Source organism: Sciurus carolinensis, chromosome 4 (genome assembly GCF_902686445.1).
Source record: "Sciurus carolinensis chromosome 4, mSciCar1.2, whole genome shotgun sequence".
Taxonomy (NCBI): Eukaryota; Metazoa; Chordata; class Mammalia; order Rodentia; family Sciuridae; genus Sciurus; species Sciurus carolinensis.
In genome coordinates, this window is record NC_062216.1 from 94,804,213 (window position 1) to 94,876,301 (window position 72,089).

Genomic DNA, 72,089 nt, shown 5'->3' on the forward strand with positions numbered 1-72,089 from the left:
TTGGGTTCCAATTACTTCTTGCCTGCTATGATCAAAATACCTGCAAAAGGTATTAGATAGGGGGAAGTTTATTTCTGACTCAGGTGTTCTGAGGTATCAGTCCTTAGATGGCTAAATGCGTTCCTGTGCCCTTAAAGTGAGGTAGGACAGCCCAGGGAAGGGCCTGTCACAGAAGAGCTGCTGAAAGAATGGTGGTGTCCAGAAGGAAAGAGAGAAGAAGGAACAGCAGGAAATACCAACCTTCCAGATTATGCCCCCTTGTGATCCTCCACCTTCAGCCCTGTCTCACGTGCCCACACTTATCCCCATTCACTCCACTGCTACTCGGATGGTTGGATTCCATTAGAACCCTCATAATCTACTGTTTTGTCCTCTGAATATTGTTGTGTTAAGAGGAGGTTTGGGGAGAGGCCTACTATCCTTACCATAAGATATTACTCCCTTAATATGATGACCACACAGTGTGGAGGATGAAGAGGGCCTGCCTAGTGGAGAGAGGAATCCATGCCTTGATGCATCCCTTGGTCTTGTCATGACTGTGTCTAAGAGGGTTCCTGTCCTTAGGGAAGCGAGAGCCTGTTTTGTGAGAGGGAGAGCACCGCCTGCCCTAGGACAGGGTGATGTGCTGAGGAAAAGACTTTGATGTAGTGTCATGGAAGGTCATGAAGAGCCTCTGCTATTACCACACGGGATGGTAGAGGAGCTAGAGGAGAAGGACCTTTGAGGGAACTTGTGGTTTGTGAGGAAGAGTGCAGAGACATGTTTAAGTAGCCTTAGGATGGTCGCTGGCGTTGGGTGAAGAGGTGGTGCATAATTAGTGTTAACAGGGCATGATCTACTTTTGTTAATGTCTCTTCTGCACTAGTGGTCAACAGATGTTTCTCATTCTTTTTGATTGATACTGTGGCGCATGCTCCAACCGTGCTACTTAATCCTAAACTCATTGGCTGCCTTAGTGTATATAAGACATTCTCTTCACCTGGGAGGAGATTGTAGAATGCAGGACTAAGCACACACCTCTAGGTCGCAGGTTGCAGATCGCAGAAACGTGGAACTAAGAACGTACCTTTGGGTTGCAGGTTGCAGGATGCAGTTTGTATGCCATATGCCGCACCCCACACCTCCAAGAAGCGACTCACCTCTAAGAAGCAGACCTCTGATAAACGTAGCCTCTCTGAAAGCGTAGCACCTCTAAAATTAAGCAAAGCCTCTCTTCCCCTAAGCAAAGTCTCTCTTTTTCTAAGCAAAGTCTCTCTTCCTCTAAGCAGAGCCTCTCTTCCTCTAAGCAAAGCCTCTCTTCCTCTAAGCAGAGCCTCTCTTCCTCTATAAACTAGGAGCAAGGAAGCAAGCAAGTAAGTAGCCTAGATAAAGATAATAAAAGTAGTTCATTCCCAGTTCCCCTTCAATAAATTCCTGCAGGATTGTTGCTGCGGGCGGCAACAAATTGTGGCCCGTACGGGGAAAGGGAAATCAGTGCAGTGGGGAAACTGGGAAACCTCACAGGAATAGGGCGAGGGAAAATTCCAAGTCCGCCTCTGGGAATTGGCATGGTGGGTAAACTGAGGAACCTCACAGGAATAGAGCGAGGGAAAGTAGGAGCCTCACAGAAGTCTCTGGCCAGAGCGGTTTAAGGGTGAGGGATAGTAAGAAAAAATGGGGTCAGAAATTTCAAAGACCCAAATGATTAAGGTTAAAAGAGATGTAGTAAAAGGTAATGACATGACGGTGAAGGAAACTGTTCAACAAAGAGAACAAATTGAGGAAGAATTAAGTGGTAGTGACTTAGAAAGCAATTACTTAAATGATTTAGAAAAAAGAAAGGAAAAAGATAAGGGAGAGCCAAATCTATTCAACCTTCTGCACCATCATGGGAGGATCCTCTGATTAAGGCTATTCAGGAACTTTCTAAGAACTTAGACGCTCTTGAATACAAAGAACCTCAAAATTCATGGAACTTGCCCATATTTGAGGATCAAAATAGACAGAGATACCATCAACGATTAGATTTTAAAACCATTAAAAACTTAAAAGAGGCAGTTATGACGTATGGACCTCAGGTGTCATTTACCTTAAGTTTGCTTGAGTCTTTGAGTAATTTAAACTTAACTCCTAATGATTGGAAACAGTTGTGCAGAGCAGTGTTTTCTGGAGGACAATATCTGATTTGGAGAGCTCAGTGGCAAGAAATATCTGTTGAAACTGCTTGCAGAAATGTAGCAGTGGAGTTTCCTGGTAGAAATGTTGATATGCTAACAGGAGAAGGCCAATACACTCCAATAGATATACAAAATCAATATGATCCTGGAGTCTATGCCCAGATATATACAGCAGCAACCAAGGCCTGGAAAACTTTACAGGGAGCCAGTGATCTCCAAGGCAGTCTGTTCGAGGTTATACAGGGACCCAATGAACCATACGCAGAATTTGTGAATCGCCTCTTACAGACGGCAAGTAGAGTTTTTGGAGAGGTAGAGACAGCTATGCCTTTGGTTATCCAGCTAGCCCCTATGAAAATGCTAACAAATTTTGCCAAGAGGCTATCAGGCCCTGGAAAAATAAAAGGAACCTTTCTATCTATATAAAACTTTGTAAAGATATCAATGAGGCAGTGATTACAGGAAATATAATTGCTGCAGCTATGAGAGGTGCTTCTCCTTTAAACACCCCTAGAGGGGCTCACCCTAAAGGCTGCTTCCTATGTGGACAGCCAGGCCATATCAAAAAGCAATGCCCTAATAAAAGACAAGAGATGACTATAGTAAAATCTGTTACACCTCATGTTCCAGGTTTTTGCCCAAAGTGCAGAAAAGGAAGCTATTGAGCTAATAAGTATAGATCACGCACAGATATTAAGAGGAATGCACTTCCTAGTAATTCAAAAAATGGGGCACAGGGCCCTTGGCCTTGGGGCCCACAAATGTATCACGAATTCAGATGATTCCTCGACACAATCCTTCCTACCCGTTGACGCCCTAATCAGAGGAACAAAAGGAAGTGCAGGATTGGACCTCTGCTCCATCACCCGAATAGTATTAACACCTGAGATGGGGGTTCAATTGATTCCTACTGGAATCCGAGGACCCCTCCCACCTGGCATGGTGGGGTTTCTCTTAGGGCGGAGTTCAACTACTAGAGCAGGGCTTCAAGTACTCCCTGGAGTTACAGATTCTGATTTTCAGGAGGAAATTAAAATAATGCTTAGTTCCCCTCTTGGTATTATTGCAGTTAATCCTGGTGACAGAATCGCTCAATTACTTCTCCTTCCTAGTCTTCATGAATCACTTAGATGTTTACCAGAAGACCGAAACAAAAGAGGCTTTGGCTCCACCGGTACAGGACCTATGGTTTGCTGGGCTCAAGATTGTTCAAAGAGACCTATGTATAAACTCAAAGTACAGGGAATTGAATTAGAAGGACTGCTTGATACAGGGGCTGATACTTCCATTATCAATTCTCAACATTGGCCAAAACAGTGGCCTTTACAAAGGGCATCGTGTACTCTAAAAGGTCTTGGATATTCTGATAGCCCAGAACAGAGTGCAAAGATTTTAAAATGGGAAGATGATGAAGGACATCAGGGAATGTTTCAGCCTTATGTTTTGTCCTGTTTGCCAGTTACCTTATGGGGAAGGGATGTATTACAGCAATTGGGAGTACATCTTACCACTGAGCCTAAGGTTGGATGTTAATGAAAAAACAAGGGTATATTCCAGGCAAAGGATTAGGCAAAAATTTACAAGGAAACCTTGAACACATTAAGGCCAGAAAAAATCAGGCTTGGGCAGGTTTAGGATATTTTCCTTAGGGGCCACTGAGAGTAATATCTTGAAAATACCATGGCTTTCTAATAAACCAGTTTGGGTCCCTCAGTGGCCCCTGTCTAAAGAAAAATTACAGGCAGCTCATCAATTAGTACAAGAACAATTGGAAGCAGCTGTCATAGCCCCTGTGAAGTTTAAGGAGCAACAAACGAATTTCTTTACTGATAGTGATTGCATCGCTCAGGCAATTCCCAGATTGGAGTAGGCTGGACCTGTGGCCTCTCATACTCCAGCATTCAAATTGTTTTTGCAGGTGCAGGGGTTTTTGTGGGAGCGTGGGGAGCCCTTGTTTGTTGGACATATTAGAGCTCACAACAACTTACCTGGTCCTTTACATGAGGGTAATCATAAAACTGATTTGGCCACTCAGTTTTCATCTTTTCTTCAGTAAGCAAGCTGCTTGTTTTCATCCTGTGTAACTCATTCTCTAGTCCCTCATGTTGGTAAAAGGGTTTTTGCCTAGTCATTTATGACAAATGGATGTTACACATGACCCCAGTTTTGGTAAATTTAGATTTATTCATGTGTTTATTTGTGTGAGCATTTTACTGCATGTGTAAGATGCGCCTATGCCAACAAACAGATAAGATTATTGTAAAAAATGCACTTGCCGCCTTAGAAGCCGGAACTGCTTGGTTGTCCCAAATGGACAGCTGGTAGTCAAAGATGGGAAAGTCTCGTGTGGCTGACATATCAACCTAAGACAAGAGCCAAGACAATAATATCAAGCTTCTTGGTAATCCGATGACGGGTAAGAATGTCAGTAGGACATGTGGACGCCTAAGACAGGCACAGTTGATCCAGATGTAGTGATAGCTATCACGCATCCGTTACTTTTCTTCACCTTTTTACAACTAAAAAGGGGGATATACAGAGACATGTTTAAGTAGCCCTTGGATGGCGGCTGGCGTTGGGCCAAGAGGTGGTGCATAATTAGTGTTAACACGGCATGATCTACTTTTGCCTGATTAGTTAATGTCTCCTCTGCGCTAGTGGTCAACAGATGTTTCTCATTCTTTCTTGATTGGTACCCTGGCTCATGCTCCAACTGTGCTACTTAATCCTAAGCTCATTGGCTGCCTTAGTGTATATAAGACATTTTCACCTCGGAGGAGATCGCAAAACGCGGGACTAAGCACACACCTCTAGGTCACAGGTTGCAGATCGCAGAACACGGAAATAAGAACGCACCTTTAGGTTGCAGGTCGCAGGTTGCAGGACGCAGGTTGTATGCCATACGCCGCACCCCGCACCTCCAAGAAGTGACTCACCTCTAAGAAGCAGACCTCTGATAAGCGTAGCCTCTCTGAAAGCGTAGCACCTCTAAAATTAAGCAAAGCCTCTCTTCCTCTAAGCAAAGTCTCTCTTCTTCTAAGCGAAGTCTCTCTTCCTCTAAGCAAAGTCTCTCTTCCTCTAAGCAGAGCCTCTCTTCCTCTATAAACTAGGAACAAGGAAGTAAGCAAGTTAAGTATTCCAGATAAAGATAATAAAAGTAGTTCATTCCCAGTCCCCCTTCAATAAATTCCCGCGGAATTTTTGCTGCAGTCGGCAACAGAAGAGGACTTGAATTGGTGTGAACAGAGAGAGTCAAGAAGAGGGAGTCAAGGTTTCCTCCTAGACGAGGACCTTTAGGTACAATTCTAATGATACTTCCAAAAGAATTTAAGAGAGAATGTTGCAGTGGGTTGAGAGATTAGTTGGTTAAATCAAATTCTGCTGCATAAAACCTAACCCTAATTTAATGACTTCAGGGAGAAAAACAGTTCAATAGGAGCTGATTCCAACTCTCTCTATTGGATTTTCTATGAATCAGGAGTAATTATGGGGCTGTCTGGGGTTGTGGCTCAGTGGTAGAGTGTTTGCCTAGCATGTGTGAGGTACTGAGTTTGATTGTCAGTCTCACAGAAGAATAAATAAAATAGTCCATTGATCATTTAAAAAAATATATATATATATGATATCACTTGATCATGACCAGCCCTACCACCAACAGCATATGGAGTACTTGCTTCATGTCATTCATTCTCCGAAAACCCCTGTGAAGGTGATGGTCCCATCTCCCTCATCTTAGGAATGAAGAAAGGCAGGCTTAGGGTGGTTAAGTGGTAATCCCACCCTCCCTTTCCTCCTCCATGCACTACTCATGCCAGCCAACTTGACAGAACCAACCATTGTGCCACAACATGTCAGAACCACAGGCCAGAACCAGACTGCTTCCTGATTATTCAAAACACTATCAATTAAGTTGAGTTCCCCAGGGCCTCCCTATCCACTGCCACTTGTCAAGACCCAGATGTTCCTTCAAACCATCCTGCCATGTGGAAGTCTGACAGGTGTCCTGCTGCCTTCTGGCAGTGTGGAAATGGGTTAATGAAAAAGTGGTTAAAGTGCATGAAATGGGGGAAAATACAGTAAGACGGGTTGTTGGGTTAGAGAACCAGAATGCCTTTGGTTTAGGAATTATGCCACCACGTGAGATATTCTGAGAATGCATATCACTCTTCTAGATAACATATATAATTCGAACCTGGGGCCACGTTGTATGATGGAAGAAGAAAACATGAAGAACATCATCATTTTTAATTCTTAGCAAAACAGAACTACGGGGACTCTTGTAAAGGGTGTGTCAAAACATTAGCATACTGACTATGTAGGCTTTCCTAACTCGAGGGTTACTGAGGTTGGATTCTCTGGCCTCTAAGGAAATAACGTTTCTCTGAATCCAGCAGACTGGGGTCCTTGTCAGCTGTCTCAGGGCACTTTCTTTTTCGTCTTGGGGAGACCACCCTCTTCCTGAACCAGTGGACCATGGACCTGATGTTCAGACAGGATATGGTTTTTGAGTGGGAAGACATGTCCCCCTCGGTTGACTGCTCTGATGAGACTGAGAAGGTGTCTTCAGTGCTCATCTCCTGGCTTATGACCTGGCAAGAGAAAGAGGATGAGTTGGAAACATGTAATGTCAACAGCAAAGAAGTCAACATTTGTTCACTTTTGAAATCTGATGTTTTTCTTACCAAAATAGCCCAACTGTTAAGGTATACTTTAAGTACTCATTCATCATTAGACACAAACACACACAAAAAGACACACAGTATATTTGAAAAAGAATATCATCATTAGTCGTTCTCTGTGTCCCTAAATCCTCAAGTCTCTAAGAGCTCCTTGGCATTTTTCAGTTTCTCAGCTCCTTCCCTTGCTGCCATCCTTCTCTCCTTGTTCATCTCTTGGTGTACTGGAGTCCACCTCTGCTTCATAGCAGGTAGAATGACTGCCTCAATGCTGTCCAACCTTGCACCCCACTGGGTCTACCCCTTGCTCAGAAATAGAGTAGCTCCCTGCTCACCTCAAGAAGTTCATCTTGCCTTCACCTGGGTGAAATTTCTGGAAATGGGATGATGTCTTCATTTTCTGCTGGTCTCCATTTGGGAAAGACCCAATCAGCATTGTGTTCTTGACTACTGTCCTGATACATGTAGAGAGAGGCACTGGGGGATGACTGGAGATCCTCATGCAAAGAAGAATGAGAGCACACAGGATTGTCGTCTTTATCATCTTTCAGATCCTCTAGATATGCACTACGGTATCTCATTAGACCTTCCAGTTTCCAGACACTCCAGTTTCTCCTCCCTTGTGGGTGCTTGTCCACTGCCTGGTTGTCTCCATGGAATCCACTGTAGCTAGTGAGTCTTCATAGGGGGAGCCCAGATAAACATCCAGGACCCAGATGATGGGTAGTTTGCAGAGCTGTTCCGAGATGTAATGAATTTGTTCTTGTCTCCCCACGGGCTTCCTCCACTTTCAGTCACCCATGGCATAGGAGAGAGCAAGGAGCAGAAAGAATCCTCAGAAGTCGAATCTTCAGAGGAGGTACTGTCCTCATAGGGGAGATAGCCTCCAAAGAAGTTCAGATTTGATTTGTGTTTGGAAATGCAGATTTCTTTGTTGGCGAAGTTTCTCCCTGTAGAATGTATCTTCTATGGTACAGAAATCCCAGTTGTGACTCAATCTGGAAACTTGAAAAGAAAAGAAAACCTTGAGATAATGTTTTGGTGAGAGAGGCATGCACTTTAGCAATCATTCCCATTCCTTTTTCCATTCATTACTATTCCACTCTGTCAGAAGCACCTCCTATGTTGGCACTCTCCAGTCAAGGGCAGAAGAGGCAGACTTTCTCTTTTCTATTGTCATGTGTAATGACCCTCTGTACTGAGCATGTCCACCTGTTACCTCTCATGCTTTGGCATTTTTCAGTTGGAAGATCTACCTGTCATTCAAGTGAGTTGAATAAAATTTGAAAAATACTGGAAAGTGTGAATTTGAAAAGAAATGCCACTGTGATATGATGATCCACAAGAAATTAGTACTCTTCATGAGAAAATTTGGTGATTTCCACATAAACTTTTCTTTTTCTCCATACACACGTCCTTGTATGAATGTACCTTGTACAATATGCACACGTCCACATACATGTGGAATTGCTTCAATAGATTATCAAGTATGATCGCACAGCCAGCAAGAAACACATATATGAGTATTGTTTGATTCTTAACCCTAATCTTATTAATGCTGCTTCAGTGATCACTTATTTATGACCAATAAGTTACATTCACTTTCCCTTAGATTTCTAAGACCTCCTTTCACAATTGTTTTATTAATGTCAGTCAATACTTCTTTATCTATCAATCTCTGACTGTCTTCTCTCTTTATATGCCTATTTGTTGGATCAGTGGACCAAAGCTCACAAACACCTTAAGTCTTAGATATTTTCTTCTTAATTTCTCTCCAAAAGCATAGATGTTTAAATGCCATCATCTGGTGGCATCTTTATTCCAGCATTTTCAGTATGCCCCAGCATGTAAATGGAGAGAGGCAGAGGCATAATCTATCCCTATCTCTCTGTCTCTCTGTCTCTCTCTCTGTCACACACACACACACACACACACACACACACACACACACACACTCACATTGAAGATTAGTCACACTGACCTCTGATGGATGCCCACATGAAGAGATGCTACCAGATCCAGGGGATAAGCGGGATACTGGAGGTCCTTCAGATCCTTCATCCCAGTGGCTTCAACATCCAGCTGTTAGAAGACTGTGTTCTGAGACAGTGGGCTACCATGGCAACTGAAGAGTCCTTTGCCATATGTGTGGAAGGAAAACCACAAGGACCTATGCCTTTATTTTGATTCAGTTCTTGCATCAGTGTAACCAAGATCATGATAAGAACAACTTAGAGGTGGTACAGTGATTTGGGGCTCATGTTTTTGGAGGCCTCAGTAAATGGAAGGCCAAATTCTTTGTTCCAGGGTCATGTTGAGGCAGCATATCATGGGAACAGGGCCCAGGGAAGGAGAAGTTCTATATAGATGCTGGGTTCGGAAGCTGACAGAGAGGAAGGTTCCACAGGAAGAATACCACTTTTCAAGACACAGCTTCAGTAACCCACCACCTTCCAGCATGTCCTTCTTGCCTACAGTTTCCACTCAGTCAGACTGATTAGGTTATGACTCTCATAATCTACTCATTTTCCTCTGAATACTATTGCATTAGCTTGAGCTTCTAGGGGTCCGCTCATATATAATCATAACATTCTACCCCTGGTCCCTAATAGCTACTGTCTGTCTCCCAGTAGAAAAATCATTTAGTTCCTTTACAAGAGTTCCATACACTTAGCAGTTCTAGTACTGCCCAAAAGTCATGCTCAAGTCCAAAGTCCCCTCTTGACTCAGAGCAAGATCTTGACCACAATCACTGGTGATATCGAAAGCAATTTTCCTTTATGCAATATACAGTGGCACAGAATAAATATTCCCTTTTGGGATGGGAGGAGTGTGGTTGTGGCAAAAGAAGGGTTATGTCAAAATTCACACCACCAAACCCAGTTTTTACATAGACCTGGTTCCCTGTTTCTGAGAAAATCACCTGGGTTAGAAGGTTGTGAGCTTTTAATTTAAAAGGACTTTGTCAGCAGTGGGCATTTAAACTTTCTGGTAGCATGCCCGTGGGCTCTATGTAGACTGTATCTCTCTGCAGCCCCTAGGGTTTCTCAGTCGATGTTCATGTTTTTGGCATCTCTTAATCCTGGTGTCTCCTTCCAGCTTGGGTTTTAACCATTTAATTTCATACCTGGGCTTCTTGGATACAATTTGTAGGGACTCTGGTTCTGCTTCACTTTGTCTGGCCTCCCAAGCCCTTCAGTACAAACCTGGGTGCAATTGTCCATGGTCCCCTAATTTGAGCATTCTGCCTTGCAATAGATGCATCACCACTTGGGTGACACTGAGTTGTGGTGCCAGCCTGCCCAACACCTCAGGCACCTGGGATAATGGCTATAGCAGGCTCTGACACCCTGGGTACCTGAACATGGGAAAATGGTTTCATAGTCCTGCCTTTTAGGACAAGTCACCCACATAATCTGTTCTCTAAGGAATTTGCATTCCTGTACCCTGAACCTCTGTTGTGTGTGGTCTTGCAAGTTTCTGAGATGCCCTGTAGCCTTCCTTCCTGTTTTCCCTGTACATAGTACTTAGCATGTCTTTCAGAGCTGTTATCTCTTCAACATACATACCTCCTGAACCCCAGGGTCACACACATTTTCTCGATCACATGTCAGTTTTTTAATGCCTTTAGGTCTTCTTTCTGCTCCTGATTCTTACAGGAGGTCAGTTAGTACAGGCCCGCCTGCATTCCATACCACTGACCTAATGTTGTGCTGTGTTGAAATTTCCTTTGTCTGATGAGTCTATCACTATTAAGCCTCACACAGTTCTCAGGATGTGGGCAAATAGAACCTCCTTTTTTTTTTTTTTTTTTTTTTTTTTTTTTTTTTTTGGGCAGATTATACCATAGGTGTTCTCTAGTCCAATTCCTAACCAAGTCCTCATTTCCTTCTGAAATCTCACGAGCACAGTACTGTGATGGGCTGACAGATCTGACTCTGTGAAAATGTCATAGGCCAGACTCTAAGGGAAATGACTAAACAGACTCCATTTTGCTCTGAGACTTCATGTTTTGTAGGAAATAAGCTTCTCCCATGGGAACACCCTACATCTGTGCCCATCATCAGTTACTTGGTGTGACATGCTCAATAATATACAATGGCCACTCCTATGTAGTAAAGAATTGCTCTTTTGGTTCCTATTGCTCCTAAACAATGTACCATGTAAATAGTAATTGTGTGGATTTTAGCAACCATTCTTTTGTTTGTACCTAGGTAAGGGTCATTCTGACCCACTTCCCCCTCTGTCGATGATCTATGATGTTAATGTATAATTTCGAGTCATAGCAACAGACACTTATGATTAATGTGATTTTTGGTATAAGAACTCCTACAACCCTGTGGTCGGGGCTGTTCTCCCATTAGCCATTTTTTGGGGCATTGTTTGAGACAATCAGCTGGCCAGCTTAATAAAGACTCTCATATTTGGACTTCTCAGTGGTGATCGGTCTGTTCTTAAGTTGCACCCCATAACATTTGGAGGCCCCAGCGAGATCCTCACTGCCTGGTGGGTAACCACCGCTCACCACTGACCTGGGAACTCCTGCGGAGGGGAGAGGCCACAACGTTACTCCTAGGGGAAGGCCTCTGAGAGAGGTTCCTCAGCCCCAGGCTGCATGGTCTTTCGAGCCCCGCCCCAGGACTGAATTAAATTTTCTGAGTCACCTGTTTCTGCATCCCTGGGGGGACCAGTAAGTCTGTTTCTGGAGGATCCACATCTGGGGACTCTGAGGAACGCTGGACACAGCATTACTTCCTGAGTCCGGGACTGGCTAGACGTTGCTCAGTTCCTCTGGTCTGGAATCTGGAGTGGCCACTTGTCTGTGTCTGTGTTTTATCTGTTCTGTGTTTGTTTGTCCTTTTCTGTTTTTTTTGTTGCCCTCACGTCAGTCTCCCTCACGTCAGTCATGTACTCCCCTCCAGAGCATGTTAACTAATTTCCAGGAATTCCAGAAGAGAGCCAATGACTACAGAACCCGCTGCAATGTCTTTTCTCTCTCTAAATTCTGTGAGAGAGAATGACCAACTTTTGAGGTCAGATGGCCCCCTCAGGGGACCACCATATTGTCTTTGGGCAACCTGAACATCCTGATCAAATGTTTTATAGTCAAATTTGGGTAAAAAAAATGGTTAAAAATGTTTTTAGCCATGTGTTCACTGAAGCTTACATTAAAATGTAAACTGCTGCCAATAGGAACTTCCAACTATTGGAGTTGGTCTGCCATATGCCAGGCTAAAATTTTGATGGCTGCTATCCAAGAGACCAGAAAAAACATGTTTAGAACAAGACCCCAACCTGGGGGCGATCCAAGATGGCGGCCTAGAGGGAGACTGCACCCCCGGTCGCTCCACAACCCAGGAGTTAAGAAGGGGAGGCATTGAGAGACTCGGACTGAAGCGGAGCCACGGGTGAGTCTGCCCACTGGGTAAAGCTCGGCCCGGGTGGCAGGCCCAGATAGAGGTGGCTTATCGGAGCCGGGCAGGGCAGCTAGAGTCATCCACAGGCAGTCCTGCGCACTCCGGCGGTGGGCCCCGCCCACACAGCCAGCTTCTCCAGGTTCTCGGAACGGAACTGGCCCGCTAGTGAGAGCCTGTCTGAACAGAGCAGGCTCCGAGTCCCAGAGCCGCTGCAGTGCAGTGTACTCCTGCAAAGAACCAGCGGAGAGCCTCGATCTGCAATCAGCCTCAGGGATAAGGGCAGGGCAACCGGAGACCTCTTCAGGCGGCTCTGCCCACTCCGGCTGCGGGCTCTCTTCACGGGGCGATCCAAGATGGCGGCCTAGAGGGAGACTGCACCCCCGGTCGCTCCAGAACCCAGGAGTTAAGAAGGGGAGGCATTGAGAGACTCGGACTGAAGTGGAGCCACGGGTGAGTCTGCCCACTGGGTAAAGCTCAGCCCGGGTGGCAGGCCCAGATAGAGGTGGCTTAGCAGAGCCGGGCAGGGCAGCTTGAGTCTTCCCAAGGTAGTCTTCCACACTCCGGCAGTGGGCTCTTCCCACACGGCCAGCTGCACGGTGCAGGCCCACAGTGAGAGCATTTCCGCACAGAGCCAGTTCCAAAACGTGGAACCAGTAGGGGGCTAGGGGCAGTATTCTTTGAATGAGCTGCTTTATCAGATTCCTCCAAGACATCAGGCTACTGAAGGCTGGGAGGTGATACACTGGAAATCTACTGGGACACTATAAGCCAATAGTGGAAAACTGCAATATCTCAGGGTCCCACTGACAACTGACCATTATGAGAAAACAAGGGAAGAAAATGTCCCAAACAAACCTAGATACTACATCAATAAAACCCAATGACAGCACAGCAGAAGAAATGTCAGAAAGGGAGTTCAGAATGTACGTAATTAAAACGATCAGGGAAGCTAATGAGGAGATGAAAGAGCAAATGCAGGCATTGAAGGAGGAGATGAAAGAGCAAATGCAGGCATTAAATGATCGCACCAATCAACAGTTAAAAGACCAAATACGGGAAGCAAGAGATCATTTCAATAAAGAGTTAGAGATACTGAAAAAAAACCAAACTGAAATCCTTGAAATGAAGGAAACAATAAACCAAGTTAAAAACTCCATAGAAAGCATAACCAATAGGATAGAACACCTGGAAGACAGAACCTCAGACATTGAAGACAAAATATTTAACCTTGAAAACAAAGTTGAACAAACAGAGAAGATGGTAAGAAATCATGAACAGAATCTCCAAGAACTATGGGATATCATGAAAAGGCCAAATTTGAGAATTATTGGGATTGAGGAAGGCTTAGAGAAACAAACCAAAGGAATGAACAATCTATTCAATGAAATAATAACAGAAAATTTCCCAAATCTGAAGAACGAAATGGAAAACCAAGTACAAGAGGCTTATAGAACTCCAAACATACAAAATTACAACAGACCCACACCAAGGCACATTATTATGAAAATACCTAACATACAAAATAAAGACAGAATTTTAAAGGCCGCGAGAGAAAAGAATCAAATTACATTCAGAGGGAAACCAATAAGAATATCAGCAGATTTTTCAATCCAGACCCTAAAAGCTAGAAGGGCCTGGAACAACATATACCAAGCCCTGAAAGAAAATGGATGCCAACCAAGAATCTTATACCCAGCAAAACTTACCTTCAAATTTGACGATGAAATAAGATCCTTCCATGATAAACAAAAGCTAAAGGAATTTACAAAAAGAAAGCCAGCATTACAGAACATTCTCAGCAAAATATTCCATGAGGAAGAGATGAAAAACAACGATGCAAATCAGCAACAGGAGGCGCTAGCCTAAAGGAATAGCCAAATAAAGGAGAAACCAAATCATGTCAAAAACAAATATGAGTCAATTACTGGGAATACAAATCATATCACAATAATAACCCTGAATGTTAATGGCCTGAATTCATCAATCAAAAGACACAGACTGGCAGATTGGATTAAAAAGAAAAATCCAACAATATGCTGCCTGCAAGAGACACATCTCATAGAAAGAGACACCCATAGACTAAAGGTGAAAGGATGGGGAAAAACATACCATGCACACGGACACAGCAAAAAAGCTGGAGTATCCATCCTCATCTCAGATAATGTGGACTTCAAACCAAAACTAGTCAGAAGGGATAAAGAAGGACATTACATGCTGCTTAAGGGAAGCATAAATCAGCAAGACATAACAATCATAAATATCTATGCCCCGAACATTGGCTCATCCACATACGTCAAACAAATCCTTCTCAATTCCAGAAATCAAATAGACCACAACACAATAATACTAGGCGATTTTAACACACCTCTCTCACCACTGGATAGATCGTCCAAACAAAAATTGAATAAAGAAACTATAGATCTCAACAACACAATCAGCAATTTAGACTTAACGGACATATATAGAATATACCATCCAACAAAGAATGAATACACTTTCTTCTCAGCAGCACATGGATCCTTCTCTAAAATAGACCATATTTTATGCCACAAAGCTACTGTTAGCAAATACAAGAAGATAGAGATACTACCTTGTACTCTATCAGATCATAATGGATTGAAATTAGAAATAAATGACAGAATAAAAAACAGAAACTTCTCCAATACCTGGAGACTAAATAATACACTATTATATGATGAATGGATAACAGAAGACATCAGGAGGGAAATAAAAAAATTCTTAGAAGTAAACGAGAACAAAGACACATCATATCAAAATCTCTGGGACACTATGAAAGCAGTACTTAGAGGAAGATTTATTTCATGGGGTGCATTCAAAAAAGAAGTAGAAATCAACAAATAAACGAGTTAACACTACAGCTCAAAGCACTAGAAAAAGAAGAGCAGACCAATACCAAAAGTAGTAGAAGACAGGAAATAGTTAAAATCAGAGCCGAAATCAACGAAATCGAAACAAAAGAAACAATCGGAAAAATTAATAAAATAAATAGTTGGTTCTTTGAAAAAATAAATAAAATTGATAAACCCTTAGCCACACTAACAAAGAGAAAGAGGGAGAAAACTCAAATTACTAAAATTCGGAATGAACAAGGAAACATCACAAGAGACACGAGTGAAATACAAAACATAATTAGAAGCTATTTCGAAAATCTATACTCCAACAAAACAGAAAACCTTGAAGACATCAACAAATTTCTAGAGACATATGAACTACCTAAACTGAACGAGGAGGACATACACAACTTAAATAAACCAATTTCAAGCAATGAAATAGAAGAGGTCATCAAAAGCCTACCAACAAAGAAAAGTCCAGGACCAGATGGGTTCTCAGCCGAGTTCTACAAAACCTTTAAAGAAGAGCTCATTCCAATACTCCTCAAACTATTCCATGAAATAGAAGAGGAGGGAACCCTACCAAACTCGTTCTATGAAGCCAATATCACCCTGATACCTAAACCAGACAGAGACACATCAAGGAAAGAAAATTTCAGACCAATATCCTTAATGAACATCGATGCAAAAATTCTCAACAAAATTTTAGCAAATCGCATACAAATATATATTAAAAAGATAGTGCACCACGATCAAGTGGGTTTTATCCCAGGGATGCAAGGTTGGTTCAACATTCGGAAATCAATAAATGTCATTCACCATATCAACAGACTTAAAGTTAAGAATCACATGATTATTTCAATAGATGCAGAAAAAGCATTTGATAAAATACAGCATCCCTTCATGCTCAAAACACTAGAAAAAATTGGGGTAATGGGAACATTCCTAAACATTATAAAGGCCATCTACGCTAAGCCCATGGCTAATATCATTCTAAATGGTGAAAAACTGAAAGCGTTCCCCCTAAAAACTGGAACAAGGCAGGGATGCCCTCTTTCACCGCTTCTATTCAACATCGTCCTTGAGACTCTAGCCAGAGCAATCAGACAAACCAAAGAAATTAAAGGGATACGAATAGGAAAAGAAGAACTCAAACTATCCCTGTTCGCTGATGACATGATTATATATTTAGAGGAACCTGGAAATTCCACCAGAAAACTTTTAGAACTCATAAGTAAATTCAGTAAAGTAGCAGGTTACAAGATCAATGCTCATAAATCCAATGCATTTTTATACATAAGTGATGAATCTTCAGAAAGAGAAATTAGGAAAACTACCCCATTCACAATAGCATCGAAAAAAATAAAATACTTGGGAATCAATCTCACAAAAGAGGTGAAAGACCTCTACAATGAGAACTACAGAACACTAAAGAAAGAAATTCAAGAAAACCTTAGAAGATGGAAAGATCTCCCATGTTCCTGGATAGGCAGAATTAATATCGTCAAAATGGCTATACTACCTAAAGTTCTATACAGATTCAATGCAATTCCAATTAAAATCCCAATGATGTACCTCGCAGAAATAGAGCAAGCAATTATGAAATTCATCTGGAAGAATAAAAAACCTAGAATAGCTAAAGCAATCCTCAGTATCAAGAGCGAAGCAGGGGGTATTGCAATACCAGATCTTCAACTCTACTACAAAGCAATAGTAACAAAAACGGCATGGTATTGGTACCAAAATAGACAGGTAGATCAATGGTACAGAATAGAGGACATGGACACAAACCCAAATAAATACAATTTTCTCATACTAGACAAAGGTTCCAACAATATGCAATGGAGAAAAGATAGCCTCTTCAACAAATGGTGCTGGGAAAACTGGAAAACTATATGCAATAGAATGAAACTAAACCCCTATCTCTCACCCTACACAAAACTCAACTCAAAATGGATCAAGGACCTTGGAATCAGACCAGAGACCCTGCATCTTATAGAAGAAAAAGTAGGTCCAAATCTTCAACTTGTTGGCTCAGGATCAGATTTCCTTAACAGGACTCCCATAGCACAAGAAATAAAAGCAAGAATCAACAACTGGGATAGATTCAAACTAAAAAGCTTTCTCTCAGCAAAGGAAACTATCAGCAATGTGAAGAGAGAGCCTACAGAGTGGGAGAATATCTTTGCCAACCATACCTCAGATAGAGCGCTAATTTCCAGAATCTATAAAGAACTCAAAAAACTCTACACGAAGAATACAAATAATCCAATCAACAAATGGGCTAAGGAAATGAACAGACACTTCACAGAAGAAGATGTACAAGTAATCACCAGATATATGAAAAAATGTTCAACATCCCTAGTAATAAGGGAAATGCAAATCAAAACTACCCTAAGATTTCATCTCACCCCAATTAGAATGGCGATTATCAAGAATACAAGCAACAATAGGTGTTGGCGAGGATGTGGTGAAAAAGGAACACTCATACATTGCTGGTGGGGTTGCAAATTAGTGCAACCACTCTGGAAAGCAGTGTGGAGATTCCTCAGAAAGCTTGGAATGGAAACACCATTTGACCCAGCTATCCCACTCCTTGGCCTATACCCAAAGGACTTAAAATCAGCATACTACAGAGATACAGCCACATCAATGTTCATTGCTGCTCAATTCACCATAGCCAGATTGTGGAACCAACCTAGATGCCCTTCAGTTGATGAATGGATAAAGAAACTGTGACATATATATACAATGGAATATTACTCCGCAATGAAGAATGATAAAATTATGGCATTTGTAGGCAAATGGTCGAAATTGGAGAATATCATGCTAAGTGAGATAAGCCAATCTCAAAAAACTAAAGGATGAATGATCTCGCTGATAAGCGGATGAGGACATATAATGGGGGGTGGGACGGGCTAGCATTAGGTTTAGGGTTAGGTTTAGAGTTAGGCCAAGGAGAGCAGTAAAAATGAAGGAAAGAAGGACTGTGTAGAGGGAAAAGAGGGGTGGGAGGGGTGGGAGGGGTGGGAGGGGTGGGGGGGAGGGGGAAAAATATAATAAACATCATTACCCTATGTAAACGTAAAAAAAATAAATTAAAAAAAAAATGTCAATACTGCCAAAGTTGAAAAACCCTGCAATAAAAAGAAAAGATTGGTCTAGAAAAAAAAAAAAAAAAAAAAGACCCCAACCTGAGGGGGCTCTCCCAAGGAGACCAATGGAAGCAGCTCCCTTGCTGTCTCTTCAGGAAACTCCTTCAGGGAGGGATAAAGCATAACCTTGTCTATATTCTCTTAATTCTTTGTCATCTCAGGATGGAGGCCAAAAAGACTTTTAAAATTCTATTGTTTTTGAGTTCATAATTTCGATCTGGTGCACCTAGTTTAATTTTTAATCAGACCTATTTTATCCAAATATAAAGTTTTCTTAATGTTCTGTTTCATTCAGAGGCCAGTTTACAAGATTTAACTCTCAATCTAATGGGTTTAAAAAATAAGCTATAAGGTCTTTGTCCATCTGTTTATTTTATGTATATGTACACTGGTGTATTGTCATGTTTACATGTATTTGGTACCAAAATTGACATATGAGCTCATAAATTAAAAATTTTAAAAATGGATCCAAATGCTTTTGATTTACATGATTTAAAAAGTTTTTAAATTGGGTAAACAAAAATATGACTTTCAAGTTACTAACACAGTTTTGTTTCCAGGTAGTCAAAAAATAAATAAAATATTAATTTTATAAAATGTCTAATATCCATTGTTTCTAGGTTTTTCTTCAACAGGAAAGAAATGACTGATATGATTCAATACAATTCTCTGATATCTTGGTTTTTAAAAAAATAACTAAATTAGATTTAACATATATGGGGTTGATCATGGATGTGTTTGTTAGAGGCATCTGATTGGTTTAAAAAGTTAAAATGCTGTTAAATATAACATCAAGTACTCTTAATCCCTTAAATTTCACAAGGTAACATACTTAAAATATGTTTGGTGTTTTCATAAATTGGTAAATAAAAAAGGGTTTAAATTTACTTTATGTTACCACCAAAAACATGATTACTAAAAGTCTCAACAGATATTATTCTATATAAAGGGTCCAAAAGTTTCAACTGTATTTAAATAGAATTCTATAAGTAACAAAGTATTTCATCAAATTAAAATGCAGTAATTTATCTCAACTTAGAAATTTATAAAGGTTGTTTCAGAATATAAATTTTTAAAAGGGGATCAGCAGATTAAAACATTACAGGGTTTTAGATATAAAAATATATTTAATAAAATATTTCTAGATAAAAAGCATTTATGTGATAAAATAAGGCTGTAATACATCTAAGTAAACAACAAGAGTGTCTAAGTGATTAAAAAATGTTAAGAGTAAATTTTAAAAGGTTTACATGTATATGTAAGTAACACAACAGTTAAAACTAGTCAAGGTTTTTACCTAAGGTCAAATGTTAATGTACTGATATAAACCAAATTTCAGTCTATATGCTAAAATGACCAATAATTCTGAAAGCATTAATTTACTCTTAACATTGTATCTATTAAGTTTTATTCTCTAGAACAGCTAGTCTTAAAAATTGGGGGTTTATACAATTCTGGTTAAACAGCAACTATCATTTTAGAGTATTGTACTACATTGCAAAGTCTAATTTTCTTTAAAAGTTAAACATGGTTAATATAAAAACATCAATGCAATTATGATTCTGTTACTCTTTTTTATATATTAAATGTGTTCATATCTTCCAGGTGTACAAGTCTTTAAAAGGTTTAAAAGAACATTTTATCAAGCTGGTGTTCTCCAACCTAAAGTTGTAATGGTAATTGTAAACTTATCAGAATAAGCAATTTTATTGGGGATTTATTTATATCATTTAGTGTTCTGTAACTGGACCTGAACCTTATGTCACCTTCTTCACTGGGATAAATATGTAAATGTATTTCTAAAAGATAATGAGAGCCTGATCTGTTTAAAAGTTAATATCATGAAACAGGAAAAACATTTTGCCACTTTACTAAACAAAAGAAAATTTAAAAGCTCTCTAAACTTTCTTTGATTCATGTTTTAGGTGTAATATCATACTGTGTTAACTAACATTCATATAGACTTATATGAACAATATATGTAAACTTTATAAAATGATATTTAAAAAAAAGATAAAGATCAGCTTCAGAACTAGACTACTTTACCTAAGATTTATGAAGAGCCCCGCCTTCCCTGAACTAAGGCTCTGCTTCCTACCTTACTATATGTTACAATGGCTCCAAAATAAGACAGATTTCAGCTCATAAGTTATACTCCAAAGATTGATTTTTTGTTATAAAATTACTGTGATCTCAAACAGGAAATATAATGTATAGCTCAGCCAAAATTTAAGATAGCTATTTCACAACTAAATATGTTTTTACTGTTGTTAATTCCATTTTGTATTTTTCTTGTAAACTCTGTAACTGTTGACTGATTGATGTTTTACAGAGGTACTGCTTCAAGAACAATCTAAATTAATTTGAGATAATAAGCCATTACTTATAGGACAGATAATATAGACCTCAGTTTAATAAAAGTTGGTAAATAACTATAAAGTCACAGACATTAAAGTTAAAACTCAGTACTCTTACTGTATGACTGGTGAAACTGACTTGCTGGATGTTTAAGATCAAAACTTAAAGATTGAGATTAAAATAAAGGAGCCAAAAACTCAGTATTTGGCTCTTGCTCTCAGAGTCAGCCTGAACCCAGGGAACAAGACAACTTCTCTAAGGAGCTTTTCAACTCTGGGCCACACAACCTTCCAATCAGGGAGATTGATGAGACCACTAGAGGATGAAAAGCCAATCAGTGCACCTGCTGCAAAGGAGGGTCCTTGGGAAAGGGAGCCATCTCTAATGCTTCCAAAGGAAGCCACCTCATCAAAGAGACCCTACCAGGTGAATGGCACTAAAGGAGCTAAGAAGCTGCTCTCAAGTTCCCCAAGAGGGATCCCTGTGGGAATTCAGCTGACTCTTAACAGCAGATAGGAACAAGGTCAATTAGACCAGCTTGATCTTAAACACCTAGCAAAATCAGTTAAAACTAAAACAGTCATTCCTGGACATTTTAAGTAAAACTAGAGGTAGCAAAAAATATTCTTAGACAAAAATGCCTGATAACTATCAAGAAAAACTGCCAGAGTTATAAGGTTTCAGTCAGTTGAAGGCCTGCAGATCATCCCAACTTCTGATATAGGTAGACTAAATCATGTTTGCTAGTATGATTCTATAGCCCTAAGTAACAAAAATAAAGGGATCTCTACTAAACAAAAAGATCATGCCAGTAAAAAGATATTTTACAAAAATCAGGTGACATTAAGTAACTTAACTAAATGTTGTGTTTACATTCCTGATAACTCCAACAGTGTTAACATTTACAATTGAGGCCTTATCCTCTCCAGCTTTGTTAGACTTTGTTATGGAATAACAACAGGTTAGAACAGGAGCAGGTTCTTGGAATATGGAATATTCATTGACATGTTTCAGATGCTATTTATTTTGTACTTTTACCCCTAGAAAAAGGAACTTTTTACTGCTTGCCCCACCCCACATCGCCCCCTCTCAGCTTGAAGCAGCAAGAGCGGTCATCGCCCTTTTTCCTTACAGCAGTAAAGAGTCCCTAAAATTAGAGGAGTAATAATAAAAATTTTAAAACACAGTCAATATAGATAGGTAAATTAGGTTAAATCACAAAAAAAAGGGCCAGTTTGGGTCCAGAAAGTTGGAGGCAAATGACCTCTGAGAGCTTAAAATGTTAATGCTTCCAGAGCCCTTCCTCCACCCTTACCAAGAACCTGCTCCTGTTCTAACCTGTTGTTAAGTCTCTCCAACAGGTTCAACTTATGAGTGAACCAGCCCCAAGAGACCACTGATTTCCAACACCCATTTCAGTCAGAAGACTAACACCTGGCTGAAATGGAAGGGACCTTACTCACAACATGGACTTATCACATGTGAGTTAAGACAACAGAAAAATGGACAGCCCTCAGAGACTCCAACCACCATCTAAAGATAAGACTGAAAAAGTGTTAATTGTGTTTTTTCTCTTGCTTGGACTACATCAGGAATAACTCCATGTTTGGCCCTTCAACTTTTTGAGATTACCAAATGGAATGATTTCTGTGTTACTGTTCACATCTTTCCCCAGGTGTATGATGGAGAGGGAAGAAAATACATATGGGACTAATATCGAAATGAGTGGTCCCTGTCTTAGTTCCACTCCTTGTGGGAATAGGTATAGTGGGCCCCACAGCTATAGGAACTACTGCCCTGATTACTGGAAACCAGAATTTCAAAACTTTTAAGTAGACAAATAGATTTAGACTTAAATATGTTAGAGATAGAATCCAGTCTGTTAAGCTAATGGTGTTGCACACTCACTATAATCACCTATACACTACTAATAAATCAATGATTTGATTATGTACAAAAAAACCAGTGGGGAATGTGATGGGCTGACAGATCTGACTCTGTGAAAATGTCATAGGCCAGACTCTAAGGGAAATGACTAAACAGACTCCATTTTGCTCTGAGACTCCATGTTATGTAGGAAATAAACTTCTCCCATGAGAACACCCTGCCTCTGTGCCCATCATCAATTACTTGGTGTGACATGTTTAATAATTTACAATGGCAACTCCTATGTAGTAAAGAATTGCTCTCTTTTGATTCCTATTGCTCCTAAACAATGCACCATGTAAACAGTAATTGTGTGGATTTTAGCAACCATTCTTTTGTTTGTACCTAGGTAAGGGTCATTCTGACCCACTTCTTCCTCTGTCGATGATCTATGATGTTAATGTGTAATTTTGAATCATAGCAACAGACACTTATGATTAATGTGATTTTTGGTATAAGAACCCCTACAACCCTGTGGTTGGGGCTGTTCTCCCAATGGCCATTTTTTGGGGCATTGTTTGAGACAGTCAGCTGGCCAGCTAAATAAAGATTCTCAAATTTGGACTTCTCAGTGGTGATCAGTCTGTTCTTAAGTTGCGTCCCATAACAGTACCTAGTCCTGTTGGCATTCTGGTTTGCTATGCTCACACTAGTATAGCCCATTAAACTTCAATGACAATGTTTTGAAGCTTTTCCAACTCGCATCTCTAATCTTCTCAGCAGTGTTCCTAGAAACCATTTCCACAGCTTTCTGAGCCACATGGTCAAGTCAGTCATAGGACAACCCTAAATATTGTTGCTGAATTCAGTTTCAGTTACCTTTTGTGTGTTGTGACCAAAATGCCATGCAAGAACATCTTAGAGGAGGAAATGTTGATTTCTGGCTCAGAATTTCTGAGGTCTTAGTCCATGGATCACTGAATTCAATCCTGTGACCCAAAAGTGAGGCAGTGCCACCCAGGGAATGGCCCAGCGGAGGAGAGCTACTGAAGCAGTGGTGGGGTGGGGAAGCAAAGAGAGAGGAAGGAGCAGCTGGAAGCACCGACCCTCCAGGTCATGCCCCTCTGTGATCCTCCACATTCAGCACTGTCTTACATACCCACAGATATCTCAGTCCCTCCCCCCCAAGTAGGATGTGGGGATTATGATAGAGACCTCATAATGTACTGCTTCCTCCTCTGAACATTTTTGTGTTCAGAGGAGTTTGGTGAGAGGCCTCCTATTCATAGCATAACACTTTGCTCCCATAACATGCTGTAAAGATAGTGTTCAGTGTGAAGAGAGACCCTCTTGCGGAGAGAGGAAGCTATGCCATGAGGTATTACGTGGTCATGTCATGTCTGTGTCTAAGATGTTTCATGTCCTTAGGGAAGTGAGAGCCTGTTTGGTGAGAGGGAGAGCATCAGCTGCTCTAGGACAGGGTCATGTGCTGAGGAAAAGAACTTTCAAGTAGTGTCATGGAAGCTGGAAGAAGAGACTTTCCTATCAGTATGCTGATTGAGAGCGTTGAGGATATCACGAAAGATGCGCAAGGCCAGATGGTTTTCTACCTGAGATTTTCTGTCCGTTTGAGTGTTACCAAGGTGTGAAAGAGGTAGGGTTGTGGGGAAAGGGCCCAGGGAAAGCAAGGGTGAGCACAAGAGACCGGACCTAGTGTTTGGGGAGAGTGTGTGCAGTGCGGTATGTGGGTGAGTGTCAGTGAGGAAGTGAGGACATGAAGGCCTTCCACCATAGCCAAGCAACCCTGATTTTGTCCTCTCAGTTGGTAAGGTGGTATTTAGGTATCCCGTATCCCCCCAAAGTTTGAAAATATAATGGAGTATTTGACATGTTTAAGCAAAAATTCATTGAGTTTGACTATGAGAACTCATGGTCGTTTCAAGGCAAATAGAAATATAGGTTTTTAGGGTAGGAGCTGCTGTGGGGAGGGATTGAAGGACAAATGTAGGAAAGCAAGTTGCAAAAGGAAATAGGTTTTGGAGGAGCACCTGGGTGAGGAGTGGAGGAGGATGCTGTGTAAAATTAGTGTTCCTAAGTCCTCCCCCCCCACCCCCCGTGAATGAGGATTTGGGAATTAACAAAGGTGGAAGAAGTTCAAGATGGGATGTTGAGTGTGGGCATGGGAGGGGATACATGTAAGGGCAGGACCCCTGCCATGTGGTGGAAAGTGTTTTGCAGGAAATGCATCACATCATCCCTTGAGTTCTGAGAACAGAGAGATGTTGCCTGTGAAGTTGTTGGAGGGGTGCACCCTACAAGTCCTCCTCCTCATACTGTGCATTTCCCAGCTGCGCTCGTGTTTATTCCTGAGGTTGAAGCCACGGGATTTTATACCACTTCTGTCTGATAGGTCCCTATCCCAGTTGTCCATGTTTACTTGTGCCCACATATTATCTGACTTAACAGCGGCTTCAGTTCCCGGAGAAGTGCAGGTCTTGTGGAAGAACAGCTTTACTTTTACTTGTTGGTACACCAAGGTCCCGCCCACTTCCCTGGGCCAACATCAGGGGCCGTTGGTGGCTTGAACTCTGTCCTGCTCACTTCCCTTCCTGATGGCATCAGGGGAAGATATGGAGATTGACTGACTCACAGCTACCCAGTGACCCCATCTCACCCACTTGTCATGCCTTTGCCACCTGGCTTCTTTCCCTTCCTCTGGTGTTCAGCATAGTCAATATAATCAGCACATCCAACACCTATCATGGTTCCATTTTGTGTGAATTTCTCTGTACATAGTGTGAACACATATGATGTGCTCTCTTAGCCAGAAGGTAGCTCATGGCATTGGGAAGCATGGTCACTGTTCTGTATACCACCTATCCTGAACTTAGGGTCTAAGCGTGCCTGTTTGAGAATTTCAGAGTGCTGAGCAGGATAGCATCTCATTTCCAGCTCCCCAGGACTGTGTGACCAACCTCCATGCTACTCAGATGTGTGTGTCAGTACCACAAAAATCACTGGTAGCAGATGGTATGCTAAGTAAATTCACCATGGTGTTCTTGGTAGATGAGCATACCTTTGTTGATTTGATTTTCTGTTTACCTGAGGGATTGTTTGGTCTTTCAATACTGTGCTAACTATGCCAGGGAATGGGTTGAAGATTATCAAACATCTTGTATCACAACTAATCTCATTGAAGTCTTTTTAAAAACTACCATCTTTGTACATATATTTTCTGCCATTCAGAGCTTAAACTAGCTATTTCTGCTAGGAATTGCTGGTATGAACTTCATTTAGCTTTGTTGATTTCCCCAAGTTCTGTGGCCAGACTAGTGCAGGATGGAGCCAATCCCTCCATTATTACTTCCAATATTACTCAGGTGAGAATTAAATGGCAGTCACTGAAATGGTTGCAAAGCACATACGGTAAGTGTCCTTTCTTATTTGATTTCCAAAGTTCAGGGTCAACACACTTCTTACCAAGTCTCATGGTGACACTTGCAACACCAAATCCAGGCAACCTTTTGAACTCTTCCATTTCCCAGGTAGAATATTTTCTGCATCTTCCAAAACTGTTGAAAGAAAAATTGTACCACTTTTAGCTAGTGTTTGAGTGCCTATAGATCCACGCCCCGTTTCATGGTGCTTCTAGCAACAGCAAATGCACTTTGTGCCCACGGTTGCTTCCTGTATGAAATAAGATAGTGATGTGTCCCTTGCAGAATTTTGGGGACTCCAGATGTTGGTGAAGCCAGGGAGCAGGCAGAGAGGATTGGGGGTATTCTCATGAGCCATTGAAATGGGATGGAGCTTTCAGAGTTGGAGAAGTGAGAGTTCTGACTGTGAAGAGACCTGTATTTGACCTTGAGCATGGGCTGTATTTGTCAGAGGGCCCTATTCCTTGATCTCTTCTCAACCATGAAAATCATTTTGTCCCAACCTTCACTATTGTTTCTACGGCAGACTACTGTGACCTGCAACTATCGTATGTGGACGTGGCTTGACCACTTTTTAAAAAAGCCATTTTTACCAAAAGTTGCAAATATCTTATTTTGGAACATTAAGCTGGTGAGGTATCTGGCATTTGTAGGTGGCCCATGTGTGTGGAGGTAAGGAAGAGACGGAGGGAGTTGCTAAGGAATTCGAAATCGAGGAAAGGAAGGCCTTTGGGACTAGCACTCATGTGCTTTTCACGTGAATGATGAAGGGGATGCAGGGTGGTAGTAGGAGCTGGAGGAAAAGGACCTTTGAGGGAACATGTGGTGAGTGAGGAAGATGCCAGTGGCCACGGTAGGTGAATTGGCAACACAGGGAGTGTCAGCAAGAGGGTGAGTCCAGGCTTCCTCCAAGGGGCTGACCTGTAGGGGCCCTCTTAATGATACTTGCAAAGTATCTCTCTCTGAGGGAACCCTGTAGTGTGTTTGAGAGTTAATTCAAGGTGTGCTGAAAGACACCTAAGCTTTGGTGAAATGGCTTCAGTGGGAAAATACCGTTCAGTGAGAGTTGACTCCAAACCTCCCTTGGGACACTCTGTGAATCAGGGCTTGCAGCCATGCTCAGGAACATGATGACCACCACCACCACCAGCAGCACCCAGAGCATCTATGAAGTACCTGCTCTGTGTCATTCCTTCTCCTATGAAACCTACGAATTGTGTGGAACCATCTCCATCATCTTATAAATGAAGGAAGGCAAGCTTTTGGAAGGTTAAGCAGCATTACCTTGGTGCCCTAGGGAACCCTAATATCAACCAACTTGGTAGCACCAACCAGCATTCTAGCACAGTGTGGTTTGCCAGGATCATCCGGACTGTTGTTTGAGGGTGCCAAGGAGTCTCAGTTGGAATGGTTTGCCCTGTGGCTCTCTGTGGTGGCCACTTGCTCAAGACCCAGAAATTCCTCCCAAAGCATCCTGTGGGAGACTGGCAGGTGTCCTGCTGCCTTTGGGCGGTGAGATGAGTTCATAGTGAAAGAGGATAAAAGGCGTGAACTAATACAATACCTGAGATGGGGGGATACGGTAAGAAGGGATGGTGCGGGAGAGAACCAGAATGCCTGTGGATTAGGAAGCATACTGTAGCACCCAGGATGTCCTGAGAATGTGTACCACTCTTGTACAGGCCACATGCACTTTACACCTGGGCCCACGTTATATGATGGAAGACGAGGACAGTGTGAAGCACAATAACAACAACATTTTTTATTGGGGAAAAACAAAACCCTGAAACCTTGGGGACCATCGAGTAGAGGTTGACAAAACTTTAAAATGCGGGGTCTAAACAGTTTTCTAAGTGGAGGGATTACGAGGTTGGATTCTCTTGCCTCTAAGGAAACATCCTTTCCTTGGTTCCAGCAGACTGGTGTCCTTGTAGGCTGCTTCTGGGCGCTTTCTCCCTGGTAGGGAGGAGGCCACCCGCTTCCTGAGCCAGTGCATGATGGACCTGATGTTGAGACAGGACGTGCTCTCTGAGTGGGCAGGTGGGTCCCCCTCCTTTGCCTGTCCAGCTGTGACTGAGAGGCTGTCAGCAGAGCCAGTCTCCTGGCATATCATCTGGCAAGAGAAAGAGAATGAGTTAGACACATGTAACATCAGCAGCAATCAAGGAAGTATTTCCTTATTTGTGGAAATTCAAGTTTTATTCTTCTCCAAAACAGTCCAAGGGTAAGTGTGAACTCTCGGTACTCCTTGAGGATTAAACGGAGAGCACACCCACCCAGATTTCTCACAGAAACGCACACACTCACACAAACACACAAACACAGAGTCTCACTCACACAAAATTTCTCTGGTCCAATCATTTGTCCCTCCCCACTCTTGTGTCTCTCAGTGCTCCGTGGCCCTTCCCTTACACCTCTTGCCCAGCTCCCCTTTAAGCTTGCTGTCCTCCTCCTCTCTTTGCTCATCTCTTGGTGAACTGGGGTGTGTCCCTGCTTCGCAGCAGGTAGAAGAAGTGACTCCATGCTGTCCACCCTGCCACCCCACTGGGCCTATCCCTGGCTCTGCAATCCAGCAGCTCCATGCTCACCTCAAGCGGTTCCTCTTCTTCCAGGCCGGGTGAACTGTCTGGACACGTGCCGAGGTGTTCATTTTCTGGTGGTTCCCACTTGGGCAAGGCCTGGGAAGCCTCGTGTTCTTGACCACTGCCGTGATCCATCTGGGGAGAGGCGCTAGTAGTGCCCGGTGGGAGAGCCTCGTCCAGAGGAGAGTCGGAGAACACAGGGTCACCGTCTTTGTCATCTTTCTCCTTGTCTAGCAATGCCCTGAGGCCTTTTGTTAGATCTCGCAGTTTGCCCAGATTCTGGTTTATCCTCTGCATCCTCTGGTAGTCTGCACTGAGGTCCAGAGTAGCCCTGGAGTCTTCCTGGTGGGAGCCCCCCGAAGCCTCCACTGCCTGCACGATGGGTGGTTCACAGAGCTTCTCTGGGCCGTGCTGAATTTGTTGTCGTCTCCCGAAGGGCATCCTTCCAGCTTCAGTCTCCCGTGACTCTTGGGTAGGAGGGAGGAAGTGGCAGGAGGAACACTCAGAGTTGGAGTCCTCAGAGGAGGTCGTGTCCTTCCAGTCAATGCTGTCCTCATCGAGGAAAGAGCCTATGGCGAGGCTCGGGTTTGATTTGGATTTGGAAAGGCAGTGCTGTTGGTCAGTGCAGTTGCAGTTGTAGGACGAATCTTCCATGGTGCTCAAATCCCACTTCTCCCTCAACTCGGGAAGCTTGAAAAGAAAAACACAAAGCTTGACATGGGGTTTGGGAAGAGAGTCATGCGCTCTACCAATGATTCCCCTTCCTCTTTCCATTCCTAACTGTTCCACTCTGTCTGAAGTGCATCGTGTGTGTGCAGTCTCCTGTCAAGGGCACAAGAGGCAGACCTTGCTCTTTGTAATTGGAGTGTATAATAACCGTCTGTCCTGAAAGTCTCTACCCTTTACCTCTCACGCATTGTCTAAATTCAGTTGAAAGAATTTCTGTTTTTCATGAGAGTTGAATCCCATTTGAAAAATGCAGGAAAGTGTGAAGTAGAAATTAAATTCTGCCCTGATCCATGATCCAGAGGAAGCGATAGAATTCCTCAAAGAATTTGGTGGATTTCCTCCTGATCTTTTCGTCTGTCCTCATACATATACTTGCATGAGTGATTGATGTATCTCTATACACACACCGAGATACATGTGGAGTCACATCACTAGAGATCATGAAATGTGGCAGCACAGCCAGCAAGAAACTCATATATGCCTATTGGTAGTTCTTAACCCTGTTCTTATTAATGATAGTTCAGTGATCACTTAATCAGGACCTTTAGTTTCGGTACTCATGACCCTTAGAGTAGGAAGACAAGTAACACCTGCTTTATTTTTATAAATATTATTTTGAACTCATAGGTGTACCCACATCCTTTAATTCATACATAAATTAAATCATTCATTCATTTATTCTTTTTCATTTATGTGGTGCTGAGGATGGAACCCAGTACCTCACACATGCCAGGCAATGCACTATTACCCCTGAGCTCCTGCCCCAGGCCCTACAATTGTTTCACTGACCTCAGTTAGTACCTCTTTATCTCTCTCTCTGTGAGGGTCTCTCTCTTCAGATTCCTATTGGTTAGATCCTGGACAAAAGTCACAATATATCAAAGTCTGATGAAAGATGCCACTGAGTTTGTTTCTAGAACATAAAGCTGTTGAAATGCCTATTCTCCCCTCTTCTGATGGAAAAGCACTGGCGCACTGTCTTCCTCTCCTTTCCTTCCTCCTTCCTTCTCTCCCTCTCTCTCCTTTTCTGTCTCTCTCTCTTTCTGTCTCTCTCTCTCACTCATGCAAACAGAGATTCAGAGAAGCACACATGCACACACAGAAACACAGAGAAACCCACAGAAACAGAGAAACTCACACTTTGATGGTGAGTCTCGTCGACCATCGACTGCTGCCTGTAGGAATAGATGCTCCTAAGTCCAGTGGCATAAGCTGGGCATCTGAAGCCTTTCAGCTCCTCCATCCCAGTCGCTAAAACACCCACTGTTGGACGTCTATGTTCTGAGACGTTGGCTCCCATGGCAACAGAGGAACACATTGGCATGAGTGTGGAAAGTGTTAAGAGGGTGCAGAAAAGCAAAGGGCCCATGCCTTTATTTTCAGTTAGTTTTTGCATCACTGTGAACAAAATTCATGATAAGAACAAGTTGGGGGTGGGCTTTTACTTGGGTCTCACGTTTTCAGAGGTGTCAGCGTAAGCTAGACCAACTGCTTTGCTCTGGGTTGTAGTTGAAGCAGTGCATCATGGGTGAAGGGGCTTAAGGAGGTGAGGTGTTTTGCTGATGGTAGCCCTACGAAAGTGTGAGAGAAGAAGGGCCATGGGGAGAATGTCACTTTCAGGACACGCCTTCAGACACCCACCACCTGGAGCCCTGTCTCAATTGCCTAAAGTTACCCCTCAGTCGGTTCATTCAGACTTGGACTGATCAGGTATGGCTCTCACAATCTACCTCTTTTCCTGTGAATACTATTGCATTGGCTTGAGCTTCTATGGGGCACCTCATATACAAAGTATAATGTTCTTCCTCAAGTCTCTAATTACAAGTGTCCATCAACAGTAGGAAAAGCGTTAGTACCTTTACAAGGGTCCCATGGTCTTAGCAGATGCATCAGGGCCCCTGGATCCTGTTTGAGTCTTATGCCTGTCTGAGACTCAAGGCAAGATGTTGAGTGTGAGCACTTGTGAGCTGAAAACCAAGTTGACTATATCCACTACACAGTGGCCCAGAACATATATTCCCTTGGGCAAAGGGAGGAATTTGGTTGTGGCACAAAGAAGGGTTGAGGCAATACTAACACCACAACCCAGTATGGAAACTGGTGCGCTATTTCTGAGCAAATTCCCTGGGTTGGATGTTGGTGAGATGTTAATTTGAAAGGGCTTCGTGAGCCCTGCCCCTTTAACCTGTCTGCTAGCTTGCACACAGACTCTATGTAGACAGTATATCCTGCAGTCCCCAGTTTTTCTCAGCAGACGGTCATGTTATTTGCATCTCTTAATTCCTTGTGTGTCCGTCTGAGCTTGAGCGTCACCCTTTCAACCTCATACTTGGACTTCTTGGACACCGCAGTGTGCAGGGAGTCTGGTTCTGGTACACTTTGTCCACCTTCCCAGTCTCTTCATTTGAAATCTTGGTGGAAATGTCCACTGCGCCCTAACTAGAGCATTCTGGATTCAAGTCGAGGCATCGCCACTTGGATGAAGCCATGTTTTGGGCCCAAGTGGCACAGTACGTCAGGCAGCTGGGATAAGGGTCCTAGCAGATGCTGAGGGCCTGAACAGCTGAACCATGTTGAAAACAACTTCTAAGTTTGCCCCCACCTCCTATTGGAAGCAGGTGACCTACAATATAATGTCTTCTGTAAGGAAGGTGCTGTAGTGTACTCTGGACCCTTGTTGGGTGTGATCTTGCAGTTTCCTGAGATGCCCTGGAGGCTGCTTTCCAACTGTTGTCCCTTTGTGTGGTACTTAGCATGTTTTCCAGGGGTGTTTTCTCTTCAACAAACACATCTCCTTGGCCCATGCTTTACACACGTTTGTGTCCAAATGTCACTTTTTCAGTGCCTTTTGTCTGCTTTCCGCTCCTGATTCTCATGTAAAGCAGTCAAACAAGTACCTGCTCTATCCATGCAACCGACCAAATATTGTCCTGTCTTAAAATTTCCTTTGTCAGACATGGTCACTCTTACTGATTTTTGCCTCCCTCCATTCTCAGCACATGGATGAAACATCCCTGTGCTTTCTTCCAGAGTACAGCACAGGTGGCCTCTCGCCCAATTGCCAACCCAACCCTCATGTGTTTCTGAAACCTCAGGAGCATGATATTCCTGTTCATATCCTGGCCTTCTGGCTTTCACTAGAATTACCCAATAATCCATCTTCATTTACAGTGTTCTGAAGTATTTGCAGCTTGATCTCTAACCTTTTCTGAAGTGCTCCTACAAACGACATGCACAGTATTCCTAAAACACATGTTGAAATCACTCATGGCAATGACCCGAAAACCAAATATTTGGGTTCCAATGACTTCTTGCCTGCTATGACCAAAATACCTGGGAATTATCTTAGAGGGGGTGGTAGGTCTATTTCTGGCTCAGGCATTCTCAGGTCTCAGTCCATAGATGGCTGAATGCGTTCCTGTGCCCTTAAAGTGAGGTAGGACAGCCCAGAGAAGGGCTTATCAGAGGAGAGCTGCTCAAGCTGTGGTGGGGTCGGGAAGCAAAGAGAGAAGAAGGAGCAGCAAGAAACACCAACTTTCCAGATTATGCCCTCTTGTGATCCTCCACCTTCAGCCCTGTCCCAAGGACCCACAGTTATCCCCATTCACTCCCCTGCAACTAGGATGAATGGATTCCATTAGAGCCCTCATAATCTACTGCTGCTTTCTCCATTGAACGTTGTGTTAAGAGGAGGTTTGGGGAGAGGCCTCCTATTCACACCATAAGACATTGCTTCCTTAATATGATGGGCACACAGTGTGGAGGGTGAAGAGGGCCTGCCTAGAGGAGAGAGGAAGCCATGGCATGATGCATTCTTTGGTCTTGTCATGTGTGTGTCTAAGAGGGTTCCTGTCTTTAGGGAAGCGAGAGCCTGTTTTGTGAGAGGGAGAGCACCGCCTGCCCTAGGACAGGGTGATGTGCTGAGGAAAAGACTTTGAAGTAGTGTCATGGAAGGTCATGAAGAGCCTCTGGTATTACCACATGGGATGGTAGAGGAGCTGGAGGAGTGTTGGGGGCGAGCCATACGGACTCGCCAAGATGGCGCCTGGCAGACAACCAGAAGCTGTTTTGATCACATCGGCGGTATGCGTGCACAGGTGTTCCTGAGTGCTCCTGCTCGGGCCTGCTCTTGATTGGACAGCTGGCTCCTCACCTGATCTCAGCTGGCGTGGCTCCGCCCTCCGCCTCTTGGAGGGAATATAAGTGGGCGGTGGGTGAAGGCTGGACAGTAAGAGCAGCAGTAAGAGCAGCAACTAGCAGAAAGAAGCAGTGAAGCCATTAACAGAAAGGAATAAGAAGAAGCGGCAAGCAGATAGAAACAGCGAGTAGGGGCAGCGGTGGAAGGCAGATTGCAGAGCGGAGAACTGGGAACACATCTTTAGGTTGCAGATCACAGATAGGCAGATCACAGTACGCGGGACACATCACTAAAGCACCTTAGGTAGATGCACCCTTAGTTCACAGGATGCAGGACGCACCTTTAAGAAGAAGCAGCAGAAGCCTAAGAAATAGATCTCTGATAAGCGTAGAAGTCTCTCTTTCTCTCTTATGCAAAGCCTCTCTCTCTCTTTCTCTCTAAGAAAAGCCTTTCTTCCTCAATAGCCCAGGGAACAAGCAAATAAGCGAGAAAGCAGCCCACTAAAAGAAAGATAGAAGCAGTTCGTTTTCAGTCCACCACTGATAAAGACCTGCACAATTGTTGCTGCAGGCGGTGACAAATACCCATGGATTTGGCACCACAAAGAGCCAGTGAGAGAGGAGAAGGACCTTTGAGGGAACTTGTGGTTTGTGAGGAAGAGGACTTGAATTGGTGAGAACAGGGAGAGTCAGCCAGAAAAGGGAGTTGAGGCTTCCTCCAAGATGTGGACCTGTAGGTACAATTTTAATGATACTTGCAAAGGAGTTTGAGAACCTTGCAGTGGGTTGAGAGATTAGTTGGTTAAATCAAGTTCTGCTGCATAAAACCTCTCATTATAATGACTTCAGGGAGAAAAAAAGCTCAATGGGAGCTGTTTCCATATCTCTAAATTGGAATTTCTATGAATCAGGAGTAATTATGGGGCTGTCTGGGATTGCGGCTCAGTGATAGAGTGTTTGTCTAGCATGTGTGAAGTACTGGTTTGATTGTCAGCCTCACATAAGAATAAATAAAATAAAGTCCACCAACAGTATATGGAGTACTTGCTTCATGTCCTTCATTCTCCCAAATCCACCATGAAGTTGGTGGTACCTTCTCCCTCATCTTAGGAATGAAGAAAGGCAGTCATAGGTTGGTTAAATGACAATCCCAACCCTCCCCTTTCTCCTTCCTATGCCACTCTTGCCAGTCAACTTGACAGAACCAACCAGTATGCCATGACATATCAGAATCATAGAAAAGAACCAGACTGCTTTCAGAGTGTCCCCAGTGCTTCCCTGTCCACTGCCACTTGCTCAAGACCCAGATGTTCCTCCAAACCATCCTGCCATGTGGGAATCTGACAGGTGTCCTGCTGCCTTCTGACAGTGCTGAGATGGGTTAATGATAAGGAAGATAAAATGCAGGAAATAGGGCAAAATACAGTAAGACAGGTTGTTGGGAGAAAGAGTGTCTTTGGTTTAGGAATCATGCAATGACCTGAGATAATCTGGGAATGCATACCACTCTTCTAGACAACATATATAATTTGAACCTGGGCCTACGGTGTATGATGGAAGGAGGAAGATGTGAACAACAACAACATTTTTTATTCTGAATAGACAAAATTATGGGGACTATTGAATAGAGGTGGTCAAAACATTAACATACTGACTACGTAGGGTTTCCTAACTCGAGGATTACTGAGGTTGGATTCTCTGGCCTCTAAGGAAAGAACGTTTCTTTGGATCCAGCAGACTGGGGTCCTTGTCGGCTGTGTCAGGGCACTTTCTCCTTCGTCGGGAGGAGACCACCCTCTTCCTGAACCAGCGCACCATGGACCTGAGGTTCAGACAGGATACGGTTTTTGAGGGGGAAGACGTGTCCCCCTCGGTTGACTGCCCTGATGAGACTGAGAAGGTGTCTTCAGTGCTCGTCTCCTGGCTTATGATCTGGCAAGAGAAAGAGGATGAGTTGGAAACGTGTAATGTCAGCAGCAAAGAAGCCAACATTTGTTCATTTTTGGAAATCTAATTTTTTTCTTACCAAAAAGCCCAACTGTGAAGGCATACACTAAGTATCATTCATCATTAGACATACACACACACACACACACACACACACACACACACACAGAGTATATTTAAAAAAGAATATCTTCATAGTCCTTCTCTGTGTTCCTCTCCCTCTTGTGCCTCTGAGTGCTCCTTGGCATTTTTCTGTTTCCCAGCTCCTTCCCTTGCTGCCATCCTTCTCTCCTTGCTCATCTCTTGGTGTACTGGGGTCCACCTCTGCTTCATAGCAGGTAGAATGACTGATGATGCTGTCCAGTCTGGCACCCCCACTGGGCCTACCCCTTGCTCAGAAATTCAGCAGCTCCCTGCTCACCTCAAGAAGTTCATCTTGTCCTCGCCTGGGTGAAATTTCTGGAAATGGGGTGATGTCTTCATTTTGTGATGGTCTCCACTTGGAAAAGACCCACTCATCCTCTTGTTCTTGACTACTCTCCTGATCCATGTAGACAGAGGCACTGGTGGATGACTGGAAATCCTCATCCAGAGAAGAATCAGAGCACACAGTGTCGTCGTCTTCATCATCTCTCAGATTCTCTCGATAGGCATTAAGGTATCTCATTCGACCTTCCAGTTTCCAGACACTCTGGTTTCTCCTCCCTTGTGGGTTCTTGTCCACTGCCTGGTTGTCTCCATGGAGATCCACTGTAGCTGGTGAGTCTTCATAGGGGGAGCCCAGATAAATGTCCAGGACGTGGACAATGGGTAGTTCGCAGAGCTGCTCCGAGTTGTCATGAATTTGTTCTTGTCTCCCCACAGGCAATTTTCCACTTTTAGTCACCCATGGCTCTTGCACAGGAGAGAACAAGGAGCAGAAAGAATCCTCAGAAGTCGAATCTTCAGAGGAGGTACTGTCTTCAAAGGTGGGATAGCCTCCAAAGAAGTTCGGATTTGATTTGTCTTTGGAAATGCAGCCGCCTTTGTGGGCGAAGTTGCTGCTGTAGGATGTATCTTCCATGGTAGAGAAATTCCAGTTTTGACTCAATCTGGAAACTTGAAAAGAAAGAAAACCTTGAGATAATGTTTTAGTGAGAGAGGCATGCACTTTAGCAATCATTCCCATTCCTTTTTCCATTCATTACTATTCCACTCTGTCAGAAGCACCTCCTATGTTGGCAAGCTCCAGTCAAGGGCAGAAGAGGCAGACTTTCTCTTTTCTATTGTAGTGTGTAATGACCCTCTGTACTGAGCATGTCCACCTGTTACCTCTTACGCTTTGTCTTGTTTCAGTTGGAAGATCTACCTATCATTCTAGAAAGTTGAATAAAAGTTGAAGAATACTGGAAAGTGTGAATTTGAAAAGAAATGCTGCTGTGATATGATGATCCAGAGGAAATGAGTACTATTCATGAGACAATATGGTGATTTCCACATAATCTTTCCTTTTCCTCCATACACACATACTTGTATGGAGGTACCTTTTACATATATGCACATGTCCATATACATGAGAAGTTACATCAACAGAGATTATTAAATATGATAGCATAGCCAGCAAGAAACACATTGAATATTGTGTGATTCTTAACCCTAATCTTATTAATGCTGCTTCAGTGATCACTTATTTGAGACCATTAGGTTACGTGTTCACTGACCTTAGATTTCAAAACCTCCTTTCACAATTGTCTTATTAATGTCAGTCAATACTTCTTTATCTATCAATCTCTGACTCTCTTCTCTCTTCACATTCCTATTTGTTGGATCAGTGGACCAAAGCTCACAAACTCGTTAAAGTCTTATGATATTTGCTACTAAATTTCTCTCCAGAAAGTATAGGTGATTAAATGCCATCATCTGGTGGCATTTTTATTCCAGCATTTTCAGTATGGTCCAGCATGTGAGTGGGGAGAGGCACAGGCACAGTGTATCTCTCTGTCTCTGTCTCTCTCTCTCTGTCTCTTTCTCTCTCTCTCTCTCACACACACACACACACTCACATTGAAGATTAGTCACACTGAGCTCCGATTGCTGCCCACATGAAGAGATGCTGCCAGATCCAGTGGCATAAGCCGGATAATGGAGGTCCTTCAGATCCTTCGTCCCAGTGGCTTCAACATCCAACTGTTAGAAGACTGTGTTCTGAGACAGTTGGCTACCATGGCAACAGAGGAATCTGTTGTCATAAGTGTGGAAGGAAAACCACAAGGACCTATGCCTCTATTTTGATTCAGTTCTTGCATCACTGTAACCAAAAACATGAAAAAAAAACATCTTAGAAGTTGTACAATTGTTTGGGGCTCATGTTTTCAGAGGCCTCAGTGTATGGAAGGCCAACTTCTTCTCTTTGGGTTCACGTTCAACCCACACATCCTGGGGACAGGGCTCAGGGTAGAAGAGGTTCTCTACTGATGGTGGGTTAGGAAGCTTTCAAAGAGGAAGAATCCACATGAAGAATAGCAGTTTTCAACACACAGCTTCAGTAACCCACCACCTCCAGCCATGTCCCATTTGCCTACAGTTACCACTCAGTTGCACTGATTAGGTTATGGCTCTCATAAGCTTCCTATTTTCCTCTGAATTTTATCGCATTGGCTTGAGCTTCTAGGAGGCACTTCATATACAAACCTTAACGTTCTTCCTCTGGTCCCTAATAGCTACTGTCTGTCTCCCAGTAGAAAAAGCATTTAGTTCCTTTACAAGAGTCCCATAGTCTTAGCAGATATGGTACTGCCCAAATGTGGTATTCAAGTCCAAAGACCATCCTTGACTCAGAGCAAGATCTTACCACAAGCACTGGTAAAATCAAAAACAATTTTCCTATATCCAATATACAGTGGCACAGAATAAATATTTTTTTCAAAAAGGGAAGAGTGTCGTTGTGGCAGAAAAGAGGGGTTTTGTCAAAATTCACATCACCAAAACCCACTATTTACATAGGCCTGGTCCCCTGTTTCTGAGAAAATCACCTGGGCTAGATAGTTGTGAGCTGTTAATTTGAAAGGGCTTTGTCAGTAGTGCCCATTTAACCTGGCTAGTAGCATGCCTGTGGGCTCTTAATTCCAGCTTGAGCTTTACCCTTTTAATTTCAGACCTGGACTTCTTGGATGCAAATGTGCAGGGTCTGTGGTTCTGCTGCACTTTGTCTGGCCTCCCAGACCCTTCAGAGTAAACTTGCGTGGAATTTTCCTTGGGCCCCTAATTTGAGCATTCTGCCTTGCAATAGATTCATCTCCCATTGGGTGTTGCCGAGTTGTGCTGCAAGTTTGCCCAACACCTCAGGCACCTGGGATAATGGCTATAGCAGGCTCTGAGGGCCTGGGCAACTGAACATGGTGAAAATGGTTTCATAGTTCTCCATTTCAGGACAGGTCACCCACATTATCTGTTCTCTCAGGAATTCTCTCTCCTGTACTCTGGACCTCTGTTGGGTGTGGTCTTGCAAATTCCTGAACTGCTCTGCAGGCTTCCTTCCTTTTGTTCTGTACATAGTACTGAGCAAGTCTTCCAGAGGTGTTATCTCTTCAACATACACACCTCCTGGGTCTCTAGGTCAGACACATTTTTCCTGGCCACATGTCAGTTTTCCAATGCCTTTAGGTCTTCTTTCTGCTCCTGATTCTCACAGTGAGCTAGTAAGTGCAGGACTGCCTGCACTGTCCATGCCACCAACAGAATGTTGTGCTGTGTTGAAATTTCCTTTGTCAGATGAGTCCATCACTGTTCAGTCTCAGGCAGTTCTCAGGACATGGGCAAAAAGTACCTACCTTTTTTTTTTTTTTTTTTTTTTTTTTTTTAAGTAGAATATACCACATGTGGCTCTGATCCAATTCTTAACCAAGCCCTCATTTCTTTCTGAAACCTCATGAGCACAGTCCCTAGTCCTATTCGCATTCTGGTCTTCTGTGCTCATAGTAGTATAGCCCATTAAGTTTCAATGACAAGGTTTTGAAGCTTTTCCAGCTTGCATCTCTAACTTTTCAGCATTGTTCCTGCAAACCATTTTCACATCCTTCTTTGCCAAATGACAATTCAGTCATAGCCACAACCCTAAATCTTGTCACTAATTTCAGTTTCATTCACCTTTTGTGTGCTGTGACAGAAATAGCAGGCAAGAACCTCTTAGAGGAGGAAATGTATATATCTGACTCAGGCTTTCTGAGGTCTTAGCCCACAGATGACTGAATTCATTCCTGTGTCTCCAAAGCAAGTCAGTACATCCCAGGGAAGGGTCCAGTGGAGGAGAGCTGGTGAAGTGATGGTGCGGTTGGGAAGCAATGAGAGAGGAATGAGCAGCTGGAAGCACCGACCCTCCAGGTTACGCCCCACTGTGATCCTCTACCTTTAGCCTTGTCTCACATGCCCCCAGTTATCCCCAGTTACTCCCCTCCAACTAGGATAGATGGATTACATTAGAGCCCTCATAATCTATTGCTTTCTTCTCTGACCGTTGTTGTGTTAAGAGGAGTTGTAGGGAGAGGCCTCCTATTCATAGCCAAACACTTTGCTCCCATAACATGCTGCAAACGTAGCGTGGTGCGTGAAGAGGGCCCCCCTTGAGGAGAGAGGAAGCCACGCCATGATGCATTCCTTGGTCTTGTCATGAGTGTGTCTAAGAGGGTTCCTATCCTTAGGGAAGTGAGCGCCTGTTTGGTGAGAGGGAGAGCACCACCTGCTCTAGGACAGGGTGATGTGCTGAGGAAAAGACTTTGAAGTAGTGTCATGGAAGGTCATGAAGAGCCTCTCCTAGCACCATGCGGGGGAGCCTGGTGGGGTACCAGGAAAGACATGCAAGGGCAGATGGTTTGTGACCTTAGAATTTTGTCGGTTTTAAAGTTACCAAGGGGGAAAAGAGGTAGAGATGTGGGGAGCGGGCCCAGGGAAAGCAAGGGCGAGCACAGGACTACCGACCTAGTGTTTGGGGAAAGCGCGTGCAGTGCGGTATGTAGGTGGGGATCAGTGAGGACATGAAGGCCTTCCACCGGGGCCAAGAACCCAGATTTTGTCCTGTCAGTCGATCAGGATGGTGGTGTTTAGGTATCCCGTATCCCCCCAAGATATTGAAAATCTACTGCAGGATTTGATGTGCTTTAAGATAAAGCTTCATTGAGTTTGACTGCAGGAAGATTCACGGTTGTTTTAAGGAAAATAGAAATATGGGATTTTTAGGGTAGGAGCTATGCTGTGGAAGGACAAATGGAGGAAAAGCAAGTGGCAAAAAGTAAATGGGCTTTGCAGGAGTGTGTGGGTGAAAAGGAGGGGAGGAGGATGCTGTGGAGAATTACTGTCCCTACCTGCTCCCCACAATGAAGAAGAATTTGGGAATTAATAGAATGGAAAGAGGTTCAAGATGGGATGGTGAGTGACTGGTGGATGGGGTGAATGTAAGGGCTGCACTCCTGGCATGCGTGGGAAGGTGTTTATAGTAAATGCATCCCATCATCCCTTGAGGTCAGAGGGAACAAAGTGACCACCGGTGTGAAATGTTTGGAGGGGTGCGTTCTGCCAGACCTCCTTCTCCTCCTGTGCATTTCCCAGTTGGGCTTTCTCCTTATTCCTGAGGTTGAAACCATGTGTTTTTAGGCCATTTCTGTTTACCAGGTCTCTGTCCTTGTTATCCTTGTTTCCTTGTGCCATATATTATCTGTCTTGACAGCGGCTTCAGTAGCATGGGGTGTCCTGGTCCTTGTGGAAGCAGAGCTTTGCTTTTGCTCAGGGCACACCAAGGCTGTCCACCCACTTCCCTGGTCCCACATGATTATGGCTGCTGATTGTTGGACCACTGTCCTGCTCACTTCCCTTCCTGAGCTCATCCTGGAATGGAAAGGAGATTGACTCACAGCTCCCCAGTGACCCAGTCTGGCCTCTTTGCTATGGCTTTGCCACCTGGCCCCTTGACATCCCTGTGCAATATTCAACACAGTCATAGTAATTAACACATCCAGCAACTTGCAAAGTTCAGTTTTTGCATGCAACCCTTGCGCATGGTGGGAAAACTTATGATCTTATCTCTTAGCAAAATGATAGTGCTTGACAATTGTAAACATGGTCATCATGCTGTATGCCAGCCCTGTAGAACTTAGGGTCTAAGGGTACTGTTTTGAAAATTTCAGAGAGCTGAGCAGGATAGTGTCTCATTTTCTGCCCCACAGGGTAGTGTGACTGTACATACACAACTCACATCTGTTTGTGAGTACCACTTTCTCAACAAAAAATCAGGTATTATGCTAAACGACATCACTCTGGTGTTCATGGGAGGTGAGCATACTGTTGTTGATTTGATTTTTTGTTTATATGAGGTTTTGATTGGTTAATCATGTGCTAATTACCCCAGCGTATGTGTTAGAAGTAATTATCAATCTTGTATCACAACTAGTCATATTGAAATCTTTTTAGAAATAATCTACGTACAGATTTTTTTCAGCCATTCTTTTTTTTTTCTTTTTTTTTTTGTGGTACTGGTGATTGAACCCAGGGCCTTGTGCTTGCAAGGCAAGCGCTCTACCAACTGAGCCATATCCCCAGCCCCAGCCATTCATTCTTTCAACCAACTATTTTTTGTAGGCCTTGCTGGTATGACCCTCATTTTAGCTTTGATTGTATTCCCCAGGTTCTTTGGCTAGGATACTGCAGGATGGGGCCAGTTCCTTCATTATTACTTACATGAGAATTCAATGCCAGTCATTTAAACAGTTGCCAAATATATACAGTATATAGCCCACGTAATATTTGTCTTGACTGCCTCTTCAGTTCCTTAAGAAATGCAGGTCTTTGTGGAAGCAGAGCTTTGCTTTTGCTCGGTGCCCACCAAGGCCCCCTGCCCACTTCTGTGGTCCCACAACAGGAGCTGCTGATGGTTTGATCAGTGTCCTGGTCACTTCCCTTCCTGATGGCATTAGGGAATGATATGGTGGTTGACTGATTCACAGCTCTCCAGTTACCTCTTCTAGTCCCATTTTCCTCCCTTATTGCAGTACACTCAATGAATTCTTTCTAGATGGAGTTAGTAAATCTTTGTTATGTTTTCCATGCGTAAAATTTAGAGGACATATGAGATCTTATAAAATTTGTCTTTTTTATTTTAATCAGTCTAAGCCAGAAGGAAAATGGAAATATATTACAAAAACTATGATCCCTTCTAAGGGACTGATCATCTCTCTTGGCAAATATTATTATAGTGCTTGGGTTGTTGCTTAGTGGTAGAATTCTTGTCTAACACATGTGAGGCTCTGTAATCAATCCTGAGCACCACATAAAATTAAATAAATCAATAATAGCATTGTATCTATGTACAATTAAAAATATTTTAAAATATAGTTAGTGAACTCTAGTTCAATTTATACTTTGGGTTCATGGAATATCATTTTTAGGTCCAATTCAGCATTTCTCAGGAGTGAAGTCCATTGCATCACCTCAGATCTTTTTTGGTGTAAGTTTTATATATATAGTTTGAAAATGCATCATCCAAAACTAGCATTGGTTATGCAGCTTTTAGAGAAATTCAATTTATTCATTTATTTGTTTATTCATTCATTTATTTATTGTGTGTGTGTGTGTGTGTGTGTGTGTGTGTGTGTGTGTGTGCATTTCCTGGATTTTAACCCAGAGGTTTTTTTTTGTTGTTTTTTTTTTTTCTCACATGGTATGAAGTTGTTGTACCACTGAGCTACACCCTAGTCCTTGGTTTGGTGTATTTTCCCACTTGTTTATATTTCAAATTTCATGCAGCTCTAAAAGAAAGAAAAAGCTTTTTGTACTTATCAGAAAGAGGCATGGGTGTATATATATCTTAATACATACACACACTCATACCCCCACACACACAAACACACATAAAACAAAGCCACGAAATAATAATCTCACCTATAAGAATCTCAATTCATTGTAATCTGTCAGTTTCTTTAGATCTGCAAATATTTGTGTCCATTTCCATTCTATAACATTGTATTTAAATATTGTCATGACTCTCTCTCAGGTTTCTCCCAGTTGACCTGGCTTTAATTTCTAGTTTCTGTTCTATATTTTTGTAGATATGTAAATGTATTGCAGAGGTTCAGTGGCATGATGCAAGAAATGGACAGAGTTGGTGTTGGGGAAGAACAGTATCTACTAAGAGATCTGCCTGACAAATGCTCACAGGCTGCCCCAGCTGCCATGAGTGATCATGGTCTCGCTTAGTATATGCAGGGTCTTGTGCTCATTTCTACATGCCCACTCTCCACATGTTAGTTTCTTTCATCCTCAAAAAACCTATCAAGTAAGTCTCCCTGCTTGCCCCATTTAACAGAAGAACATATGACTTGAGCAGATAGGTAACTGGCTCACATTCCTAGATGATGATATGATTAATATTTGTCCCAGTATCCCCAGTAAACCAATTGTCTTCCCCAGTGTGGGAGGGCCTCATCCATATCCATTGGAGGTCTGAATAGAACAGAAGACTACTCTTCCCATCTGTCTTAGAGCTGAGATATCAATCTTCTCCTACTTCTAGACTTGGACTTGAACTTATCCCATTAACTCTCCTGGTTCTCAAGCCTTCAGACTCAGACTGGAATATAGAATTGACTCTCTTGGGTCTTCAGTTGGTATTGGCTGATCTCGGAACTTTTCAACTTCCATAACTGAATAAGACAATTTTTCATAATACCCCTCTACTTTTATGTGTGAATTCTACTGTTGGTTCCATTTCTGTAGAGAATCAGGATTACTTAGGTTAACCTACCTACTCCTTTCTATTTTTCTTTTCTTCCCTACCTCCCCGCCTATCTTCCGTCCTACTTTTGCAGTGCTGTGGATCAAATCCAGGACTTTGTACATGCTAAGCAAGTGCTTTGCCATGGAGGTGCATCCCCAGCCCTTTTAAAGTTTCTTTTTGAGACAGTTTTCAATAAGTTTCACAGGCTGGCCTTGAAGTTACAATCCTCTTGCCTTTAACCTCATGAGTAGTTGGTATTATAGTAATGGACAACAGAACCTGGCTCGCTGTTTCGAAATTGTGAAATATTTTAAAAGTATAAAAAAGTCATCCTGGGCCTGTCATAGGATGCACGGAAGGCACAACAAAGCTTCTGGGGATTTTTGCCAACATGCATCATCTTACAATCTTAGGATAATGTCAGAAAACTCCAAATGTGGGACATTTGACAAAATAACTGATCATTATCAGGTCATGAAAGATAAAGGAAAACTGAGGTCCTGTCCCAGACTGCTGGTAAGGAGAAAGTACAATTATGTGCAACTTGTTTTTCTGATGAGACATTAGTGGAAGAACTGTCTTTATCTTAGTTAATGTTATTGCACCAAAGTTAACATCCTGGTCTGCTCATCGTGCTAGTTGTGTAAGATGTCAACATTGGATCAGTGGGCTGAGGGATACATGGATGCCTGTCAGTATGCTTACAACTTCTCTGGAAGTTTAAACTTAGGTCAAGATAAAAAGATAAAAGAAAAATACATCAAATTATGGAAAATGATATAACAGTCATGTATTAAAACTCAGTTTCTCTGGCCTTAACATTTTGGAATATTTGATTCATTATTTTTCATAAAAGGAAAATATTGCAAATAAAATTTAGATTCTATCATTTCTCTCTTTGCTGGTCCCTTCTTTTCTGACTTCCCCTGTGAGTGTTATTCTCAATTTGATGTTTCCTTTATGTAGGTTTTAAGGCTATTTCATTTTAATGTAGTGCTTTACCTTTAGGTACATAACCAATGTAAGTATGCATTTTCTTAATAGTTCTGAACTGTGCCCTTAAAAATGGGGAAGGTATTCAATTTTGTGTGTATTTCACCAAGATGGAAAATGTAAGAAAGAAGAATGTATGTGCATGGACTACATGTGATGTTTTTCAGAAAAAGGGAAGTCTCCCTATTCCCACTGCTTGTTTTGTAGTATAAGAATTATGGTACCAATGATCTTCTCCAAACCAAATTCTTCAATGCAGTATTTGTAGTGTTTATTTTGGGGGTGGGGTGGGAAAATGTGGGTGCAATTTTGTAGGCTCTATTTTTGTGTTCACTCCCTAATAGACAGGAGCTTATCAGAGCCTGGGTGTTTACCATAATGGTGTGGGGTCTTTTTAAAGCATTGTGGTGTAGGCACAGTTGTACGAAATGTCACTCACTCTGCTACATGCTTTTCTGTGGTTTTTCATTTAATTTCATGATAAAATTAAGTTGTAAAACTAGAAGAACCCAGATGTGTCTCCAGAACCCAGAGTCTCTCTGGGGTCATCTGCTGCTACTTTAGACAGCTGCCCTCAGCTGGCCTCTGTATGTATCCTTAGTCCCTCTCTGGTCACTTGCTCAAGACCCAGAAGTTCCACCAAAACCATCCTAGTGGGAGTCTGACAGGTGTCCTACTGCCTTCTGGAAGTGGGGAGATGAGTTAATGATAAAAGAGGATAAAATGTGTGAAATAATAAAATAGATAAAATGGGGTAAAATACAGTAAACTGGTTTGGGGGTAGAGTTAAAGAATACCTTCTATTTAGGAAATACAATACTACTTAAACATTTTCTGAGTGAATTTCTGCCTTCTAGACAACATACATACTTTTAGTATGAGCCCAGATATTACAATGGAAGATGAGGAAGATGTGGATAACAAGAACATTGGTGTTTTTTTTTTTATTGGGAAATTATAAAACCATGGGACTATACAATTGGAACTATCAAAAAGTTTAAAAATCTGGATACATATGGTGTTCTGACTTCAGAGATTCTTGAGGTTGGATTCTCTTGCCTCCAAGAAAACGACTTTTTTGAGATTCCTGCTCATTGGGACTTTTATTGACCCTCTCAGGGTGCTTTCTCCCTCGTAGGGAGGAGAAGAACCACTTCCTGAGCCAGTGGAAGATGGACCCCAAGTTCAGACAGGATGTGGTTTCTGAGTGGGAATGTGTGTCCCCCTCCTTTGGCTGCCTTGCTGAGACTGAGGAGGTCTCTGCTGTGCCAGTCACCTGGCTTATCATCTGCCAAGAGAATGAGGATGTGTTAGATATGTGTGTTGTCAGCAGCAATGAAGTCAATATTTGCTCTCATTTATGGAAATCTAATTTTTTCTTACCATAAATAACCCAAAAGTAAATGTAAATTTTTAATACTCATTAACATTTAAACACACACACATAAACACTGGGTATTTTTTTTTTTAATCATTAGTCCTTCTCTTTGCTCTCCCCTCTTGTCTCTCAGTGCTCCTTGGCATCTTCCTTATAACTCCTCCCCAATCCCAAATCCTTTCCTTTCTGTGGTCCTTCTCCCAATAATCATCTCTGCTGACATCAGGGTCTACCCCTGCTTCACAGAAGGTAGTTAGACTCCATGCTGTCCAACCTGGCACCCCCACTGGGCCTATCCCTTTCTCTGCACTGAGGCAGCTTTGTGCTCACCTCAGCAAGTTCATCTTCTTCTAGCCAGGGTGACATTTCTAGAAACTGACTGATGTCTTCAATTTCTGGTGGTTTACACTTGGGCAAGGCATAACAAGCTTCATGGTTTTTATCACTGACTTGATACACATGGGAAGGGACAGTGCTGGACAGCTGAAGATCCTCATCCAGAGGAGAATCAGAGAACACAGGGTCATTGTCTTTGTCATCTTTCTGATTGTCTAGAAATGCCTTAAGATTTTTCATTAGATCATCCAGTTCCCAGAGAATCTGATTTGTCATCTCCTGTGGGAACTTGTCCATTCTCTGGTTGTCTCCATTTAGATTCAAAGTAGCTAGACATGAGTCTTCATGTTCAGAGCCCAGATAGGCATCCAAGACCCAGGTGATGGGTAGTTCACAAAGCTGCTCTTGGTCGTCCTGAATTTGTTTTTCGCTCCTGATGGGCATCCTTCCAGTTTTAATCGCCCATGACTCTTGGGCAGCAGGAAGGAAGTGGCAGGAAGAACCCTCAGAAGTCCTGTCTTCAGAGGTATTAGTGTCCTTCCAGGCAATGCTGTCCTCCCAGGGGAAATAACCTACAGAGAGGCTCAGGTTTGATTTGGATTCAGAAATGCAGTCTTCTTTGTCAGTGCAGTTGCTGCTGGAGAATGAGTCTTCCATGGTGTCAATGTTCTCAAATCCCAATTCTCCCTCAACTTAGGAAACTTCAAAAGAAAAACCTTGATATAAGATATTGGGAATAGAGTCGTGTACTTTGGCAATAATTCCCATTCCTTTTTCCATTCCTAACTATTTCATTCTGTCGGAAGCATGTTCTGTGTTTGCACTCTACAGTCAAAGGCAGAAAACACAGTCCTTTCTAAACTTATTATATAATAACCCACTGTACTGAGCATGTACACCTGATACCTCTTATGCTTTGTCTTATTAAAGTTGAAAGAACTTGTATAATAAAAGATAGTTGAATAAAATTTGAAAAAATATATGAAAGTATGAAATTGATCTTATGATCCCACCATCAAGAAATAATGATAAATAACATCATTAAAATTTTTGGTAGAATTCCTTATAATCTTTTTCTTTATGTGTACACATATGTATCAGTATGTATTATTCATATGCATGGATCTATATATATGTGGAGTCATATATACAGAAAGTGATATTATTAAATTTTATAGCACAGCCTTCAAGAAACAGATATATGGCTATTCTGTAATTATTAAGCACTTTCTTGTTAATGACTCTTTGACGATCACCTGTTACTAAACCTTAGGTGATTAATAGCCCTTAGATTACTAAGACTATTAAAATGATCTGATTAATGACAGTAAATCCTCTTTGTCTACCAGTCTCTGGCTGTTTCTCTCTTCATAGTCATATAGTTTGAATCATTTGACCAAAAATTGCAAATACGTTTAAGTCTCATGATAATTGATACTAAATTTCTTTCTGGAAAGAGTATAGCTCCTTAAATTCCCATCTTCCCATCATCTGATAGCATCTTTAGCTTTTCCATGAAGTCCTGGCAAATAAGTGGGGAAAACACATGCACCCAATCTCTCCCAATCTCTCTCTCTCTCTCTCTCTCTCTCTCTCTCTCTCTCTCTCTCTCTCTCACACACACACACACACACACACACACAGCATACTCTGTCATGCTGAGCTCTGATAGATGCCCACACCAAAGAAATGTTGACAGCTCTTGCAACATAAAGGGGATATCTTTCATATCCTTTGTTCCAGTGGCTGAAAAGTCCAACTGTCAGAAGTCTGTGTTCTGAGACTCTTGGCTACCGTGGCAACAGAGGAACCAAATTATAGCCATAAGTGTGGAAGGAGAAAAGGGAGATAGAAAACCAAAGGACCCATCCCCTTTTAGTCACTTTTTTGTATCACTTTGACCAAAATACACAACCAGAACAACCTAGAGGTGGAAAAATTATTTCATGTTTTCATGGGTATCAGTGCATAGAAAGCCAATTTTCTTGTTCTGGGACCAAAGTGAGGCAGCACATCATGGGGGAAGGGCACTGAGTAGGAAAGCTGCTCAGCTGTGACAGGTCAGGAGGGAGAAAGGGGCCCCAGGAAGAACTACCCTTCCTCCAGCCACATTCTGTCTGCCTACAGGCAGTTCATTCAAAATAGGATGGATGGAGGTTACAGTTCTCATTTTGCCTCTTGAGTATTCTTGTATTAACAGGAAATTTTGGGGGGACACCTCACATCGAAACCATAACAGTAACTATTAACATCAGGGGAGGAAACTTTTATGTAAGAAAAAAGTATAATTATAGGATTTCACAAAGCTCACTGCTAAATAATATTTATATAATCACTATAAAATATCTGACATAGTAATGCAATCACAGAGCATAGCTACATTGAACAAACAGAGGGAGGAGGATATTTGCATGGGGAATGAGGCAGAAGGTACAATTTAAGACTTCTAAATCCGTATGTTCCATGATTGAATCTAAGTTTAATAATTAAAAGTGAATTTTATAAAAATGAAAATGATAGTATAATCATGTTATTTACACTTCAGCATGTACATGCAAGGAAACAGCTAAAAAATTTGAGGTTTTTTTAGGGGTGATGAGAGTTGGGATGGGAAACTACTGTTTGTTTGTTCTCATACAACTTAGAGAAACATTTGACTATGTATATGTAACACTGTTATAAGCAAATGGAACATTTCATGAAAATAAACATTGTATTAGGAAGATAATTTTACAATAATTTATATATATGAAACAGTTACAGCTAAAAGGATTCTTAGGAAAATATTAAGATATAATCAGTTAAAAATAGTTTGTATCCAAATAAGTGAAGGAAATATCAGGAGAAAAATAAGTATTGATAAAAATGTCATAGGTTATAAAACATTTCTCACTCTTTGGTAAAATTACCATAAATGCATGCCATTAAACATTTCCTCCAACTTATATAAAATTCACTTACAAACCACTGGTTGGAGCTTCTTTAATTAATAAAAGAACAACAGAATACCACAAACAATTGCGACTTAATTTTTAAGTGTACTTTGTGGTTCTGCTAATAGCTCATTGCAGAAAATTTAAACATTAATTACTTAATTGCCTTCAAGCAATAGCATGTAATTAGCTGACGTTGTTTTTTTCTGTTTGTAAATTTTGAGGATGTCTCGCTAACTAATGCTGAATATGCTGTGTTTTAATTAAACTCAACTAACCACCTTGAGAATTCTCATAGTAAGAATTTCAGATATGCAAACAAGTTCTTGAAAAGTCTGTAACTGAAGTACCTATAGGTTGCAAGTGGTAACGAGATTTAGGGTCAATATTTTGGGAGAATGCATGTATTAATTAATCAAAAATTGTTCTAGTATGAGTTGAATCTAATGTTTAAAATATTCAGGAGAACTTGAATAAAAGACACAGGATTAGAATGTGCTTTGAGAAGACAGAAATATCCATTGAGAGGCATTTGATTCATTGAACTGGAAGAAGGTACTACTATAATATCCTATAACTATTCCTTAGACCATATGATTAACAAATAATATGATCAATATGTTGATAAACAGTTTCAAATTGGGATCTATGAATTTTGAGTCAATATAAGTGTTTTTAGGATTCTAGTCCTTGGGTTAAAAATATTCTTAGACACTAGAACACATTTGGACACATTGACAAGTTTGAATTTTTATTTGGGAATCTTGATGATTATATGTTATAAAGATGTGAATTCTTAAATTCCACCTTTAGTTAAAGATACAATAGTGAGTTAATGTGTAGGTAAGGGATCAGAGGAAAGTGGCAAGACACAGGGAAAGAAAATAAAGCATAAATTTGGAGAAAACTAGGTAATTCAAAGTTAGTGAAAGAAAAAATAGGTGTTTGGCTCCAAAAAATTTCCAGTTTCTTTTTATACTTTAAGAAACCAGTATTTATGTTGTACCCTTGAATTCTATAGATAACCCAAATATCTTTCCAATATAGCCCACCTCAGGAACACCCCAGTGATTGATGATCCTTCCATGTCTATAACCGTTCCAGTTTTGCATCCTGTGAATCCCTTCAGTCCCAGAAAAATTGTGAGTGTATTTTTCTAGCCATGTGTATTTTTCTCTTAATCTATTGTGAAATGTTGGTTTTAGTAGCTGCTAACCAGAAAGCTTGGATCGAGGCAGGCATTTTTAAGTCACAAACAACTGATGAATGTCATTGTATTTGAAGCCTCTGTTAACACATCTTACCTTCTTCTTGGTTCTAATATTTGTAACTCAATACATGATGAGACTGTGGACAGTAGAGTCCTCATAAGCAGAGATGGGGTAATTCTAAGTAAACAGGGCAGTTACTTCGGATTGGAAGGATCCACTTTGAAAGGAATTATTCTCAAAGGGATAATACTTAGAATGTGTTGGAATTTTCAGTGTCTTCTTAAGTATGTCACTTTGTCAGACTTGTTTTGAGTGCAAATCAAGCAAGGGTAATGTTCTTTCCCTTCACATTCTTACAATAACATAAATGTTTTGCCTTCAGTCTGTATACATGCCTAATCAGGGAAAGTACTGCCTTGTAAATTGTTTTTCTGTCTTTAAAATTGACTACTGATATTTGCAGCTAGTATAGTTTAGTTTAATAACTGCCTCATCTATAAGAGGTCAATGAGCACAAGGGAAGTTAATATCATTGAAAAGATAAGGAGGCAGTTACTTAAGACATAACAGCGGCAATAGTCTGAACAGCAGCAGACAGACCACTCAGAGACGGCTCCTGCCCACACCCAATATGGAGAAGAGAAATGCTTGACAGTCTAGTGAAGAGACACAACCCTTGCCACTAAAATAATTGTCAGCAGCTTGGCAATTTGGCTCAGAAAAACCTCTTAAACTAGAAAACATTTATCTTACCTCAAAGATCCCTAACTTTCTACATCTTTATTAGGGTCCATCAGTTAATGAGGAGCAGCGGGAGTCTGAAAAAATATGATTGAAGGGGGCATCATATATCCTTGAGGCTGGGGTGCAAAAGGACAGTCAGTGTAGGTAAAGAATGATTGGGTCAGGAAGATGGGGGTTGATTCAAAAAGAGATAAAATGTGGGCTGGGGAGATAGCTCAGTCGGTAGAGTGCTTGCCTCTCAAGCACAAGGCCCTGAGTTCGATCCCCAGCACCGCAAAAAAAAAAGAAGAGAGAGAGATAAAATGCTAATACTTCCAGAGCACTGCCCTCTAACCTGTTGCTCAGGTTACCTGCCTCAAGGGAATTGTTCCTCCCTGTAAGGAGTTGTTAATAAATGACCCTTGGGCTCTGCTGCCTTTCTACGTATACCCCTGGAAGTCTCCTTTCCCACCTTTTGGCTAAGTAGGCAAGATAAGGGGAGGAGGGGGGCATGAAAACAAAGGAAATGTGAAATCTATAGAAGGGGCAGGAAACTCCCACTCAGTTGGTGCCAACTTGGATCCCCTCCTCTGCAGGAGTGTCTGTCTCTCTCTCTCTGTTCTATCCTTTAAATAAAACTTTTTGTGCTTGCCTTGGTGTTTCTCAGGTGTTCAATCTTCAACACTGGGGGATCAGAACTCGAACCTGATTCGCAACACTGGTATCATCTCTGGAGTTTCCACCAAGATTGTCACCAAGGTAAGCTCTTTTACATGCACCCCACGTCTTTCTGAGATGCATCTTTCTCTTTCTTTCTGGGGGATAATAATGGGTACCTGTCGGCTTATTAAATGCAGTTAGTGCAAGCTGCCATTCTGCAAGACGAGGGTGAGAGGATTCATGGCCTAGGTGGCTCCTAATCCCTGTCCTGTGGGTCAGGCATGTTGGTTTTGCCAAAGCCATTTCTCACTATCCTATCCAGGCTCAAAGTGCATTTGGCATGAGTACACGGTGTCTATAATCCCTGTCTACCTTTGGATGTGAGAAGAGGGACAAAGGGTTGGAACAACTGTGAAGTTCTGGCCAGGGCCATTCCCAGCAAACCTCAAAGATTCCTCTACCCACTCCTTTCCCAACCACCCCTATTGGGTATCCTGTGGCAACTGATTGATCAAACTGCACTGTTGAAAACCCCAATAACACATGCACCTCCAAATGAGCCATACTGTACTCTCCTGTGCTCACACCTCCAGAGCACTCCCTTCCCCTTGGTGATCAAACTCTAGCTGTTCAGATTCTCAGATTGAGAGAAGGACATGGAGTGATTCCTAAGGAAATGCCTGGGTTCCCTTTGGTCACATGATAGACCTTTACAAGTCTATAAGTATTCTCATTGTTGGTTCTGTGCTCCTGTGTACTCTGCTACTTCTTTGACTGCAAAAAGGGGGATTTATACCCACAGCGCTCTGAAGATTCCCTTGGTTCACAGCGAGTATAAACTCTTTACCCCTAGTGTTCTTCTGTTGCCAAACATGGTCTCAATACCAACTCTATCTGATACAGAGTCATGATCATCAGAGGAAAGTATAAATTTTAATACCATTCTACCGCTCAGCTATTCTGTAAAAAAGAAGCAAATAGTCTGAGATTCCTATGTGCAGGCCTAAGGACTTCTCAGACCTTGTTTAAAAAGCCCAAATTGTGCCCAAAATATAAATTAGACAGCTATGATCCACCATTCTAAGTGAGGCCAAATTCACCCCCTCCAGAAAAGTTCATTAACTAATGGGAGACTCAACATAGATCAAGATTCATTTCAAAAAGGGGTCCCATGTTCTCCCAGGGAATTACAAGTCACATGGTAAGTGTGGCAATTGAGAGGCTTGCATCTTTTTCTTGTCCACCCATGACAAAGCACATGGGTTATGACCAGACTGGTAAGTCAGCAGTTAAATCCAGAGACAGTACATGGAAGGAGAAGCAGAAACTGCGGACCAATAGAGACTCCAGGAACTAGAGGTTCCAATAACAGGGAGGCATCCCCTAGCCAAAGAGGCAGTTCCTCAGTGCTTCTGTTCTCTGTTGTTTTTATGTTGTTGTTCCAAGGGGAGCCTCATCCTCAAATATCTCATAATTATGATATCTCATAATTTTCTGCATCCAAACCTGGCCTAATTACCAACTAGGGCAATGAAAAAAAAAGTAGTTAAAATGCCCTATATGTGAGGTTTTGTTCAAAACAGCAGCTTCCCTAACTTAGCTTCTGACAGATCTCTATCTCTCCAAGACTTGCATTTGAAATGTAAATTGCAGAGACTTCCAGAGCTTGCAGGGTTTGCAAGGCTTTGCAGAGAACCTATTTGGAACCTGCCAAAAAAAGTATCACTTTTAAATTTAAGCTGCTGTGGAACCTAAATGGCTAGCTCTCTTACTACCCTGCTTTCTTAACAAGTTCCTCACTAAATGCTAGAGCACAGGAAGGGAAAATATATGTACATACTTCTTTACTTTGAGAATTTTTGTATGCGAATTTCAGGACTGTCACATTCTTTAGCTATCTGGACTGACTCTAATCTGAGCCAAAAGTGCACTCTGATCTGATAATGTTCTGAATACTCCTTTACTAGAGTAATTATGGCCATGTCATTTTAATTTTTTTAGAACTCTTGTTTTTTAAAATTCTGTATTTTTGAGCTAATGGGGTGAATTCACATTAGATCCTGTGTACCTAAATTAAAATATTTTTCTGATCAGTCTTATTTTATCTATCTATAGAAGTTTTTACACTCTATTTTTGTTTAGAGACCAACTTTATCATGGTTAGCTCTCAAATACATTGGAAAATTTCCTCTTGCAAAATTCCTAGGAGGACATAGACATGGTGATGTTGGGAATAAATCTGATAGTCGTCAAGGACAGGTGACCTCCTGAACCTTTGATTTCAGTGTGTTATGGCTTGGATGTGAGGTGTCCCCCAAAAGCTCATATGTAAGACAATGCAGGAAGGTTTAGAGGAGAAATGATTGGATTGGGAGAGTCTTAACTTAATCAGTGAATTAATCCCTGATGGATAAACTGAGTGGTAGCTGAAGGAAGTGGGGTATGACTGGAGGGAGTGGTTCCTTGGGGGTCACGACTATGGGGTATATATTTTGTATCTGGAAAGTTGAGTTTGTCTCTTTATGCTTCCTGATCACCATGTGAGCTGTTCCTGTCTGCCAAACTCCTCCACCATGATGTTCTGCCTCATCTAGAGCCCAGAGGAATGGAACTAGCTGTCTATGGATTGAGACCTTTGAAACTGTGAGCCCTCAAACTCTTCCTGCTTTATAACTGTGCTGATAGGGTCCTTTAGTCATAGCAATGACAAAGCTGACTGAAACACAGTGTACCATGGCTGTTAGATTTTACATTTAGCATTTCCAACTGTATGGGCTTGCCCTATGTTTGAGTCACAATATAAAAGTCAGATAGACCCTATTTTAATTTCTAACAGGTTAGATCTAGATCTAAGAGGCTTCAATACACATCTTTAGTGTTGCCTCCTATTTGTGGGAGGCAACGAGGTCTTTTTTTCTTGTCTGTTTTGTGTATGTGTGCACCCCTGTGCATTGTATTGTTGTGTCTACATATGTGCTTATGTCCATATACAATGTACATGGTATTAAAATTGGCATATAGATAAATAAGCACTCATAAATCAAAAATTTAAAAAAATGGATCTTTTAGTACCTTTAAAAAGGTTCAATTTAAACTATGTAAACAGATGAGAGTAAAAATGTCTTTAAAATTACTGACAAGCTCTTCTGAGTGGGCAATTAGAGTGTTGGTTTCTATAAAATGTCTAGAATGTAATATCCATTGTTCATAAGATTTTTCTTCAATGGGGAACAGATGGCTAGTACTGTTAACTAAATTTATCTGATATCTTGGTTTCTATAGTTAAAAATGAATAAATTAGATTTAATGTTAATGGGATTAATGATCATAAATATGTTTGTTAGAGACATCTGATAAATTTATAAAGTTAAAGTGCTAAAGTTTATATCAACTACTAAATATAAAATCAAGTACTCTTAACTTCTTAAATTCCATAAAGTAATATGGTATAATATTTAAACATTATGTGTGTTTTAATAAATGGGTAAATGAAAAAAGGTTTGAGATTGCTTTGTGTCTGTGTCTTCACTAAAACCAATGTTACTAAGATTCTCTCAGGTTTAATTTTACATACAAAGGGTACAAAATGTCTCATTTGGGTTTCTATATAACTACCATAAAAGCAAAGTATTTCATCTTATTAAAGTGGAGTAATTTGTCTAAATTCAGAAATTTCATAAGGATTGTTTCAGAATATGAATTTTGAAAAGGGATCAACAGCTAAGAAAGAGATATAAGAATGTTCTAGGTATGGACATATATCTTAATATGGAAAGTAGAATGAGAGAAAAATGTTTGTGAATGATAAAGTTGTTTCTGTGGTAAAGTAAAAAGTTGTAGAATTTCTAAGTAAATTGCAGGTTTGAGGCAAGAAAATTTCAAAAGGTGTGTGTAAATTGGTTATATAAAATTAGCACAATCAGTTAAAGTTATTTAAGTCTTTTTCTTAAGGTCAAATATTAATGTACTGATAAAAATCAATGTTTAATCATCTGTGGGTTGAAGATTTCTTAAAACATCAATCTGCTCTTATCTTTCAAGATAATCGCTTGTGTCCACTAACTTTTGTTATTTAGAGAAACTAGTTTTAAAGGAGTTAGGATTTGTACAACTCAGGTTAAACAATAAATGTTATTTTAGAGTATTATATTACATTACTGAGTCTATGTTTTTCTTTAAAAGCTAAACTTGATTAATATAAGAACATCAGTGTAATCATGGTACTTTTACTGACTTCTTTGTTAAATCTTCCAATATGTAAATCTTTAAATAAGTTTTAAAAGAATATTTTACCAGGCTGTTGTTCTTCAAAGTAAAGTTGAAAGATTTGGGATTATAAAAATTATGTTTCTTAGTTCATAGCTATTATAAAAAATAAATATGATTATCAATAATACAAGCAACAACAGGTGTTGGCGAGGATGTGGGGAAAAAGGTACACTCATACATTGCTGGTGGGGTTGCAAATTAGTGCAGCCACTCTGGAAAGCAGTGTGGAGATTCCTCAGAAAGCTTGGAATGGAAACACCATTTGACCCAAATATCCCACTCCTTGGCCTATACCCAAAGGACTTACAATCAGCATACTACAGAGATACAGCCACATCAATGTTCATTGCTGCTCAATTCACCATAGCCAGATTGTGGAACCAACCTAGATGCCCTTCAGTTGATGAATGGATAAAGAAACTGTGGCATATATATACAATGGAATATTACTCAGCCATAAAGAATGACAAAATTATGGCATTTGCAGGCAAATGGATGAAACTGGAGAATATCATGCTAAGTGAGATAAGCCAATCTCAAAAAACCAAAGGAAGAATGATCTCGCTGATAAGTGGATGATGATACGTAATGGGGCGTGGAAGGGGTTAATTTTAGGGTTAGAGTTAGGGTTAGGGGGGCAAGAATGGGGGAGGGAAAGACTGTATAGAGGGAAAAGAGGGATGGGAGGGGTGGGGGGAAGGGCAAAAATAACAGAATGAATCAACCAACATTACCCTATGTAAATTTATGATTACACAAATGGTATGCCTTTACTCTATGTACAAACAGAGAAACAACATGTATCCCAGTTGTTTACAATAAGAAAAATAAATAAATAAATATGTTTTTACTCTTATTAATTTCATTTTGTATTTTCCTTGTAAACTTTATAACTATTATCTGTTAGTGCCTTACAGAAGTATAACTTCTAATATAAAATAACCTAAGTTAATTTGAGATAATAGGCCAATACCTATAAGACAGACAAGATGTAAGGCCAACTTCCTGTACTAATGCTGACCCCAATTAAATGAAAGGGGTAAAATAACTAAAGTTATAGACATTAAAGGTAAAACCCAGTAATCTTACTTTAAGACTGGTGAAACTGGTTTCCTGGATGTTTAAGACCAAAACTTGGAGACTATAAGTGAAGGAAATAAAGGTACCAAGAAAGAAAACAGCCAATATTTGACTCTTGCTTTCTGAGTCAGCTTGAACTCAGGGAACAAGGGGACTTGTTTAAGGGCTTTGCAACTCTGGGTCACATGACCTCCTGATCAGGGAGATTTATGAGACCCTGGAGAACAGAAAACTGACCAGTGCATATATTGCAAAGAGGAGGGTCATTGGAGAAGGAGACATCCCTGATGTTTCCAAAGGAAGCTACATGGTCAATGAGACCTTGACCCATCCTAGAAGATGGTACTAAAGGAGCTAAGAGACTGCTCTCAAGTTCTCAAGAGTGAACCCCTGATGGAAGTCAGCTGACTCTTAACAATATATAGGAACAAGGTCAATTTGACCAGCATAGTCTTAAACACCTAGCAAAACAAGTTATTATCAAAACAGAGCCAGACTTGGACATTTAAAAGGAAAGACAGCAGTACTTTTAATGTAACTTAAGATGTGGACTGTGTCAGCCCCACTAAGAGTAAGTAAGACTGCAGGCTACAAAAGAGGGATGCTTAAATAGGAGTACCTGATAACTATTAAAAGAGACTATCAGACTCAGACGCTTTTTAGTGAATAGTCAATTTAAGGCCTATAAATATTCCTAACCTCCTACACAGGTAGCTTGATCTGTGTTGCTAGTATAATTAGCCCTAAGTAACAGAAATAAAGGGATCTCTACTACACACAGAGGTTGTGCCAATTAAAAGGTATTTTACAAAATTCAGATGATGTTAGCTAGATTAACTACATCTTACAGAAGCATCTGTGACATTATAAAAACTAAGTGTTGTGTTTACATTCTTTAACTCTGGCAATTAACTAACATCATTAAAGATTTATATTCCCAAATAAAGGCCATGTCCTCACTGACCTTGTCATAGGAACAACTTCTTAGCTCTTGAACTTCCTGGTAAGAGATTACTGGTTTCTGTCATCATCATGATATTCATTGACATGTTCCAGATGCCATGAAACTTACTTTGTATTAATCTCATTCTAGTACTCACATCTTTTGTTTCTATCATAGAAGCACCCACCTCCCAGATGACTTTACAATCTGTTGCTTCCAAACCAGACTTTTACCATGGACCCCTTGATTGGCCCAAAACATTCCTAAAAGGGAAACGCTTGCCTCATGTCACCCCCTCTTAGCTCAAAGCATCCAGAGTGGTCATAGTTCATTTCCCCTTATGGCAGTAAGTGTTCCCATCTCAGAGGGGGAATTGAGGCTGGGGGAGGGAAAGGACAGTCAGTGTAGGTAATGAATGATTGGGTAAGAAGATGGGGGTTGATTCAAAAGGAGATAAAATACTAATACCTCCAGAGTACTTCCCCCTCCTCCAACCTGTTACCAAGGTTACTTGCCTACAGGGAATTGATCCCCCTGCAAGGAGTTGTAATGAATGTACCCTGGGCTGCTCCCTTCCTGCCTGGAAAGCTCCTTTCCCACCTTTTGGCCACATAGGCAAGGTAAGGGGAGGAGGGGATATGAGAAAGGAAATCTGAGATCTATAGGAGGGGAAGGACACCCCCACTCCCTCAGGCACCAACTTGGATTCCCTCCTCTGTGGAGGAATCTCTCTCTCTCTTTCTCATTCTATTTAAATAAAACTTTTTGTGCTTGCCTTGGTGTTTCTCTGGTGTTCAATCTTCAACACCAGGAGAACAGGACTCAAACCTGATTCTCATCAATTGTGTCATCCTGATAGTTCTTTTATAAAAATTTTATTTGATCCTATCAACAAACTGTTGGGAAGGCAGTGGAATTACAATCATTCTCTTTTGTACATTAAAAGTCAAGACAACTCTGGTCTTGCTCAACTGGTTAGGATATAATTTCACTTAACTAATGTTTATCGAGCAGTTATTTATTAGGCACTGTATGTGAAGCACTTTACATGAATATTCTCATTTACCTGCACAGAACCACTTTAGGGTAGATGATAATATTGTTTTCTTACCCAGTATATTTTTTAATGCCTACTGCTTAGATTATTGTGTATTTTTGGAATTTTGGTACCAATTTAACTATAAATGTATGCCATAAAGTGTATGCCAAAAATATTTGAAAATTTATTTAACAGATATTTATTGAGCACTTAGTATTGTGCCAGGCACTATTAATAGATGTTGAGAAAGCCTCTATTTAAAAAACGGACTACCAATGTTATATGATTGCATATCTAGAAAAAAGTTTATTATAAGGAATTAGTTTTCACAATTATGGGAACTGGAAGGTCAAAATCTGTAGTTGGGACCTTCAGGTTGGAGACTCAGGACAGCTAATTGTGAAGCTGAAGTCCAAGGCTGTCTGCTGGAGAATTCCCTCTGACTCAGGGAGAACAGTCTGTTGTATTCAGACCTTCAACCAACTGACTAGATGACAGACACCCACATTATGGAAGACCAATTGCTTTACTCAGAGACCACTGATTTAAATGTTAATTTCATCTAAAATGCCCTTCTAGTAAAAGACCCTTCAGCAAGCAAAAGTTGAGAGAATTCATTGCTATGGGTAATCTTAATGGAAGTTTTTTAGGAGGTAAAATAATACTACAGGGACACTAAAGACCTAAAGATAGCATGGATATTTCAAAAATGGTAAATATATAGGTAAATATTTTTTCTCATTTTAAATTTCTTTCAAGGATATTTTATGGTTTAAAAGTAATAACAATGTATTGTGATAGCATATGTACAAGTAAAATGGATGGCAACAGCAACAGGAAGCCCAAGAGGGAGAAATGAAAGTATAGTGTTTTAAAGATTTCTATACTCTGTGTGAAGGGACATGATATTATTTCAAATTAGGTAAGTGAAATATATATGTACACACACACACACACACACATATGTATACACATATACACACAATATATTAATGGTTAAATATTTATATTTATATATTAGTAAATATATATATCAGTGTATCTATAGATATATACCTTTAACTTATATCATGATAAATATATATATATATATATATATATATATATATATGTGCTATGTGCTATCTGTAATAAACGTACTTTAAATAGAAAGACACACTTTAACTATAAGGGATAAGCAAACATAGCCCATGCACAAATGAATCCAATGAGAGCTTGGGATGGCTATATTAATAGATGTCAGTACAGACTTCTAAACAAGTAATATTATCACAAATGAACAGAAATACTTCACAATGATAAAGCGATAAATTTACCCTAAATATGTACTAATCATAAAGATACATGCCAATAATAATTTTAAAATGTGTGAAGCAAATTCACATTGATAGTTGAAGATTGTAACATTCTTCTCTCAATACACCAAGCAGACAGAAAACCATGTTTAGAGAAGACTCAGAGAGCAGTACCAATAATATTGAACACAGAAGATACAGAACAAATTTTGTTTACAAATACACATAGACCATATTTTATGTCTTAAACACACCTTAATAAATTTAGGATGATTGAAAACATAGATCACATAGAAGTAAACTGGAAATCAATAGTGGAAAAATACATGGACAATCCTAAGTCAAGTTGTACAGGATATATCCAAAGTAGTGCTTATAGAGAAATTTTCAGTCAGTTTTGGCTACTCTAGCAAGAATATCATAGACTGGAAACTTAAATGACAGACATTTATTTCTGATAGTTCTCAGGGCTGGGAAATCCAAGGGTTAAGGTGTCAGCAAATCTGGTGTCTGATGAGGAACCTCCAGCTGGTTTACAGATTGTAATCTTGTTATATCTGCATATGACAGAGGTGAGATGAGGAGGGAGAGGAAAAGGAGAACAGAGTGCTCTCATGACTCTTATAAATTTACTAATCCTATACATTAGAGATCCACCTTTATGACTTAATTTTTAGTATCCCCCAGTACTATTCCCACATCTAAGACCATTACATTAGGAGTTAGGATTTCAACATATGAATTTTGGATGAACACAAATATTCAGTCTGTAACAGGAAACACTGCTTATATTAGAAAGAAAGTCTCAGATCATAAAGTGGTCCAAGTCTCCACCTTATGGAGCATAAAAAAAAAAATGAGCAAAAACTTAAACTATTAGGGATGAAATAATAAAGTTACAAATTTCAATAAAATTAAAAACAAAATAAGGTAGAGGAAGTCGATAGGACCAAAATCTAATTATTTGAAAAAATTAAAATTGATAAATCTGTGGTCAGGTTGATCAAAAAGAAAAAAGTGAAATGACATGAATTGCAAATTTAAAAAAGAAAAACCTAAGACCTATAGACATGAAAATAATATGAATAGATCTGCCTATACATTTTATAAGTAAAAGCAAGGTTTCTCAGACATTTCCATGTTGTATCTGCCAGGAGTGCTTTTAGCTGCAAATGGTAGAAAACATGACTGTCAGGAGCTTAAACTGTTTATTTTTCATCTTTTAAAGGCAACAGTGCTAGGGCTCTAAGATGGTATCTCCCCATTTCACTGATCCTTTTTGCATTGTCACAAGTATTAATCATATCTGTATCCAAAGATGAAAGATGGGGGCTATAAGCAAGACTAGTCATGTCTGTCTTTTTTTTAAAGAAAGCAAAAACATTCCTATAAGCTGCCCACACTAAGCAGATTTCCTGACACCTCATGGGGCAGACTGGGTTATAAACCCTTCTTGAGGTTCAGGGGTTGGAAAATCTAGTGAAAGTTATTTAAAATGGAGATCAGGCATGGAAAATCCCCAAGCAGATCAAACCAGTTAGGCCTTGAAAGTAAACTTCACCTCTTTTGAATTTGCAAACATAAACAAAACTTAACTTGCTTGTTAGAGAAAAGCAGAATTTAAACTCCATAAATCAGAAGCTGCCAACTAACTTGCATAATTAGGGACTTTCCAGAAGGACAGACCAAATAAAGCAGTGTACAACTGTCACCAGTCAAATGCCATCTTTGCTTTGTATTTGTATTCTCCTTATGAAAGCCTGTCCATGTGCTTCAATGGAACCCACAGTCTTTTTCAGTTGCATGGTTCCTAATTCATGAATTGCTGTTGGCTCGGATAAACTCTTTATAATTTTTATTTCATCTTGGTTTATCTTTCAACTCACCTATCAAAGGACAGCAGGAGTTTCAATGTTTTGCCTTGTGTTATCAACTGAATTTCAGCCATTATTTTTCTCAAATGTTTCTTCTGTCCCCCTTTCAGGGGGATTCTAATCATATACATTTTAGGCTACCTGAAATTATCTTGCAGCTCACTTAACTTATTCACTTTTGGAAGTTATCTTTTCCATCTGTTTTTTTAAAGGGAAATTTCTGTTGCTGTATATTCATTCAAGTTGAGTAAACTTTTCTTTGGCAATCCTAATCTTCATTAATCCTATCCACTGTATTTTTCATCTTAGACATTGTTTTTGACTGTGGAAGTTGGAGAATCTTTTTATCTTCTATTTCTCTACTTAATTTATGAACATGTGAAATTTCAATTATAACCATTTTCATGTTCTTGCTTGTTACTAATAACATCTGTGTTCATACTGGATCAGTTTTAATTGATTTATTTTGTTCTTCTTTTTCAGTTTGTATTTCTCTACTTCTTCAACTGCCTGGTACATTTTTATAATTTTGTTTTGTTTTATATAAACTGTCTAGGAAATTCTAGAAAAGTTGTAGGCAAGGTCTAGATTTGCAGAAAAAATTGTGATGATAGTACCAAGAGTTACACACCTCACAACACATTTGTCTTACTATTGGTATCTTATATTGGTATAGTACATTGCTATGAATGAACCAGTATTGATTCATTATCACTAACCAACTTCCATAATTTATTCAGATTTCCTTAGTGTTTATCCAATGTCTTTGTCTGTTCCAGGATTCTATCCAGAACTCTACATTACATTTAGCAGTCATTTGTCCTTAAGACAAACCTTATGACACACAGACCTCTGTTTCTGATGACCTGACTGTTTTGAGGACTACTGGTTAGATATTTTGTAGAATGTCTCCTGACTGATCTTTTCATCATGATTAAGCTGAGGCTATGAGTTTTTAGAGGAAAACTGTTATCAACTTATCAAGGATAGATGTTAACATGATTGATCACTACTGATGTTAACTTTGATCACCCTACTGAGGAAGTGTCTATCAGATTTCTTTACTCTAAGGTTATCTCCACCCTTTAAACAGAGAACTTTTTGAAAAAAGTCACTGTACACAGTTCATGTATAAACTGTTCTCCCCTCCTTGATGATGGAATATATCTACATGAATAGTAGATATTAATGCGGATTAACTTTTTATTGGATGCCACACATATTGAAATTTACCTTTGCTTTTAAGTTTTGTTCTGGGATATAGTTATAGTATTTGAAAATTCTTTGATCCTTTGGGTTTGATTTCAAGATTTATTAGGGACAGAATAATTTGGCATAGATTATGTAGCACTCTGCAAATTATTCTATGCCAGTTGCTCCTGAGGCAAGATTCTGTGGAGTATTCTAATAATGCCCTGTGAGTTTGTAAGTTTTTCCAATCCAGTTTGTGGGAACAAGCAATATTCACAGCCTTAGCTGAGTGTTGAGTTCTAATTCTTCTTGGATGATTCTTGCCTTACGTAAGTATAGTGGTTTCTGCTGAATATTTAAGCAGGACACCCTACAGATCTTTGAATTTCTTATTCAAGGTTTTGTTCTCCAGGACTCACTCCTGTAAAACTCTAGCAGTTACAGTTTTCTCAGACCCTCAGCTCCGTGTCTGCAACCCAGAGAGTTTGCTGGATTGTTCCAGTTTTCTCTCCCTGCTCTCAGGCATGTAAATTTACCAAAGGAATTAAACCCATACAAAATAGTATTCACTTCATAAATTTGCCATTTCCTAGGGGTAGGAGTCAGTGTCACTCATGGGCCAGACAATGTTTTAAAATTTTATTTCATGTATTTAGTTCATTTTTTCAGATCAGAAATAGGAGTGCCATTTTTAAAAACTAATGTTCAGTTATCTGGAAGTACCTGCCATTTTCACACTAAGTCATTTTCTCACCTACCTCTAGTCTCTGCAGATTCTGGCTGTAGATTCTCTCTTTCATATTTCTTCTTCCTTTCTCATCTGGCACACACTGCTATCTTTTGCATCCTGTACTAGAACTATTTTCATTCATTCATTCATTCATTCAGCTGATAGCTTTGAAAACTTACTTGGTGTTTTTATGCTATCATCTATTTTGATGCTCATAGCATTCATGAATTGACTTTCTCAAATTTATCCAGTCATTAAATGATGGTAGAAGGGCTTGCATTTTTGTCTGTATGACTCTGTCCATGTTCTTTCAATTATGCCTTATTGTTTTCCTTCATAATTTTTGAGCAATACAACATTTCTAGTCTTGAATTCAAGTGATGTAGAAGTGGTCCTATTAATAGAAAACAGAATTTGTAACCTCAGGTATATTAAAATATGGTTAAAAGAACAATCACACATTTGAAACAGAGAATAATATAAGATAGTATAGGACAGTGTGAAATGAGGAGTCACAGAGGATCCTTGGGATACTTTTTGAGAGATCATAAAATGGGAAACTCAATCATAGACAAAAATTAATGAAGGATATGTGGAGGACATGTAAGAGGAGTAAGATTTTGATGAGTAGTGAGGATTTGACAAGATCAGATCTTCTTAATTAGTTTGCTGAGGTCTAGGAGTATTTCAAAGAAGTATTAGAGATTTGTCTAAGATATCAGTTATCTCATGCTCAGTTTGGTTGATGAGAACCAGCAATCACCCATTTACCATTTATCTCTTAGGGCCAAGAAAGTAGTACTATCTTTTATGAAGGGAAAAGATTGTGAAGTATTGGGATAGATAAGAGTAAAGCAGGTACAGGTAAAGCATGAGAGCATAATATCTGAGAAAGCTCAGATAAATGAGTTGTGAGGCCAGGGAATGGCACCTATGCATTGTACAAATACAATGCCCATTTCTTTTATTTTTAAACCTATAATCGATTTATTCAAACAGTTGATGTACACATCTGTAATGGTAACTTCATCCTCCACTCCTGGCTCAATACTAATGGAAGTAATCAGTTTAACAATCTCAAAAGGACTGTAAAAGTCAGTGAGCTTGTGGATTCTCATCTGAAAATAATCCCATGTCTTGGAACCTTTACCACAAGGTGTTTTTCTTGTAATGATTCTCCAACTCTTGGAGGGCATGCAAACAGGTCTTTTCATTTTGAGAGTCTTTTCCTTTGTACCTCTGATCAAGCCAGCATACGCTTTCTTGGTTGATTTCATGTTTTGTCTGGTGAGGGTAATTTTAAATCAATGAGTCACCACCTCTGGTTGCACAGGTGTCTTTCTGGTATCTTTAAATGCCAGGGCTGTGTCATGACTTCCTGACCAACTTGTTCCTTGGGAAAAGAGAGAGCAGTGGTGAGTCAAGAGCAGAAGCAGGCAGATCAGTGCTCTGCTGTAACCATAACCTGTCACTGTCAAAAAGACAATCCCCACTTCTAATACCATTTGTTAAAAAAGAAAAGAAGAAAGGAAAAAAGATAAAATGAAGAAAAGAAAATACAAAATAATTTAGAGGATACCTCCCAAATCAAAATAAGTCTCTAAATTCTTAATTTTAAAATTTCCATTCCAGTGTTTTGTCTTCTTATTTTTCCATAGGGCTTTATGACATTAGTTTTTTGAGGAAAGTGGGAATAGTAAATACTCATCTTTATTTAGTGACCTCCAAACTTTTTTGGTGTAGCAGGACAGTATTTTGAAATATAAATTTGCTTATCTGAGAATTTGTGTTTGGGCAGAGCTAGTTCTCCTCATCAAAGGGAAAGGAGTCTAACTTCCCAGATTATAAACAAGATTCTGTAAGTTTGGGAAAGGGGAAAAAGCTGGATGAGAAGAAAGAGAATAAGTTCCTTCTGCAGGTTTCTGAACCAAACCTTCATCCTGCAATGCTGTACCTTTCCAGAGTAATCTCTAAGGTTGGAGGGTACACCAACTGCAAGATTCTCTACTCCATTGTGGTCTAGGTGTGTCAATGTTTATAGCAGCTCAATATATAATAACTAAGCTATGAAACCAACATAGGTGCCCTTCAACAGATTAATGGATAAAGAAATTGTATACAATGAAGTATTACTCAGCCATAAAAAAGAATGACTTTATGACATTTGCAAGTAAATAGATGGATCTGGAGACTCACATGCTAAGTGAAATAAGCCAGCCCCTAAAATCAAAGGTTGAATGTTTTTACTGATATGTGGAAGTTAATGCATAATAAGGGGGGTGAGGGAAGGGGAAAGAATAGATATCAGTAGATTAGACAAAGGGGAATGAAGGGAAGGGAGAGGGGAGTAGGAAAAGGAAAGACAGTAGAATGAATCTGAAATGATTTTTCTGTGTACTTGTATGAATATACCTTAGTGAATCCCACCATCATGTACATCCATAAGAATGGGGTCCTAAAAGAATTAAAAGTAAAAAATAAAAAGAATGGGGTCCTACCTAGAATAAATATATTCCATGCTTGTACAAATATGTAAAAATGAATTCTGCTGTCATGTATAACTAAAAAGAACCAATTTAAAAAAAGAAAATGGAAAAAAAAGAGAAATAGATGCACCATCCTTGAAAAAATAGGAGGACAGTGAAACACATGTCCCTGAAATAACCCTTTCTGTTTCCAATAACATACTAAAGTCAAGGGAACGATGGCAGTGGTCCCCGAGCAGAATGTCCAGATATGTATTGTCTTAAAAATGCTGTTTTCTTATACACTGGAAACTAGTTCAGCTAGTGTTATCTGTAAGACCTGCTTAGAAACTGCTTTTGTGCACATATGCACATTCCTTTGAGTGCTGGTCATATGATAGGACAAAGCAAGTCTAACCTAAAAAACCTCCTCCCCATAGTAAGTGGTGAAAGCACTGTGGAGACAATAAATATTCATCTAGCTACCATTGGACCAAGCATTATGAGGGATGGAAATACTACTTTTAGGGGAGACATCAGAGGTACCTTGAAGAACAGATTGCTACTTGTCCAGAGTATCACTGCTAGACTTTTTGGTGAGGCACCATGAGGTGTGTAGGTGCTATTTGTCCAGCCCATCACCACTAGATCTCCCCATAAGCAATTTTCAGTAAGCCTTATGTCTTAAATGCCATCTCAGTTCTCTAAGGATCCTATCCCACTGCCCTAGCACAACTGGATTGGGGATATTATAAGCTGCATGGTATGTCTAAGGGAGATAGACCTTAGGTATCTTCCCAGAGTGCCTGAAACTTCTCCCAGAAATGTGGATTCAGCCAGATTCTTTATTGTGTAAATGATTAGCTGTAATACTGGGAAGTGGAAGAACTGAGTGTCTCACAATGACAATAATATTCTCCCTTATCAAATGGGAATCCAGACATCTCAATGTATGCTAACATAGAGGAAGATAATAGTAAAGAACTAGATTCAACAGGGCACTTACAAGCTGATGTTGGATGCCTTTCTTTGCCTACTCACACTCCATGGACATAACCTGGCATACCTCACAGAACTCAAGTACCATCCTGGGGAGAAGAGACATGGAAGGAATTTCAAATTTACTAATGATGTATCTTATATTACTGAATTTACCTGAAGTTGATCAATATTGTATTTCCTAACACCAGACACAACAAGGATTCAAAGTACATATCATAGTGAGACATAGTGAGAAGTAGTTTTTTTTTTTGTCTCATGGATATGAAAGCTGAGACTCAAGGTCAATGGAGGGTGAACAAAGTAGCAGTTTAGTTTTTGAAACAACAAGGAAGCAGAGCTTGCACAGGAGGAGTCCCAGGAGAGGGTTGTGGGATGTTTCTGCATCCAATCAGAGTGTGACACACTATGATCATGTGCCCCCTGTCCAATCAGAATGTTGATCATAAGCTGATCATGTGCTGATAACCTGCTTGATCTCATGCTGTCTGGCTCATCACATACCTGGTATGTGAAGTTGAGCAAGTAGGGATAAGGAAGATAGAATTGTTTTAAAGTCCCTGCCCGCTCTGGCTATCATGTTTGTGGCTCCTGTTGTCAATACTTTTCTGAAGGAAAATAGTATGATTTTGCACATCTAAATATATGTCTTGAAATTTTGTGAATTCTGTACCTTTACTGTTGGAAGTCAATTTAACTACCAGTTTCAAGAAATTAAGAAGAAAGATCCATAGGTCCTAATTCTAACCTTTTTAAAAATCAGTATCTTATAGTGTTTCGCCTTTATTTTCTCTATTTGTGAGAGTAAATTTGGCATGTTTCTTCTCATTTACTAATGGTACCTGGGGTAAGGGCACCATATGGTTTCAATTTTTCAGAGTGCTCCTTTAGTCGTGTAAGTTTCACCATTAGCCTTAAAGATAGGAGGGAATTTTTTGTGTGACTATTCCTGGACTTGGCATTCATTTCCCAAGGTTTTGCTTACTTGGAAATATATTCCTGTGATCTTGGGAGAGAGGTATATTCAAAGTAGAGGCTAATGTGAAAAAAAAAAAAAAGTCCTTGATTTTATTTTTTTAAATGTAATATGATGCACTGTCCTTCCTAGGTAATATGAATAACCTTGATGTCTTGAGTCTTTTGAGCTGAAAGACACTAAAATTGGGCCACTTGGGCATCTATAATTAATGCTATTGATGTTTAACATACATCATATGCTTTCATTGACTTGGTTAGGACTGGCCCCTAGCTTGTTGGGAAACAAGTTTCCTTGTACAGAATGTTCCCTGCCTCCATTCAAGAAGGGGGGCCAGTCAGAGGAATTGGTTGTTTATTTTTGAGCCCATGTAAAAGGAGCTTCTGAGCAGATACCTCCTGCTGTAGGCCAAGCCTGGCAAAGAGGTCATCTTTGTTGCAAGTGGCTGAGGAATTGCCTCCCCTGCTGATGATTGGGGATATATTTTTAGCAACAAGCTAAAACTTTTCATTCTTGAAATTGTTTTCATTTCCACTCAAAGAGGCAAACTGCACGAGTTGGAAAAAAAATTAAAATAGGAGGCATAAGCACTAATAGGAGCCGTGTGTCCAAGTAAAAAGAAACCTGATGAAATTGCTTCCCCTGGTGCTGACAGCTTAGTCCTGGCACTAGGGTGGATCTAATAGCTGTAGGCTAAAAGAATCATTTCCATAGTGCAGTTCATAATGATAATGTAAATTTCACTTAAGTATACATGATTACAGAAAATTGCACAGAATTGCAACTGACTTTGTGCTGTACTATTTATGGAGCAATATAGATTTACCATTTTTTTCCTCTACATTCTATGGAAGACAACTGTTTTGACTCCAGGAGAGGATAAAGGTTCTGCAGCATTGTGTTAACATGTATTATATTTGAACTCAGGCTTGCCACACATTTTCTGAGTGCTGACAATGGTGGGAGATGGGGGGATTCTACCACATTTACCAACCTGCAGAGCCTGACCTTGATTGAAGTATTTTATGGAGAGACAGAAAGTACTACGTGTGTGTTTATGACAGATGGAAACTCTTCAAAGACACTCATAGTTGAAGAGTTGTGTAAAGATAACCTTTATAACATCTATTCTGTCATGAACCTTCTTAACATGGTGTTTGTCTCCTGAGGCACTTCCTTGCCCCATAACATCTCATCTGGTTGTGTACATATTGAACCTGTCTCCCTTTTGTATGTTTCAAAGGGGAGAGTATTGTGTTTTCTTATTTGGCTCAAACCTGGTACCTTGTCCCTGGCAGGTCTTCAATAACTACTTGTGGAATTAAATTGTACTGGAGTGGGATAATTTCTTATGAGATATAGCGAGGGGTAAGTTTTTTGACTTGTGAATCAGAAGAATAAGATGTGTGGACAATGGAGGGTAAGATCAAAGTAACTGAATTCATATTTTGAAACAGAAACAGAAGTGGGGCTCTCTTAAGGGAGAGGTTCCAAGAGAGGGTCACCCTTGAGTTGCTGCTGTCTAGGTGTTTATACAGTGTTCCTGACCTTTAAAGTTATTGGCTAATGCTTTTAGGGAAGGGTACTTTCTGCATCCAGTCAGAATGAGACACTCTGTGATCCCTGTCCAATCATTGATCAAGCGCTGGCTGTCTTATCAGATTCTTTATACTGTGAAGTTGGGAATGCTGGAACAAGAAACATGGAATTGCTGCAGTTGAAGTCCCTGCCCTGTCTAACCTTTCATATTTCTGGCTCTTGCTCTCAATTATATCTAAATCAAGGCAAAATCTGTGGCATGAAATGATATTAAAGTCATCAATCACATCTTATTGGAGTCTTAAATGGCAGAATGATCTATCAGTTGTGGCAGAAAGGAGATGTCAGGCACATAATGTGCTTTTAGAGTATTTTGACAGAAGTGACAGGGAACTCACCTGAAGAGAAATAGTCACCTCATCGAAAGTGATTGTTACCAGTTCACTCATTTATTCCTCACAACAAATCTCATAGGTGGATATTTTTCTTTTCATTTTACATATGAAGGAATTGAAGTTTAGAAAGGCTAAATACCACATTTCCCAAACTTATGCAGCTAGGATTGACACTACCTCTAAGACCTATCCTTAGCTCTTTCTCCCATATGTCATGTCCTCTAAAGAAGAGGGATATTGTACCTGTGACACTCCAATTTACTTCTCCTAAAATGCCATTAACCAAGTCACCTTCAGAAAGAATGGTAAGAGACAGAATTAATAATATTTCTGCCAAGATTTCAAGAAGAATCTTATTGATTTTTCTCCATCTATTGATTTTTGATTGACTCGTAGGAGCTTCTTGAGAGTCAGAGTGGCATGTAGCTCAAATCTGGTTTACTCTTGCCCTTTTTTCTGTGTTCTCTGGGATACAAATGCTGCTTCTGGGTTGTGGTGAATAATGACTTTTCTCAGTAGTGACTGTGGAAGTAGGGGTCCTGAAGCTGGCTTTATCCAGAGGGTTGAAATTTCTTGGTGGATTTGATGGGATGAAACGGTCAGAGAGAAGTAGAAGATGGAGAAGGAGCATTAAAGAGATTATGCACAGGATTCTACTGTAATAGAAAAAGTTGCCTCTCCTTTTCATAAGCCATCTTTTTGGGGAAAAGGGAATGCATATGGAATACCTCACCTCAGACACATTTTATTGCTGACAATATTATTCAGCAGTTAGCATGTGCATATTCCAAGTACAAAAACAAAAGACCCCATGGAATTAGTCCATAATTAGTTGGTAATTACTGTGTCACAAGAGAATATTCATAAACATTTCTAGACCTTCCAGCCGCTTGGAAATTAGATCTGGAATTCTTCGGAGAATCTGGGCTCTTTGATAATGCATTCCAACTGCATTTGTTATTGGTGCCATACCAAGGACAGTGTGATTGAAATGCCCTATGACTTTTG

At 40.5% G+C, this 72,089-nt stretch overlaps 3 protein-coding genes across 3 annotated transcripts; all 3 read right to left on the minus strand.

Annotated features, from left to right (window-relative positions):
• Nucleotides 1–27,766: 27,766 nt before the first annotated feature.
• On the minus strand, nucleotides 27,767–30,528 carry LOC124982838 (uncharacterized protein C12orf71 homolog). The gene is made up of 3 exons (XM_047549744.1): nucleotides 30,367–30,528; nucleotides 28,506–29,189; nucleotides 27,767–28,030 (listed from the first exon to the last, which is right to left on the minus strand). The coding sequence occupies exons 1-3, from the start codon at nucleotides 30,526–30,528 to the stop codon at nucleotides 27,767–27,769; spliced, it is 1,110 nt and encodes a 369-aa protein (XP_047405700.1).
• Nucleotides 30,529–35,045: 4,517 nt separating this feature from the next.
• LOC124982839 (uncharacterized protein C12orf71 homolog) lies at nucleotides 35,046–36,375 on the minus strand. Its single transcript, XM_047549745.1, has 2 exons — nucleotides 35,734–36,375; nucleotides 35,046–35,297 (listed from the first exon to the last, which is right to left on the minus strand). Exons 1-2 carry the CDS (start codon nucleotides 36,373–36,375, stop codon nucleotides 35,046–35,048), a joined length of 894 nt encoding a protein of 297 aa, XP_047405701.1.
• A 10,288-nt stretch (nucleotides 36,376–46,663) lies between these two features.
• Nucleotides 46,664–47,416, minus strand: LOC124982840 (uncharacterized protein C12orf71 homolog). The gene has a single exon (XM_047549746.1). The coding sequence runs from the start codon at nucleotides 47,414–47,416 to the stop codon at nucleotides 46,664–46,666; it is 753 nt and encodes a 250-aa protein (XP_047405702.1).
• Between the last annotated feature and the right edge of the window lie 24,673 nt (nucleotides 47,417–72,089).

Coding starts and splice junctions, on each gene's coding strand:
- LOC124982838 (XM_047549744.1), bottom strand. CDS start 30,528: ATGGGAGCCAACGTCTCAGAACATAGACGTCCAACAGTGGGTGTTTTA. Junction 29,190..30,366: donor ACGAGACTCACCATCAAAGT/GTGAGTTTCTCT, acceptor TTTCTTTTCAAG/CTTCCCGAGTTGAGGGAGAA. Junction 28,031..28,505: donor AAGAAGAGGAACCGCTTGAG/GTGAGCATGGAG, acceptor TTCTCTTGCCAG/ATGATATGCCAGGAGACTGG.
- LOC124982839 (XM_047549745.1), bottom strand. CDS start 36,375: ATGGAAGATACATCCTACAGCAGCAACTTCGCCCACAAAGGCGGCTGC. Junction 35,298..35,733: donor GACAAGATGAACTTCTTGAG/GTGAGCAGGGAG, acceptor TTCTCTTGCCAG/ATCATAAGCCAGGAGACGAG.
- LOC124982840 (XM_047549746.1), bottom strand. CDS start 47,416: ATGGAAGACTCATTCTCCAGCAGCAACTGCACTGACAAAGAAGACTGC.